Raw genomic sequence first — 72,089 nt, forward strand, 5'->3', positions numbered from 1 at the left:
ATACAGATGGAAATCAGGCCCCTTGGCCCACTGGTCCATGCCAGCCAAGATGCCCCTTCTAATTCAGTACTATTTGCCAACGTTTGGTTCATAACCTTTTAAACTTTTTTAATCCATGTACCTGTCCAGCTGACTTTTAAAAGTTGTTATTGTTCCTGCCTCATCCACTTTCTGTGGCAGTTGATTCTACATACACACCACCTTCTGTGTATATAAAAAAGTAGCCCATCAAGTTCCTATTACATCTACCCTATCTCACCTTAAACCTACGGCCTTTAGTTTCTGACTCCTTAACACTGAGGGGAAGAAACAGTGTATTCACCCTATCCATGCCCTTTATGATTTTCTACACCTCAATAGCATCAGCTCTCAGCTTCCTATGATCTAAGGAATTAAGTCCTGGTATGTCCAATGTCTCAGTCCTTCAAGTCCTAACAACATCCTTGCAAACAGGTTATACTACTAAAGATTTTAATATCAGCAGACTAAATGATGTTCAGCCTGAGGTGTTAACTTCTGGTTTTTCAAACTGCACCCAGTTTCAAAACAATAATACATTTAAAAAACAAAAGTACTAACATCTAATTAGTGACAATACCTACTTTGTCTTCATTACCGCACCCAATCTTTGCAGGCACAATATAGCATGAAAAAATAAAACATATGATGAGATGGTTTGAAATAGGATGCAACATTTGCACTCTATTGCTAACATAATTTTATAATCAGGAATTTTGTCTTTATCAATAACCACAACTCCATTCAGGAGATTTACTATCTAGACAGATAGTTTCCTAGCCAATGCAAAACCAGTTCTTTATAAAACTCAGTTTTCATTGTTTTGAGATTACCATACAGTAGTCAAGTTATTATTCATTCAACTTTTAACAAATGACAATATGTTTTGCACACCTTACTATTGGGAATAACCATTTTATTCCTAACAATGCTTTGTTTGTTATGAGATCATGGATTTGAGGGTGGAGGAGGAGGAAGAATAACCTGTTCTTTTGGACTTGCTGAGAAAAAAGGTGCATTATTTTGCCCTTTCTTTATTTTATTTTTCACTTTTGTCTATGTTGTGTAATAGATTTTCATGTACCATTTCCTTCAAATGCACTATCAGTTTATCCAGCTTTAGTGATTACTTTGATTTAGCATTAAAATCAATGTACGCACTCCATTTAAGGGAGATAACAGTGAGGAGTGTATTTCTCACGAAGGACATGAGCTAGCCAGTCAAGTTCTGGTATTCTGAACCGCACTGTTTACCACGAGTAGCAGCACCCAGTAGTACTGTAGTACTCCAAGTGATGTTTGACCAAAATTTGGTTCAAAGGATGTACCACTTCCTTCCCTTAGCATGTCAGCTTTTAGAGAAAAGGATCGTTTTATTAGTGTTTAGCTGTTGTGTGTACTCATCCTCCAGCCTCAGTGAACTCTGCATTTTCCAAAGTTTTCTCAGTCATAAAAAAACGATGTGATTTATCTCTTGTGGATCCAAAACAGATAATCTCAAAAGTTTCCCACATGGAACACTTACCAGAGTCAGGTTTTTTTATCTGATATCAGGTTTTTTTTTATCTGAATCAGGTTTTTACCGACATGTGTTGTGAAATTTGTCGACCTAGAGCAGCAATTATATTATGCAATACATAATATAGAAGGAAAAAAACCCAAAATAAAATAATAATAATAAATGAATCAATTGCAGCATATGTATATTGACTAGATTAAAATCATGCAAAAAACAGAAATAATATAATATTTAAAAAGTGAGGTAGTGTTCACAGGTTCAATTTCTGTTTAGGAACTGGATGAGAGGGGAAGAAGCTGTTCCTGAATCGCTGAGATTGTGCCTTCAGGCTTCTGTATCTCCTACCTGATGGTAACAGTGAGAAAAGGGCATGCTCTGGGTGCTGGGAGTCCTTAATAATGGACGCTGCCTTTCTGAGACACCACTCCATGAAGATGTCCTGGGTACTTTGTAGGCTAGTACCCAAGATGCAGCCGACTAAATTTATAACCCTCTGCAGCTTCTTTCAGTCCTGAGCAGTAGCTCCACCTCCCCCCCCCAACCCCATACCAGACAGTAATGCAGCCCGTCAGAATGCTCTCCACGGTACATCTATAGAAGTTTTTGAGTATTTTTGTTGACATACCAAATCTTTTTAAACTCCTAATAAAGTATAGCCACTGCCTTGCCTTTTTTATAACTACATCAATATGTTGGGACCAGGTTAGATCCTTAGAGATCCTGACACCCAGGAACTTGAAGCTTCGCACTCTCTCCACTTCTGATCCCCCTATGAGGATTGGTATGTGATCCTTCATCTTACCCTGAAGTCCACAATCAGCTCTTTCATCTCACTGATGTTGAGTGCCAGGATTTTGCTGTGACACCACTCCACTAGTAGCATATCTCACTCCTGTATGCCCTTTCATCACCACCTGAGATTCTACCACCTAGGAATCACCAGGGCATGTCTTCAGCTAGCAATGGGCTAGACATTAAACAAACTACTTGTGGTGCACTGTCAAACAGGTGGACATACCAGAAATGATACGACCGGCACTCCAACACCACAAACTGTGACTGCTGCAAGTGTTTCTCAGGGGAGTAGTCCATCTCGAACTGAGAATACTCAAGCAATTAAGAAAAGAACGAGACGCATGAAAGGGTCATTAGAAGTAAATACATTTATAATGCATGTATACTACTGAGTGACGGAACTTGAGACTTATATGACAGGATGCAGAGACAAACTTCATCAACAGTTCATAGCAGAATTTCGGTCAGTGCCAGTAAATGCACAATGAAAAGCGGATCAAGGTAGAGTGATAGTAAAAATATCTTAATCCCTATGACATGTTAAACCAAATAAAACATGAATTTGCACAAGAGCTGGAAAGAAACCAACCTAAAGATCACGACAACACCAGGCATGTAAATAATGAAGCTGCAACCCACCAAAGCACTGTAGCAATTTTTCAGCTGCTTCACAATTGAACGTTAACAACAACAACACTGATCCAGAGCCTCCACAGATGATGAAGCCAAACTTACAGGCAAAGTTATCCTAATATTTAACACCGCACCAGCAGAATATATGGGCATTGATCCAACAAAAGGACTCTACATACCAAAACAAAATACATCATCAAATTTTGCAAAAGTTGTTAATTCTTTCATCAATATTTTATTACCACAACATTTCAGAAAACTTTAAACATTTAAAGAACTACAAACAATAACATACTGTGCGGAATTAATGGCTGTGCAGAGCTATGGCTCCAAACGAGAGGCACTCATTAATAGAAACTCAGAACTAAGTAATGAAATGAGAACACAGAAATTGCAGAAGAGATTGAAACCTTAGGAGCAGAAATAGCCTACATAATGGAGTATGAAAAGCATAATCTGAGCACCAAAGTCAAGGCTAAAGCTAAGGAAATATTAAGGAGATATAGGTCTATACAGAATACGATCAACCTAACAAAAGCACGGTAGAGTTTATAGATACACTAAAACAAAATGTTTGCTGCATACAAAGCCAGACTAAATAGATCCATGAAGTACACCAGACAAAGAAAACATTAATATCAGTTCAGAAATAATGAAAAAGGTTTATACAGGACAATGAAACTCAATTCAATGCACCAAAATGTCACCACCCAGAGCACAGGTTTACACGGAGATAGTGAAGTTTTGGTCTAATATCTAGTCAAACAGAGTGACACACAATCAAGAAGCAAGTTGGATTAGGGAGGAAAAAGATCATGCACACATGATTGAAGAAGTGCAAATACCTGAAGTTTCAATGGATATGCTGAAGGAGGTTATAAAATTAACCACAACAGGAAAAGTACTGGAAGTGATAATATTCATAATTACTAGTATTAAAAGTTAATTTGCCTTCACCTGGACCTATTATTGCATATCAACAACTTTCTTTAAAATCCTGAAAGAGTGTCTGAATTTTTGACAGAAAGTAAACCAGCTCTTTTACCTCAAGGGGAAATCACAAAAACTCCATCAAAATATTGTCCTATTACTTGTTCACAAACTATATATAAAATTGTAACATCATGCATCTCATAATTAATCACCACTCATTAGATTACCAGAAAGGATGCTGTAAGGGAATGAAAGGATGTAAAGAACAACTGATAATAGATTCCGTAATTCTAAATCAACCCCAGCAGGAAAGCAGAAATTTTACAAGTTGTTATATTGACTACCAAAAGGCATTTGACTCTATCCCACACTACTGGTTAGTTGATGTTCTTAATGTACATAAACTACACCTAATATTTGCAGAATTCCTGCAACATCTGATGAAGCATTGGCTTACTGTAATCACCCTATCTATTAAGAACCAAAAATAAACAACCACCATTATCAAGGCATTTTCCAAGGCATTCCAAGGTATAGCTCTAACCTTTTCAATCTTACATTATAACTCAGGCATTTCAGACCCAGCAACATCCTTGTAAATTTTCTCTGTACTCTTCCAACCTTCTTTACATCTTTCCTGCTGGTAGGTGACCAATATTAAACCCAATACTCCAAATTAGGCCTCACCAATGTCTTATACAACTTCAACATAACATCCCATCTCCTCAACTCAATACATTGATTTCTGAAGGCCAATGTGCAAAAGCAAAATGAGTCCATTGGTTGTGGCAACTTTTCAATGATGAGGCAAGTGAAGTGGTGTGAAGTTATCCCCTCTGGTTCAAGTGCCTCATGGTTGAGGGGTAATAACTGTTCCAAAATCTGGTGGTGAGTCCTGAAGCTCCTGTACTTTCTTCCTAATGGCAGCAGTGAGAAGAGATCATGACCCTGGTACGTGGGGTTCCTGATGATGGATGCTGCTTTCCTGTGACACCATTTCTTCATACTTTCTTCATAATTTCACTTTCCTGCTGGGCCCAGGACAGGTCCTCCAAAATAATAACACAAAGGAATTTAAAGTTGCTGACGGTCTGCACCTCTGATCCTCTGATGAGGACTGACCTCGGGTTTCCTTCTCCTAAAATCAATAATCATCTCCTTGGTCTTGCTGACATTGAGTAAGAGGTTGTTGTTGTGGCACCCCTCAGCCAGATTTTCAATCTCTGTCCTGTGTTCTGATTTGTCACTAACTCTGATTCAGCATACGTCAATGGTGTCGTCAGCACACCTGAATATGGCATTGGAGCTGTGCTTAGCCACACAGTCATAAGGGTAAAGCAAGCAGAGCATGGGGCTGAGCACACAGCCTTGTGGTGCACCTGTGCTGATGATGATCATGGAGAATAAGCTGTTGCCAATCTGAACTGGCTGGGGTCTGCAAGTGAGGAAACTGAGGATCCAATTACACAAGGAGGTATTGAGGCCAAGGTCTTGGAGCTTATTGATTAGTTTTGAGGGGATGATAGAATTGAATGTTGAGCTGTAGTCAATAAGGCACACCTTTGTTGTCCAGATGTTCCAGGGTTGAGTGAAGAGCCAATGAGATGCCATCATCTGTGAACCTGTTGCTCCAGAAGGGAAACTAGAGTGAATCTAAGTTGCTCTTCATGCAGGAGCTGATATGTTTAATCATTTCTGTGGTACAGAAGAACATTACTTAGCAAATGTTACTATGTAGGCTCCTTCAAATAGCTGTCTAATTATTCCCAACCCAAGTAGTTCTTTAACAAAAGAAAAATTAGAATGGTGGGAAATCTCAGCAGGCCAATCGGTGTCTGTGGTTTAGGTTGAAGTTTTTGGTTAAGAAATCAGGGTCTTGATCTAAAATATATATATATATATATATCCTGCCTCCACAGGTACTGCTTGACCTGCTGAGTTCTTCCAGCATTCTGTTTTTTTTTGTTCCAGACTCTAACATCTGGAGTCTCTGTTGTCTACAATTATTTCCTTCCACATCAAGACTTACAAAATTTCCTTCTGTAAGTGCAGACTTTAGCTAATTCCCTATTCCTTAATTTTGATCGTTCAATACATTAGAAAGCCAAAGTTCTGGTACAGGCCTTCAGCACAAAAAAAGAATTTTACTAACAGAATTTGTCATGTATTTGCATAAGTTCTAGCCTTCCTTTCCTGTCCCAATGATAGCACAACATTAAAGTCAAAGTCAAAGTCAAAGTTTTGTAAAAAAAAGCTTTTGCACATTGGCCTTCAGAAATCAATGTATTGAGTTGAGGAGATGGGATGTTATGTTGAAGTTGTATAAGACATTGGTGAGGCCTAATTTGGAGTATTGTGTGTAGTGTTGGTCATCTACCTGAAGGAAAGATGTAAAGAAGGTTGAAAGAGTACAGAGAAAATTTACAAGGATGTTGCCGGTTCTGGAAGACCTGAGTTATAATGTAAGATTGAATAGGTTAGAACTATACCTTGGAATGCAGAAGACTGAGGGGAGATTTTATAGAGATATAAAAATTATGAGTGGTATAGATAGGGTAAATGTAAGCAGCCTTTTGCCACTGAGGAGGGTGAACTACAACTAGAGGTCATGGGTTAAGGGTGAAAGGTGAAAGGTTTAAGGGGAACATGATGGGAAATTTCTTCTCTCAGAGGGTCATGAGAGTATGGAATGAGCTGCCAGTGCAAAGGGTACATGCGCTCAATTTCAACACTAAGAGAAGTTTGGATAAGTACATGGAATTTAGGGTTTGGAGGGCTATGGTTTGGCATGCGAAAATTCATTATCAAAATACATATATGTTACCATACTGTATACTACTTTGAGATTGTGCACATCTTCTTCACCCATGACTTTTCTAACTTTTCCAAATGGCTTCTAGAAAAATCCCTGTGTTCATAGTTCCTAGATACTTTTTCATCATGAAAGTGACCTCAGCTAGATTAGTCAGATGGCTCCACCCCACACCTTTCACCACCCTATGTTGTTTAAGAGTTTAGTTACTCGGCCACAGATTAAAGGTCATGGAAAGCTCTCCATGAGTGATATTAAAGGATAAGAGAAAGAAAATACTGAGGCAGAAATATTAGAAAATGAGAAACTCTAACATTTATTTAGAAGTATTCAGAAGAAAATACATTATGATTAGAGCAATTCTGAATCAACATATCATTCTGAATATGTCAGTCTCTATCAATGTAGATTCCATTGTTTGGCCACAAATGATCAAAACCATTCAGAACTGACATGATAGATTTGACCTCCTATTGTGACCATGTTCACATACAATGCTTTAACTGACAGCATGTATTACAAATGAATTTGCAAACTTGCAACTTTGCACGATACTTTCAACAAAGAATTTTTCTCATTTACAAATGTAGCATTGAGGAAATAATCGTAATTTGTGTACCAGCTCTGTGCAAAGATTTGGAGAATGAGATAGATAAAGTTGAAGGGAGACTTCAAAAAGTTTGCCTCCTCAAATTCGCACAGCTCTTTTGATATAATCCTTTACACATTGAAAGATCCATTGTGCCAAAATAGCCTTTATAGCGAATTGTTCCCTTTAGGAATTTTACCCAGCAACTCGGGCCCTTCCTTTCAAAGGGAACAAAAGTTCACTTACAAAATTAGCCACTTGTAAATTTCAAATACTCACATCATTTAGATGGTATGTTTTTTAACTCCAAAACATAAGAACTAATTGAAAGGAAAACAAGGGAGCCAGGAGATAACTCATATACTTTCATTTTTACTTTAAGCAAGACATGCACATCACATGGTGGCATGATGACATATGCCATTTATGTACTTTTACAGATAACCCACAATGCAACATGTAGCAAAGAATGCACCTCAACTATATACAGTTGAGATGCATATTATACAATACAACTGCTATATAGATATCCACAGCATAATAAAATATTTAAATTCTCCCATTCAGGCCTAAAGATTTAATCGCTGTGGTGGCTTCCTTACTCTTGGTGGGATAACGTATTTCCTGACAAGGGGGAGATCACTGCTTGGCAGGTGAGACTTGAGGCTGTGAAACAATCCCAGGTTCTGGGGCCTCCTCTGTGGTGGTTGTAGGAGTTGACTCTGGGACTGAGATTATCCATACATATATGATTTACGTCACACAGCCTACCTCCACAGCTGCATTTTCCTGAAGAAATAATCCCGCTACAGCCGGATGAATATGCTGCAGTTTTAGTCGTAAGTTTTGTTTGCAGTCATAATGTAACTGGACCTCTACTGTGAAAATAGACTGGTTAATGCAAGTCCTCTTTTAATTCCTGTCTGTTTACTGGTTGAAACTTTACACTTTGAATTCATTCACAGAATATAGACTTTGTTTACCCATTCCATGTTTATTGCTCATGACTTGCTGCCCTTGAATTGGTATTAGTCTACCTTTCCCTTGAGAGAAGTGGCAATTCACCTAATATATTGTATCTCCTTCTTGAAAGATGGGATTGAGGATATGATAATGTAAAGTGGAGATTTCCAGGAATTTCATTAATTGATAATGAAAGGAAACCTATATGCTTAAGGCAAAATGGTGTGCAACCTGGAGAGGAAGCTATAGGTGATGGTTTTGCATCACCATCTGGTATGGAGGAACGATTTCAAAGTGTTGCAAATTCAGCCCCCTCGAACATGACCCCTAGCTTCCCCTGCATCGAGGACAGCTGATACCTCAAAAATGCAACATCTGTCATTAAGTACCCCCACTGCCCGGGACATGAACTGTCTTATTACTACCATCAGAAGGAGGTACAGGAGCCTGAAGACACACACACAACATTTTAGGAACAGCTTCTTCCCCTCTGCTATCAGATGTCTGAATGGACAATGGACCCATATATGAACACTATCACACTATTCTTGCTCCCTTTTTGAACTACTTAGTTAATTAAAATTTTCATACATACAGTATTTCCTATTGTAGTTTATACTATTGTTATGCTGTATTCAAAACACATGTCAATGGTATTATACTTGATTCTGATTCTGTTCCCAGGCCTTTGTATTTCTAGTTGGTGGAGGTTGTGAGATTCTAAGGAATTATCTGAGAATCAGAACTTCCACATGATTTAGCCCAATAAAGCTAAGAGAAAGGGAAAATGTTATTATCCTCCAAATATTATGTGCAGCTGAAGGCAAATTCATTTCAATAAGTAAAAACAATCAATTGCTTATCAGTCTGCAAAACCAGTCCTGATCCAGTGCAAGTAAATGTGTTGAGTGTGTAGAAGTACTATGGAAAGAGACCTTGCTCAGCACAGTCTACTAAGGCAGGTGACTGAGTCTGAAGGTGAAGTGGGAAGTCATACGTGCATGATCTGTGGATTTGCCGGTCAGCCAGAGTGTACTTCTATCCAGTATAGGAGGAACCGCAATGTCATCATTCTGTTACAGTGGATCATTTAGCTAGTAGATACTTGCTGCAAGGAAATTTTCACTTTGGCCTTCTTTTTACTCTGTATGCCTTGAAATGATCTTGTATGCTGTGAGATTACTCCATCCCTGGTACTCTACCCTCAAAGTCTAGTGAACTGACATTTCTTTGATGAATGCTGCCAAACTCCAGTCAGTACTAACTATAAACAGCAGCTTGCATTCTGATATTTGAACAGCCAATCAGTTTCTGTCCAACCAAGTTTTTCCAGAGAATTAAGAATAAATATAATTAATTAGATCATACTTCATCACAAGTCATCACTTAAGATAGTAAAAGCAATGATTTGAGATGAACTATTAATAGCTGATATTTTCCAGTGCATTCTGAGAGTAAAGCAATTTCTTATTTGGAAAATAAGTTATTAAAAACTGAGTTCTTGCTTAACGTGATGTTAGATTGTTGCCAATGAGCTCTCTTTTCATGTATAAAGTTATGTTCCTGCTTCACTGTCTCCTTTCCTCAGTTTTTGTAATTCCCTCATCCTTCATTCTCACAACAGATTAGACCCATGTACCTTCTCTGTAGCTCTGCTATTTATATAATCTCTATGTGCCATAATTGCACATTGTGTCAATGCGTACATATATAAATAGACTTTATTATCTGTTAATATTATTTTATGTGCTGTATGTGATATATGTACCTCAATCTCTGAGGAATGTTGTTTTGTTTAGATGGGAGTATGTGTTAAATGACAGTAAACTTGAACTTAAACTTGAACTTCTCCCTCTTACACAACTAACATTCTCCCTTATGTTCTTCCTACCTTGCCGATTCACAATTTCTTTGCTCATTGAACAGAGCAAAAGTGGGTGTGAGTAAAAGAGAGGGACAGGATTGCAGCTGAGGGTCTGATAGTTGTTGGAGGCAAAAGAGATCTGAAGCATAGCACAGACATAGTAGAAGGCTGAAGTTGGCTTAAAAACAACAAGAAAGACCTGAGCAAGTTCGGGTTAAATGACAAAAACTGAAAGGTGAAGAATTGTAAGCAAGTGTTATTGAATATATGCAAAAAAGGAGTAAAGTGTATACATTTAAACATATGAATAAAGACGTTCAACTTATTAATTGGCAGCATACACAGAATACTGGGGAACTCAGCAGGCCAGGCAGCATCTATGGAAAAGAGTAAACAGTCGACATTTTGGGCCGAGACCCTTCATCAGCACCTGAAGGGTCTCAGCCTGGAATGTCGACTGTACTCTTTTCCACAGATGCTGCCTGGCCTGCTGAGTTCCTCCAGTATTCTGTGCGTGTTGCTTGAATTTCCTGTATCTGCATACTTTCTCTTGTTTGTAATTAATTGGCAGCATGGTCAACGGAGTGGAAGTGGACAGAGTTAAAAATGAACTGCTCATGACTGGTAGCTAGTACCCAGGGCTTATAAATAGAGAAATAGTCAAAAATACCTTTATTACACATTTTACTACAGAACATCATTAAAAAGATACAGGAGCTTCAGGTTAAGGTTCAGATACAAAGTTCGCTGGTATGTATGGGTAATTGAAAATTAACCATGGCATGGGTTTTAATTATCTTTTGTGGCTTCACAATCTGTGCAGCTGTTCCCCCAGGTTTTATTTCTTCTGTTATCCCAAATCACATGGCACCAGACTTACTTCACTTCTGCCTGAGAAGTTAAAGACTTAAATTATATTCCCCGTCAGGTGAAAATTTATTCAGAGCTAAACTATTGGTGTGATTGAGTTGTGGCAGAATGCAGATTTAAGATGAATACCCACAAGTTATTAATGTATGAGAATTAACTAGTATGTATAAAGAGCAAGAGGTGTGGGTGTGTGTTAATAATAGAGCTGAGGTAATACAAACACAGTATTTAGATTAGATATTTTGACATACAAATACATAAATTGAGTCACAAAGACAGATATATCAAACAAATGACTTCAAACAAAATGGTCAAGAGAGAGCTGTTGCAATTGGCTGTGTAAAATCCTTGACCAGAGCTTTCTTAACACAGTAAGTATGATGAAATCCAGTATAGAAGGATTTAAATAGAGATGTGTGTGACAGGAATGATGGTGGTAGAGGAAGTAGAGAGCTGAGATGATGAGAAATTTTAATGAAGCTCCATGAATGGGAGTCAGCAATGAGGATGGAAGGTTTGAACGTTAGACAATTTGCATTGGAAAAAGGGTAATTTATGAGCCCGATCATATTTCTAGCAGGTTTCAGATGCAGAGAAGTGTGGTGAACTACATATACCTGTCTGGACACGCCCTCTGATGACTGCTCCTGTGGCTCCTCCCAATGACCCCTGTATAAAGGTGATGGAGGTCTGAGCCCGGCCTCTCAGTCTCCAGGATGTAGTATGGTGGTCACTCACTGCTCGTTCCTTCTTCCAGTCAATAAAAGCCGATACCTCGCTTTTACGTCTCAGAGTGAGTTATTGATGGTGCATCAAGAAGAAGATAATTGTGAAGTATTGGTGGTAGGAAAATTTCAGTGGTGAGCTAATGAGCAGTGCAGCAGTGACAAAGGTTATTATCCATGCGTACTGCTTTGTTTAAACAACCTAGATGTGTGACAGATAAAGGGGATATTTCTCTACAGGAAACAAATTACAATAATGCACACAACCTCTTCTAATTCAATGACACTGATAAAGTCTGGCCTTCCACTAATGAAATGATGGCTCCTTTGGTCTACCAGACAAATATAGTTTAAAAAAACACTGAACTAAATAAAATTAAAAAACGAATGTAAGTTAGAAGTTAATGTTTAAACCTGTTTAGTCAAGAAACGATTGTCTAATATAACAATGGTCATAACCTGGCTTCCTTAATGAGTGCACGAGATTTAAACATAAAAGCCATGTTGCATTAAATTTAAGAGTCTCGGATCCTTCAAGGTGAGGAATGAAACAAGATTTCCATTCCTATAAATAATATCAATTGTGTAATAAAAGTAGGGATGAAGGGAGGGGTCTACTGAATGATTTACAATGTGTAATATACAGTATATTGAGGAAATCTGTTTAGTACCTGCTCTGCTTTGATGTCTTGGAATTACATTTTCACTTCAGAGTGTAAGCAATTGACTGTATAAAATGAGCATATTTAAATACTTTTCTGTATAATATACTCCTACTGAGTGTGCTCTGTCCTTCTGAAAAACACAAGCTGCATTTACTTGATATTTACTGTCAATGGCAAAGCAACAGGAGATATGATGGAAACATCAGTGGAGTAGTTGCAATAGAGTTGTGCAAAGAGAAAGAATCATTGTGGTTTGAATTTCTCCTTTTCCAAGCGGCTATTATCCAGCAGGCGTCAATGAATAGCTTAATTCTGCTATGTATTATGGTTCTTATGATCCTATTGGTCTGCCAGCTGTGATGTCATTGCACTGGCTGAAAGGCCAATCACATTGAAGAATTCTTATAGCACCAGAAGAAGGAAAAAGGAAAGGAGATTTTTAGCGAGTATTTTGAACACCTTATACAGCGTGAGAAAAAGACTGGAACATTGGGAAAACAAAAAATAAATAATTTCCTAAATATTTTAAACTAATTATTAAATTTATCTAAGAGAATGTCTTTTTGTGCTCGCTGAGCAATTGTAATGGTCTAATCCTCTCTCCGCCATCCATGGCAATGAATTCCCCAGAGTCATTACTCTCTGGCTAAAGAAATTCCTCCTCATCACCATTGTCAATGGATGTCCCTCTAGTCTGAGGCTGTGCCCTCTGGTTCTTGACTCACCCCCTATAGGAAACATCCTCTCTGCATCCACACTATCCAGATCTCTCAGTGTTCGATAGGTTTCAATGAGATTACCACTTGATTTTCTAAACTCCAGTAAATCCAGGCCCAGAGTCATCAAATGGTCCTCATAAATCATTCTTGTGACCATGCTCTGGACTCTCTCCAATAGATAAGGAGACCAAATTGCTCACAATACTCCAAGTGCGATCTGACCAATGCCTTATGAACCCTCAGCATTACATTCCTGCTCTCATATTATAGTTCTCTTGAAATGAATGCTAACATTTCATTTGCCTTCCTCACCATCGATTAAACTTACTAGTTAACCTTTAAGGAATCCTGCACAAAGACTCTCAAGTCCCTCTGTACCTCTGATTTTTTTAAATTTTCTCTCTGTTTAGAAAATAGTCTATGCCTTTATTCCTCCTGCCAAAGTGCATGATTATACATTTCCCTACACTATATTCCATCTGCCATTTCTTTGCCTGTTCTCCCAATGTCTAAGTCCTCCTATAAACTCCCTGCTCCCTCAACACTACCAGCCCCTTGACCTACCCTTGTATCATCTGCAAACTTGTCCACAAAGCCAACAATTCCATCACCCAGATCATTGACATTGATGCACCATCAATAACTCACTCTGAGACATAAGAAACGAGGTATCGGCTTTTATTGACTGGAAGAATGAACAACACTACATCCTGGAGAATGAGGCCGGGCATCAGGCCTCAATCGCCTTTATACAGGGGTCTGTGGGAGGAGCCACAGAAGCAGTCAGCAGGGGTCTGTGGGAGGAGCCACAGGAGCAGTCCAGACAGGTATATGTAGTTTACCACAGACATATAACATGAAGTCAACCAGTCCCAACACCGACCCCTGCAGCACACCACTAGTCATTGGCAGCCAACTGGAAAAGGCCCCTTTATTCCCATTCTTTCCCTTCTGCCAGTCAACCAATCTACAGTCCATGCTAGTATCTTTCCTGTAATACCATGGGCTCTTGTCTCGTTAATTGGTTTCATGTGTGGTACCTTGTCAGAGGCATCCTGAAAATCCAAGTAAACAACATCCACTGACACTCATTTGTCTATCCTGCCTGTTATTTCCTCAAAGTATTTAAACAGATTTGTCAGGCAACATTTCCCCTTAAGGAAACCAAACCATTGAAACCAAAATTTTACAACCTGTCTGATTGCAATTAGAATTGAGCTTTAAGTTGTAGTAAATAAATCAACAACAATAAAAGTTAAAGGCTTTCTCCAATCATTCACAATATTTGCAGAATAGTTCTTTCTCTCCCATAATCTGAGGTGAAACAACGAACAGTAACAAGGTTACATGGTTTAAGCAGAAGGTCTGCTTTTCATAAATCAGCCATTTTTTGTTATCCTTTCATTTATTTTGGAGTATTTGTTATAATCGCACCACCATTCCCGTCCATTGCGGTAATGATGAACCATATTTTTTTTCCTTCACACTGCAATTATGTTTTGACCTGCACCGTAACCAATATCATAACTCAAGTTACAAACACTAACAGCTGGCATTATCCTCATTGGATACCTGTGCAACATAGAAGCTAAAGCTTTTCTGTCTCATCTGGTGCCTGTTATTTTCTCTTTTGTAATATCTATGACCTATAATCAGTTAATATTCCAGTTTTATAAATGATCACTTGAAAAAGCACTATGATTTAACAAAAGAGTATTCAGTGTGGTGAAGGAATGTCAATGCTTAAGCAGGTTAAACAAAGTTCACATAGTTAAGCTCAACCCAGCATCCACAAAGGAGAGCGTCTAAATCTGCTACCTTTTGTCATGGCAACACACACAAAATGCTGGCGGAACTCAGCAGGCCAGGCAGCATCTATGGAAAAGAGTAAACAGTCAATGTTTCAGGACTGGAGAAAAAAGATGAGAAGTCCGAGTAAGAAGATGGAGGCGAGGAGGAAGTACAAGGTAGTTGATGATAGGTGAATCCAGGAGAATGGGAGGGGTGAAGTAAAGAGTTGGGAAGTTGATTGGTGAAAAAGGTACAGGGCTGGAGAAGGGGGAATCCAATCACAGATGGAAGAAAGGGAAGAGGGAGGTGATGGGCAGCTAGGAGATAGAGTGAGAGAGGGAAATAGGAATGGGGAATGGTGAAGGGGGGGGCATTATCGGAAGTTTGAGAAATCGATGTTCATGGCATCTGTTTGGAGAATACCCAGGCGAAATACAAGGTGTTGCTCCACCAACCTGAGTGTGGCTTCATCGCGGCAGTAGAGGAGTATGGACTAACACGCTGGAATGGGAATGGGAAGTAGAATTAAAGTGGATGGCTGCTGGGAGATTCCACTTTTTCTGGCGGACAGAGTGGTCTCCGAATCTATGTCAGGTCTCACCGATATACAGGAGGCCACACTGGGAGCACTGGATACAGTATATGACCCCAACAGACTTACAGGTGATGCGTTACCTCAGCTGGAAAGACAGTTTGGGGCCCTGAATCGTAGTGAGGGAGGAGGTGTAGGGGCAGGTGTACCACTTGTTCTGCTTGCAAGGATAAGTCCCAGGAAGGAGATCAGTGGGGAGGTACGAATGGACAAGGGAGTCATATAGGGAACGATTCCTGTGGAAAGCAGAAAATGGAGGAGGGAAAGGTGTGCTTGGTGTTGGGATTCTGTTGAAGATGGCAGAAGTTACAGAGAATTATGTGTTGGATGCGGCAGCTGGTGGGGTGGTAGGTGAGGACAAGAGGAACCCTATCCGTGGTGGGGTGGTAGGTGAGGACAAGAAGAACCCTATCCGTGGTGGAGTGGTAGGTGAGGACAAGAGGAACCCTATCCGTGGTGGGGTGGTAGGTGAGGACAAGAGGAACCCTATCCGTGGTGGGGTGGCAGGTGAATGGGGTGAGAACAGCCTCTTTCTTTGAAGAAAGAGAACATCTCCTTAGTTCTGGAATAAAAAGCCTCATCCTGAGAGCAGATGCCGTGGAGACAGAGGAATTGACAGAAGAGGATAGCATTTTATGACCTTTTGTCAAAAATGGAAATCTAGGGATTTCCATTTTAGGATCAGAAAAATTTATGCTATCATGGGATTCCTTCTGGACACCATCCTGGAGAAAAGTTCAATTCCAATTTCCAATTGTTGGCCCACAGACTTGTAGGTTAAAATATGTGAGTTTGACACAGAATGAACCAATATTCAAATAGCCAAGGAAATGATAAATAGTAATTAATGTAAAAAATGTAAGTAAAATATCCGATTTTTATTTGCAAGTCTATGTTAATTTTGAAGATGTCAGTCATGATTCTCTTCACAAATTATATAAAAAAAGTGCTCTGCAATTGACAAAAATCTTATCCTAAAGTTGAGTAATACACTGGATTCAGGTTAATTGGGACACTATCTAATTAAGGCAACTGCTTATTGGGGCAACTCAAAGATCAAAAGCTAATTGAGAAAATTGTCAGGATTCCCTTCATTTATTTGGGACACTATGCCAATTTGGGACATGAGACTCTTGCCAAAAAGTTTTTAACTAGTGTCGGTTGCGCAGTTTCATTTGGCCAGCAGATACTACACCATGCTTAATGCAAAAGTTTTTAAATAGCGTCAGTTGTGTGTGTTTGTATGCAAAAAAAAAGCAGTGATTTGTGTCACTGATAGTTTCCGAGAAATATGAAGCAAAAGAACTTGGAACTGTTTTGCTCACCACGGTTAAAGCATTCAGGCTTGGAGACACCAGCAGCGGCTAGAAGTGAAAATGAAACAATTTCACTACTTCAGCAAATTGAGTACTATGAAGAATTTGAAAGCATTGACAATCATCTTGAATATTACAATGAAAATGAAGATTTGGAAGATGCAATCATCAACAGCACGGTAAGAAGGCAGTCCATTATCTACACTATGTGTCTGCACTGTTTTTGTTCATTTACAGTCAATCAAAAGAATGCACCAGTGTACACTGATGAATAACTCCATTGATAAGTATTAGAGACTGTTTTATTATACTGTACTAGTACTAGTTGTGTTCTAATTTGTTCTGTATTTCATATAAATACATTTTTTACTCAATATATATATTTCTTATCTTTTTAACTATTTCCATGAAACTTTGGCTAATTGGGGCAGTTGCCTAATTGGGCCAAAATGTACTGGTCATGATGTGTCCCAATTAACCAGAATCCGCTGTTTTGCATTCTTTGCTAGATCTTATTGAATCCAGAGGAAAATTTTCCATCAGGAGTTTTTTTTTGCATTTGTTTTGCATATTTTCATCATTAAACTCTCCCAACACTGATGCAAATCTCTAAATTTATCATCAGTACAATTTTAAACTCTCTGATCTGAAACATGATGGTTATTTTTAAAATTCAGAACAACCAGGTTTTTCTAAACCCATTTCCCCTATTTAAAAGACAGCACTCAAACTACATTCATTATCCCCAATGAGTTATGTAATATCTTGCCTCCTCACATATTGGCCCACATAGGTGAATGCTCTAGGAGTGGCAGATAAACCTCACCAAGATGTTACTCTTTGCTGAAGCAGAGTGGCAAGGAGGTACTTCCCAGGTCAGGAAAAAATAATGGGATTGAGTTTTCTTAACCATAGTTGCTATTTGACCAGCTCAAAGAGGACAAGGAGAGGTAATTGCCTGTTAATTTTATGCTCCATCAAATCCTATTGCACTTCATTCTGAACATACACTAAGTGGCCACTATTAGGTACCTAATAATGTGGCTACTGAGTGTTTCTCTGTATGTTTGTTGTCTTCTACTGCTGCACCCCATCCACTTCAAGGTTCAACTTGTTGCACTTTCAGAAATGCTCCTGCACACACCACTGTTATTTGAGTTCCTGTCACCTTCCTGTCAGCTTGAACCAGTCTGGCCATTCTCCTCTGACCTCTCTCATTAACAATGTGTTTTTGCCCACAGAACTGCCACTCACTGGATGCCTTTTTCGTTTTTCACACCATTCGCTGTAAACCCAGAGACTGTTGTGCATGAAAATCTCAGGAGATCAGCAGTTTCTGAGATACTCAAACCACCCTGCCAGACACCAACAATCATTCCACGGTCAAAGTCGCTTAAATCCCATTTCTTCTCTATTCTGATGTTTGGTCTGAACACAACTGAACCTCTTGACCATGTCTGCATGGCCTTATGCATTGGTTTGCTGCCACATGATCGACTGATTAGATATTTGCATTAATGAGTATGTGTACAGGTATACCTAATAAAGTGCCACCCAGTGTATGTTCAAACAACATCTTCTCTAAGGAAGAAATAATACTTGAAATGAAAATGACCAGTAAGCCAGTCATTCAGGTGCACCAGGTCACAGCATGTTTTAGTAAATGAATCACCTGAAAGGCAGGGTTTGTTTCATTGTTTAGCTGCAGCTGTCTCTATGTTGACTTCCAGTCTGCCTATCCCAAAGGGAATGACTCATAGTAATGAGCAACAGAATTAATCCGAGCCAAGTGGGCATTCTTTAGGCAAGAGCCAAAACATCGTGTATAAAGAGACGATAAAAAGAGTGCATAAAAACTGAATTCAACCCTCTTTCCGCTCAACATCCACTCATCTGCGTTCAGCCAGATTATGCCAAAGTTGCTGGTAATGAAGATTGAGAACTCTGACTATCTTTATCCCGACCTTGGAGACACTCTCCCTGTCAGCCTGGTTCAGATGGGCCAATTCCACAAAGATTGATGAGTGAAGTTAGGATCTTATTGGTATTTTTGGTCACTGAGACAGCAGGATATTGGTCTATTCGTATCATGGATCAGTAGAGATATATTGCACAGGAAATGGCCGTTCAGTATACCTATGTTTATGAAAACAGCTTCTGTGTAAGTTAAGGAGGATATCCTTAACTCAGTACTAGGAAACTGGCCCAGGTTGGTGCTATTTCAGGTACTCTCTGCTCTCTTCAGCCTTGCACACCTCAGTCCAGACTCTTACCTTGCCCCCCCCCCACCCACCACCATGCTCAACTATGGACCACCTTCCCTCATCTTCCTTTCATCCCACTACAAAATACTGTCAGCCAACTACACCCTCTTCTATCACCTTGATGTTACAACCTCACAATCCTTAGGTGCATTTACAACTCACAGCCCCTGACGACACTGTGATATCAGTCTCTCAGGCCAATCAATGTGAGAGCATTCTTTAGGAGGGTGAATCCAGAGAAAGCATTTGGCCCAGATGGTGTACCTGGCCAAGTACTGATGACCTGTGCTAATCAACAGGCTAGGATGTTTACTGACATCTTCAATCTCACGTTTCGTCAATCTACTTCAATCATACCAGTGCCCAAGAAGAATGTGATAACCTGCTTCAAAGACTATTGTCCTGTAGCACTTATATTCACTATGATGAAGTGCTTTGAGAGATTTGTCGTGAAACATATCAACTCCTACTTGAGGAGTGATTTGGATCCACTCCATGTTAACTATCTTCACAAGAGATGCCATTTCTTTGGCTCTTCACTCTGCTCCAGAACACATGGGCAATGAAAATGCGTACATCAGGATACTCTTCATTGACAATAGCTCAGCATTCAACATGAGTTCCCCTCGAAATTCATTACTCATTTTCAAGATCTCATCTTTGGCTCCTCCCTGTGCCACTGGATCCTGGATTTCCTTCTTTGCAAACCCCTGTCAGTATGAATTTGCAACAGCATTTCCTCCACAATCATCATCAGCTCAGGTCACCTCAAGGTTATATGCTTAGCTCCCTTCTTTACTCACTTTATATCTACGGTTGTGTGACTAAGTCTAGACTGGTGGTGATAAATCAACATATTGGAGAGAGATTGAAAATCTGGTTGAATGGTGCCACAACAGCAACCTCTCCTCTCATCAAAACCAAAGAGCTGATTATCAACTGGAAGGGGAAGAAGCCAGAGGTCCATAAGCCAGTCTTCATCAGGGGAATTGGAGGTGGAGAGGGTCAGCAGCTTCAAATTCCTTGGCATTATCATATCAAAGGATCTGATGTGAGACCAGCACATGGCTGTCATTACATAGGAAGTACAACAGCACCTCTACTTTCTTAGAAGTTTACATAGATCTGGCGTGTCACCCAAAACTTTGACAAACCTCTATAGATACACAATTAACTGGTTGCATTATAACCTGGTATGGAAACACCAAAGCCCAGGAATGAGAAAACAAACTACAGAAAATGGTAGATGCAGCCCAGTCCATCACAGGCAAAGCTCTCCCCACCACTGACCACACTTGCATAGATTACTATTTCAAGAAAACTGCGTCCATCATCAAGGACCCCATTATCCAGGCCATACTCTCTTCTCACTACTACAGTCAAAAATAGGTACAGAAGCCTTAGATCCCACAACAAGTTCAGAAACAATTATTACCCTACATCCATGACACTCCTAACCAGAGTGGATAACTTCACTCACCACAATACTGACCTAGACTCCCTTTCAAAAACTCTTTACAACTCATGATCTTAGTTTTATTTTTCATGTGCGAAATTTGACTTCTTTTGCACATTCGTGTTAGTTTTCGTTTATGTATAGCTTTTCATAAATTCTGTTGTACTTATTTATATTTCTGCAAGCAAATGAATCTCAACGTAGTATATAGTACCATATACATATTTTGACTTTAAGTTTTCCTTTGAACGTTGAACCCTGGACAACTGATTTCCTTTACATCCTCTGTGCTGGCGGAGAATCTGATGCAAAGTCTGTAAGTCAAATAGAGCAGTTCCGTGGTAGGTGCCAACAGCCAGCAGCCAACAACCAAAGTAGTGGATGGCCCTTTGCATAGCAAGTGTTTTTGCATGTCTCTGCAAAACAAAGAACAGAGAATTCTCAAAATGCTTAAAGGAGAAACCACTATTGAATCATTTTACTTCACTTGCAGTCTTTCTTCAGGTGCTATACCAGTGCAGACCAGGCAAAGAAAATTATTAAGGTTTGCAGTAACGCATTAAAATGCTGGAAGAACTGAGTAGGTCAGGCAGCATTTGTGGAGAGGAATAAAGAACTGAGGTTTCAGGCCAAGACCATTCATTAGGACTTATTTAAGTCTGTGATAGAAACTGGGTCTTTGTATCCTTTTGGATAAAAGAGATTCTTCCTACCTCCTCGTTGAGCCTTTTAGATTAGATTAGATTTAACTTTATTGGCATTGTGCCGAGTACAGATACAAGGCCAATGAAATGCAATTAGCATCTAACCAGAAATGCAAAGAATAGTGTTATTTACAAAATAACTGTGAATAAAAAGTAAGTGCTACAGCACACAAATATAAAAGTACTGAGACAGTACAATATGGGTGCAATACTGCTTAGCGCTGTGATGTGAGGTTCAGCAGGCTCACAGCCTCAGGGAAGAAGCTCTTCCTGTGCCTGCTGGTGTGGGAGCAGAGGCTCCTGTAGCACCTACCAGATGGGGGGAGAGTAAGAAGTCCATGGTTAGGGTGAGATGCATCCTTGATAATGCTTTTCGCCCTGCCCAGGCAGCATTTGTGGTAGATGTTCTCAATGGTGGGCAATTGGGTGCTGATAATCCACTGGCCAGTTTTCACCACCCATTGGAGTGCTTTGCGGTCTGATACGGGGCAATCGCCATACCGCACTGAGATGCAGTTGGGTGAGTATACTCTCAATGGTACTGCGGTAAAGGTCCGTCAGTATCTTGGGACAGAGGTGAGCTTTCTTGATGCTCCTCAGGAAATAAAGGTGCTGATTCAGTCTAATTGGGCCATTGGTTAAATGGGGCAGCTGCTTATTGGGACAACTCTTAAAGAACAAAAGATAATCAAAGGATTCCCTTTGTTTGTTTGAGATCCTATGCCACTTAATTGGAAGAGGAGACTGCTCCTGCAGTTTCCGGCATGTGCACTTTGTTAGACACTACACCGTGCTTAGAGTGAATGGTTTTAAATAGCATCAGTTGCATGTGCTTGTGTTATGTTATCCATCTGGCCCGACGGACACTGGTTTCAAAAGCACTGAAAATGAAACAATTTTACTATTTCAACCAATTAGTAAACATGAAAAATTTGAAAATATCAGAATCAGAATCAGGTTTATTAGCACCAGCATGTGACATGAAATTTGTTAACTTAGCAGCAGCAGTTCAATGCAATACATAATCTAGCAGAGAGAGAAAAAAATAATAATAATAAATAAAATATAATAATAAATAAACAAGTAAATCAATTACGTATATCAGAATCAGGTTTATTAGCACCAGCATATGACATGAAATTTTTTAAACTTAGCAGCAGCAGTTCAATGCAATACTCAATCTAGCAGACAGAGAGAGAAAAAATTATAAATAAAATAAAACATAATAAATAAACAAGTAAATCAATTATGTTTATTGAATAGATTATTAAAAAATGTGTAAAAGCAGAAATACTGTATATTAAAAAAGTGAGGTAGTGTCCAAAGCTTCAAAGCCCATTTAGGGATCGGATGACAGGGGGAAGAAGCTGTTCCTGAATCGCTGAGTGTGTGCCTTCAGGCTTCTGTATCTCCTACCTGATGGTAACAGTAAGAAAAGGGCATGCCCTGGGTGCTGGAGGTCCTTAATAATGGACACTACTCCCTAAGGATGTCCTGGGTACTTTGTAGGTTAGTGCCCAAGATGGAGCTGACTAGATTTACAACATTCTGCAGCTTCTTTCGGTCCTGTGCAGTAGCCCCTCCATACCAGACAGTGATGCAGCCTGTCAGAATGCTCTCCACGGTACAACTAGAGAAGTTTTTGAGTGGATTTGTTGACATGCCAAATATTGACACTCTTCTTGAAAGTTACAATGAAATAAAGATTTGGAGAATGCAATTTTTGAAAGCATTGTATCAAAATACCAAGACAGGAAATATGGAAATAAGGAAAGTGATGAAGATGACACATCTGAACTTGAGCTAGTGACTGTACAGGATACAAGGAAATATATTGTTGGATCGTGACATGTTCATGTCGGAAAGCAATGAAGGCAGTCCATTATCTACACTAGATGAACATACACCGATTTACATTCAATCAAAAGAATGCAGCAGCATACACTGGATGAATTCCTCTGTTGACAATTATTAGGAACAAACATACAGTGTTAAAATACTGTAGTAGTATTAGTAGTGTTCTGATTTGTTCTGTATTTCATTTACTGTAAATGCATAATTTATTACTCAAATGGTAGTTTGTCCTTTTTTATAACTTTTTAACTATTTCCATAAAACTTCGACTAATTGGTACATCTGCTTAATTTGGTCCAAGTGTACTGCTCCCAATATGTCCAATTAACCAGAATCCACTCTATATGCTTTTGAAGTATTTATTTTCACTTGTATTACATTATCTGTCTCCTTTCCTGAAAAGACACATGCTTTTATTTGCTTTGTTGAATCTTGCCAGCATCTTTCCATGGAAGTCCTGGAGTATAGTACTAGTGAGATCCTTAAACTGGTGTCAACGTCATCCGTCTGACACTCTGCCAGTTGGACTCCATTCACTGGCAGCCCAGTAGAAACTCTATTTCAAAACTCTCATCCATGTTTCCATGTTCCTTAACTCTTTATATTCCACTTGGCCTTTTGAGTCTGAGACTTCTGCATTGCTCTAATTCTGACCTCAATCCCCAAAGTATCTGTAATCAAAGCTCTGTGATGCTTCTGCAAATCTCTACTTCTTTTAAATTAAAGCTTACCTCTCTGTCCATGTTTTGACTTAATCATCTTAATATCTTCAATTTTATTTGCAGTATGACATGTCTTGAGACATTTTGTTACATTGGACTATTTTTAGATAAATACAAATTGATGCTGCTTTTAACTTACGGTAATCATTCTGCCTGAACAAGTTTAAGAATAAATGATTCTATTAAAAAAACACTGAAATACAGAGAGAACTTCCAGAAGTGTTTCAAGAAACTGTCTTACTTTCCATGGATAAAATAAAGCTTTCATTTCCTGCATTCAACTGCATAGTATCTTTGACTTTACCATGTTTGTTAATTATTATAAACATGCCGAAGTCCATTCTTCGGTCAATGTTTCAAGCTCAGCCAAAGGTTTCTGAGAAATGACTAACTGACATACATCAGATTAACTATTAACAGTTATCCAATAATTTTCTTTCCTATTGCTCTAAAGCATCTCCAATGCAGACATAAAAAGTTATTGGTGAGTAATCTTGGGAACTTTTGTGTTTGATAGAATAAAAGTGCTCTGAACAAAGAATTATTTGATTTGGCTTCATTGAAGGTTTAGTTGAGGCAAGTGGTTTTGACTTCAATTCCTGAAGGACTCTAACTTGCCCAGATAAACTTGTGTGGGTAGGATAATCAAACATTGAGATAATTAAAAATAAAGATAAAAAGATTCTGTGGATCAAGTGATTACAGCAGGCGGTTTATGGATCCTGCATTTGATAATATGCTCAATCTGCCATCTTAGACAAATTCACTCCAGCATGGTTAAAGAAACTATTATCCAAAATACACCTTGGTGAGGGGAACGTTTTAGAAATTATAATTTGAGTTAGAATTATCTATCAGTTGGACAAATAAAAATTCATAAGTGAAATGCAGCATGGATTTATTCAAGGTAAATTTTGTTGAAGTAATTTGATAGAGTGTTTTCTCTCTGACTCTCTCTCCACTGTGCTTTCTTACTTACTGAGTCCACCCAGCATTCTCCCTTTTTGTTTTTGGACTTCTAGCATCCATTACAATAAAAGCATTGTAGATCCAATCGTATTGGAAGCAAAAACTGTATAAATTAAACATTAGATTATGCAGACCCGTAGGAGCAAATCAATTGAACACATAATCAAAATGTAGTCACACTAATTCCTTGGTTTAAATGTAAACATAAGCACAATGAAAACATAGCTATACATCTAGGAACATCGCCAGAGGAACTGTGAGAAAGAACAGATGTGGCAAACTAGTTTCTAGATCAGAGACTGATGCTAAGGTCTATAACACTTGAGTTTCCCATGTCAGGAATAAAGTACTCCTGGAAGCTTTATGATGCAACATTGCCCCACTGACAGACCTGCCCCGTTCTCCTATATTGATTTCCCAGCCAGTTCATCTCATGGCACCATGCCTTCTCTTGCTGTTGGAAAATTAAGTGAATCTTCATTACCCAATTTTGATTCTTTCACATACTTATTAACAAGCAAACAGGTGACCAAGGAACATATATTTGCAAATGAAACAAATATTTGGCCAAAGAAAATGAAAAGTAAGTACCTTTTTGAAATGGCACTATAAATTATTCCAGAATTAAATATTCTGTTCCAATAGGCAATAGACCAATCCTGAAATGTTAGCAACTGTGACGGCATCAGAAGCATAAGACCATAAGATATAGGAGTAGAATTAGGCCATTTGGTCCATCAAGTCCTCCCTGCCTTCAATCATGGCTGATCCTTTTCTTCTCTCCCTAGACTCACTCCCCAGCCTTCTCCCTGTAACCTTTGATGCCCTGTCTAATCAAGAACCTATCAAACTCTGCCTTAAATACACCCAATGACCTGGCCTCCACAGCTGATTGTGACAATAAATTCCACAAATTCACCCACCTCTGGCTAAAGAAATTTCCCCACATCTCTGTTTTAAATGGAAACTTCTCTATCCTGAGGCCGTGCCTTCTTGTCCTAGACTCCTCCATCAGGGGAAATAACCTTTCCACATCTACTCTGTCTAGGCATTTCAACATTTGAAATGTTTCAATGAGATCCCCATCTTTCTAAATTCCAGCGGGTACAGACCCAGAGCATCAAACATTCCTTGTATGATAACCCTTTCACTCTCGGAATCATCCTTGTGAACCTCCTCTGAACCCTCTCCAATGCCAGCACATCTTTTCTCAGATGAGAAGCCCAAAACTGTTCATGATACTCAAGGTGAGGCATCACCAGTACCTTATAAAGCCTCAGCATCGCATCCCTGCTCTTGTATTCTGGACTTTTTGAAATGAATGCTCACATTGCATTTGCCTTCCTCACCTCTGACTCTACCTACAAATTAACCTTCAGGGTGTTTGGCACAAGGACTACCAAGTCCATTTGCATCTCAAATTTTTGGATTTTCTTCCCATTTAGAAAATAGTCTGAACATTTATTTCTACCAAAGTGCATGACTGTGCATTTTCTAACATTATAATTTATTTGCCACTTTCTTGCCCATTCTCCTAATCTGTCTAAATCCTTCTGCATTCTACCTGTTCCCTCAACACTACCTGCCCCTCCACCAATCTTCATATCATCTGTCAACTTGGCAACAATACCCTCTATTCCATCATCTAAATCATTGATATACAGCATAAAAAGAAGTGGTCCTAACATCCACCCCTGTAGAACACCACTAGTCACCGGTTGCTAACCAGAAAAGGATTCTTTTATTCCCATTTGCTACCTTCTGCCAATCAGCCAACACTCTAACCATGTTAGTAACTTTCCTGTAATAACATGAATTCTTAACTAGGTAAGCAGCCTCTTGTGTGGCACCTTGTCAAAGGCCTTCTGAAAGTCCAAATATACAACATCACTGCATCCTCTTTATCTATCCTACATGTAATCTCCTCAAAGACTTCCAATAGGTTTATCAGGCAAAATTTTCCCTGACGGAAACCATGCTGACTTTGTCCCATTTTGTCTTGTGTCACCAAGTACCCCATAACCTCATCCTTAACAATTAACTCCAACATCTTCCCAACCACCAAGGTCAGGGTAACTGGTCTATAATTTCCTTTTTGCTGCCTTCCTCCTTTCTTAAAGAGTGGAGTGACATTTGCAATTTTCCAGTCCTCTGCCACCATGCCAGAGTCCAATGATTTTTGGAAGATCATTACCAATGCCTCCACAACCTCTACTGCTACCTCTTTCACAACTTTGGAGTGCAGTTCATCTGGCCTGGGTGACTTATGTTCCCTTCAGTCTTTCAGCTTTTTGAGCACCTTCTCCCCTGTAATAGAAACTGCCCTCCCTTCCCTTCCCCTGAACCCTTCAATATCTGGCACTACTGTTACGCTACTGCTATGAATGACTGGAGAAGCATGAGGCCTACACAACACTTAAAATAACATAGGAGTGTAGGGTAATGAAATCGATGGCAACCCTCACCTGGCTCATGTATAAACTTGGCTCATTAGCTAACTCTGCTAACAACCACGTGACTCAGAGATGAGAAGGACATCTTTCATACACAATATATATCTAGGGTCGGGTATGATTTGGATTCAACCAAACAAGAAAGTTGGGATGTTCTGGGGAGGAACATAGATTGTAGCAAATGCTGTGTGAATACTGCTCCATGCAAAGTATTGTTTGCCAGATAATTAACAGATCGTACATCAGTTTAAAACTACAAAAGAAATATATTTATCAAATTTTCATCTTTAGTAAAGAGGTACAGAAAAATAAATGAAAATTAGAAGGGCCCACTACAGTTCAGCCAGTCTAAATTTGCACATAAACTTTGTTGTTCATTTCTGGAATAGTGGGGTGTATCACTGATGCACCATCAATAACTCTCTCTGAGACGTAGAAGCAAGATATTGGCTTTTATTAACTGGAAGAAGGAACAAGCAGTGGTTGACCACCATACTACATCCTGGAGACAGAGAGGCCGGGCTCAGACCTCAATCACCTTTATACAGGGGTCTGTGGGAGGAGCCACAGGAGCAGTCAGCAGGGGTCTGTGGGAGGAGCCACAGGAGCAGTCAGCAGGGGTCTGTGGGAGGAGCCACAGGAGCAGTCAGCAGGGGGCATGTCCAGACAGGTATATGTAGTTCACCACAATCACTTTAGTCATGCATTGGACCCACAGTCTGTGAGAAGGCACCCGCCACAGTCCAAATTTCCCTCAAAGACCATCTTGAACGAAACTGGATCTTTCGGGAGTATTGGCCCTTCCTCTTTGGAGCCATTCATCTGCACAAAGCATTTCTTACAACGTTGACTCTTCTTTGAACTCAAAAAGGCATCATCCCTTGCGCCTGTTCCAGAACTCCTGGCCAAAACATAGACCCCAAACCTGACCGCGGTCCTTTAGAAATCTGCTCCCACACAGCACTCTCAGAGAGATATGACACGCAGCAAGACAACCCACGATTGGCTGACACTACATTCCCAAGTTGGACGACATGGCTCCTTATCTTGAGCCGAAGCCAAAACATTCTTACGAACAGGGCACTTTGCTTTTACAAAAAAAACTGTTAAAATAAAAATACATCAAAGCGTAGTAGTAGAAATCTTACCCAGGGCATTACATGTAGATAATTCACAAGCACCAACATTGAGTTGGGATTTTACTTTAAGTGGCTGGTCTGATGTGATGAAGGGTTTTAGTGCACTTTTGAGTTCAGCTTTTTGGTGTTCAATAAATGAGTTGCACTGGCTTTTTTGAAACATAAAATGCCATTTTATTTATGAAAAGAAAACTACATTGGTGACCCTGAAGCTCTAGGACAATTCCAGAGTTATTCAACGTGTCGGTCAACGCAATCACTTTGAAATTACCGGAGTTTTGGGAGCAAAACGTTGTTGCTTGGTTCATGCAAGCAGAGGCTCAATTCACGTTTTGAGAAATCTCGGCCAACAACACCAAACATTTCTATGTGGTAGTGTTGCTTAGCAACTCCCTGGCTGCGGGAGTGGTGAGTCTACTAGAACACCCGCCTGAACATGATAAATACCAACTGCTGAAAACTCATCTTCTACAGACTTTTGGACTATCGGAGTCTCAACGCGCCAAACAGTTGCCCTCCTTGCCTGACCTCGTTGATAGTAAGCCTTCGGAGCTAACGGACCACATGATGTCACTCCTGGGAAATCTCCATCCTTGTTTTACTTTAAGGAACACTTCATGCAGCAAATGCCTGATCCAGTTCATATAGCACTTGCTAATGTACCCATGATGGACCATAGGGAGCTTGCTAAAATGGTTGATGTCTACAGTCAGCTGGGCTGACTGTACATCATTCCTCCTCCTTTCTCTATCTCAATAAGCCCAGTCAGCAAGGCCCCCAACATAAGGACACCTGCAGCTGCAAAACAGATGACTGTGGACCTGTGCTTTTACCTGCTTGTTCTGGTAGGAATGCCAGGAAGTGCCAACCATCTTGCAGCTTCAAGTGAGCCAGTGCATCAGGCCATCAGAGGTCTGTGAACATCGTGGGCTCCAGCTACCGGGGTTGTCTACTGTACATTACCGACACCCTCCCATGGTGACACTTCTTGTGTGACCTTGGTGCTCAAGTGAGTGTGCTGCAGGCATTGTCTATTGATCTGAGACAAAGAGTAATGGATCCTTGCTGGAGGCCACCAATGGCAGCAAGACAGATGACACTCTGCTTCAGTGGGTGACGTTACAGATAGGACTTCGTCCTGGCTAAAGTGGCTAGACCTCTGCGTGGTGCAGATTTCCGGTGTGTCCAAGGACTGCTGGTCGATCCAAAGAACTGTTGGCTTGTGGATGTCAAGGACTTTGGGTCATAACCCTCCTCCCCATGCAAGTTCCCCACAACAACTCTGTCAAAACTCACATGTGAGTTTATTCAACTGCTGGGCAAATTTCAAACCTCACCAAGCCCACATTCTCCACTACAGTCACAAAGCATGGGGTCAAGCACCACATTGCCACAACTGGCCGACCAGTCCATGCCTGCATGCGTATATTGGACCACGAAAAGCTGGCAACTGCGAAGGCTGAGTTTACCAACATGGAAAGATGTTGTATGCTGATCAAATAGCCTCTGGGGTTCACCCTTCCATATGGTCCCTAACTCCAGCGGTGATTGCCCCCCATGTGGCGATTACTGATGTCTTAGTACCCCCGATTGCTACCCAGTTCAACACATCCAACTCGTTCAGCTGGAAAGTCAGTTTTTTTCCAAAGTCAATTTAGTTAGGGCTACATCAGGTGCCTGTGTGCTCAGAGGACATTCCCAAAACATCTCTAATAACCTCATTTGGCCTTTTTGAGTTTCTGTGCGTGCCATTTAGGCTGAAAAATGCTGCACAGACTTTCCAAAGGCTGATGGACTCCGTATTAAAAGACTTAGATTTTCTTTGTGTTTACCTGGATGACATACTTGTCACCAATGCATCTAAATCCGAACACGTATCTCATCTCTGCACACATCTCCAGTGCTAAAGCCAACATGGTTTGATCATTAACCATGCTAAATGCCAGTCTGGGTTGTCAACCATTGACTATCTCGGTCATCGCATCTCCACATAAGGTGTGAAGCTGCTCCCATCAAAGTAGACACTGCTCCCATTACTAAAAACAACTGCAGGAGTTTTTAAGCATGATGAATTTATATCTCTGCTTCATTCTGTGAGCTGCAGAACTTACAGTGCTGTACAGTGCGCTTAAAGGCAATACCCATAATCACATGCTTGACTGGTCAGCAGACATGACCAGGGCATTCGATGATACCAAACGATCTCTTTCTTACATGACCCTTGCTCTTACGCACCCACAGCCATTACTACTTGATGCTTCAGACTACACTGCAGGTGCTGTGCACGAACAATTGGTCAAAAGCATGTGACAGCTGCTCGCCTTTTTCAGCCGCCAGCTTCATCCCCCCTGAAAGGAAGTACGTCACGTCTGACCGTGAGCTTCTTGGTCTCTGTGTGACTGTCCACTATTGTCCTTTTCTTTTAGAGGGTCACCATTTCACAGTGTTTGTTGATCACAAACCCCTTGTGCACATGATGGTCAAAATATCAGACCCTTGGCCTGCACAGCAGCAATGCCTCCTGGCCTACAGATCCGAGTTTACGACTGATATACAACATATCAAGGGGAAAAATGATGTCGTGGCTGATTGCCTCTCACAACCAGCCATTGAGGCCATACACATAGGGGTTGACTATGCTGGCATGGGAGCTGACCAAGCTGACGATCCAGAGTTTCAGGCTTACAGAGCAGCTGCGGGCCTGTGGTCGGCCGACATTAAGTTCAGGGAAGCTGAGGTTTCTCCCCTGTGCGACATCTCAACCTGCCACCCTCGCCCCATCATGCCTGCAAACTGGAGGCATGGTGCTTTTGACTCCATACATGGCCTCTCAAGTCTGGGCCAGAAAGCCTCACAAAATCTGGTTGCACGAAAGATTGTGTCGTGTAGCCTTCGAAAGGATGTGTGTAATTGGACTGCGGTCTGTGTGGAGTGCCAGTAGGCATAAATTAACCATCATGTTCAGGCGCCATTGGCACCTTTCGAGATCCCTGAGTGACGGTTTGACTATGTCAGTCTGGACCTTGTTAGTCTTCGTTCCCCCTTCACGCACCTCCTCACCATGGCGGACTGTACCACCAGGTGGCAAGAGGTCATCCCACTAGTATCAGTGATGGCTGCAGACTCAAGTGCTCAACAGCACCTGGGTTGCTCAGTTTGGCACCCTATCTGATATTTCCTCTGACCTATCAAATCCTCTGGACTACGATGGCCCAGAACCTCAGCATTAGGCTATTGCAGATACAATAGGGTCCTTTAAGAGGCTCCTGGATAGGTACATGGAGCTTAGAAAAATAGAGGGTTAAGGGTAACCCTAGGTAATTTCTAAAGTAAGTACATGTTTGGTACAGCATTGTGGGCCAAAGAGCCTGTATTGTGCTGTAGGTTTTCTATGTTTCTCTGTTTCTATCACACCCTAGCATATCACCTGCAGTCCAATGGCCTACGTGAGCGGTTTCACCGCTCCTTAAAGGCTGCTCCGAGAGCCCCACTGACTGATAAGAGTTGGCATCATCATCTCCCATGGGTCCTGCTGGGGTTCAGAATAAACTCCAAAAGAGGACATGCAGATGCCTGCAGCTGAGTTGGTATACGGGCAGCCATTTCGAGTGCCAGGTGACTTCATTCCTGACTCCACATCTGGCTGGTTGGCCTCTCAACAGAGTTCCATCCTCCTCAGTAAATTCAATTCCTTTTCCCCTATTCCTACTTCCCATCATGGCGTACAGCTCTCTTGGGTTCCTGTTGCCCTACATTCTGCCTCGTTTATTTTAGTTCACCATGATGCACAGCAACATCCCTTTAGGCCCCCTTACAATGTCCTGTTCCGTGATTAGGAATGGGGAGGAAAGAATCTTGTCATAGATAAGGGGGATAAACCTGAACATATTTTGGTAGATCGCCTTAAACCGGCCCACCAAGATTTGGGGTGTTCTGTTACCATTTCTGTGGTCATGACATGACATGAGTGTGTCAATGCACCTCTGGATGAGCCAGAGGCATCTGCTGTTCCCCCACTCTTGGATCGTAGGACCTGAGCCGGGCTCCGGACAGACTCACAACACCAGTTTTAGTGAATTCCGGGGGTGGGGGCTGTAGGGTAACATAATTAGTGGAAATGTACATAATTCACAACCACCGACATTGAGTTACAGTTTCACTCTAAGAAGCTGGTCTGATATGGTGAAGTCATTACGTAAAGGTTTTTAAGCGCACTTTTGAGCTTGTGTTTTTGGTGTTCAATAAGTGAGTTGCTACGGCTTTCCTGAAACGTAAAACTCCTCTGCCATTTTATTTGTGAAAACCTACAAGAGCACTTGGGTCTTGGTTCTCTGTAAGACATAGTACTCATTAAGACCATGATATTTATTTAAATTAGGCCGAAGCTCCATTACACAATTCAGACATCCGAAAGTGTCCATTTGCCTGTAAGTTGGTAAATTGGTAAAGTGAATTCCTTGATTATTGTTACATAGATTCATAACACAGTAACAAGCCCTTCAAAAGTTCGGGGACTGCTCAATACTCTTACAACAGTTGGATAGAAGCTGCCCTTGAGCCTGGTGGTACTTGTTTACGGGTGTTTTATCTTCTGCCTGATGGGAGGAGATTAAAGAGAGAATCCCAAGGATGGTTGGTGCATTTGATTACACTGGCAGCATTACTGAGGCACTGAGAAGTGTAGACAGAGTCTACAAAGGAAAGGTTTGTTTCTGTAATGAATTGAGCTGTGTCCACAACTCTCTGTGGTGTATTATGGTCCCGGTCAGACTAGTTGCCACACTGAGCTATGGTACTTCCAGATAAGATGCTTTTCAAGATAAAAAATGGTGAGGGTCAAAGAGGATATCTACATTCATTTAGCCTCCTGAGGAAGTACAGGCGTGGTAAGCTCTCTTGGCTGTGGCACCAATGTGGTTGGACCTGTACAGGTTTTGTGTGATGCATACAAAGCTGAAGCTTTCTGCCTTCTTAGCCCCAGCACGACTGATGTGAACAGAAACATGTGCACTCCCCTCCATTCCTGAAGTCAATGGCTCGCTCTACTGTTTTGCTGACATTGAGGGAAAACCTGTTGTCATGACAACATGTCACTCAGCTTTCTATCCATTTTCTGCACTCCAACACATCGTTATTTGAGTTACAGCTCACTACAATGGTATTTCTTCAAACTTGTAGATGATGTTAGAGCACAAACTGACCAACCAATCTTGAGTGTATTGCAGAGATTCCCAACCTGGGGTGGAAGGACGCCTTGCATAATGGTATTGGTCCATGGCATGAAAACGTTTGGGAACATCCGATGTATAGGAAAAAGAGTAAAGGGCTGAGGATGTAGCCTTGTGGATCACAGCCCAGATCTTCATGACTATTTTCTCTTGCTTATACCATAGTTTCCAGTTTGGGAAGTCCTGGATTGACCTCTGAGGTATACAGCCCACTGCACACTTGCTGATGAAGTCCATGACAGTGGTGACATACTCATCTCAGGTGAGTGGCCTGCCTTTGAAATGAACCAGTCTACTGACTCAAAGCAGTAGTGTAGACTCATCGATTTCCTCTGAGCAAATGAAAGTTACATGTAAGGCCCAACTGCAAATGATACTGATACTGCAATGAACTGCTCTTCCTCTTTAAAAACGGTGTTAGGCTGCCACACACCTACATGGTGGACTTGTCCATCTGCTGCTTACAATAAAGTACTGCAATCTGTTTAATTAGCTGTGAAAACCATCTGTCCCTGCAATGTGTTAAATTTTATTTGAACTTCACCATATCCAGTAGTCTTTTACATGAAACTGGCTTATGCAAACAAGTGTTGTCCTTTATTTGGGTTCAAGCACATCACACCACAGTGAGTTATATTGGTAAATGTTGAATTAATTCATATGTCTGATTATTGAAGTGACAATCTGGTATGTACAGTTACCTTCAGTTGTCATAGTGATGGCGGTGGGGTGACTTCAATGATTATATGAAATTAACATTAAGGTAACCTATTTTGAAAGATGACAATAAAAGCTAAAATAAAATAAATTTATTCACAACACATTAGCCATGCCTGTGCAAACACCAGTTCCTAGATAGCCTTAGCTCCTTCAAAGGAATGTCATCAGGTACTGCAGAAGGAGAACAAGTGAGCTTTCCTTCATAGTATGTGGGAATCACAGGATCATTGAATAAAAACTTTCTCTTTTGCATTTTATCGATATTTCATTATGGAGAGCAGCCTGCACTTATCAGCAATGGTTGATAAGAAAACATGGATGGCATCCAATGTAATCTTCAATTAATAATTCAATGCAGTTCGAAGTGCATTATTAGGATTAGCTGAGACAGTCTGTAAGAATGGGAAGTGTATGAGAGGAGGCTTCATGTTCCAAGAGGGTTCGATGTTTAAGCCCCAAGGCTTCTTGGACTATAATTGTATATGGACCAGCACAGGTAGATTCCCAAAAGTAAGATGAAAAGACTGTGAATGGGGAATCATTCTGGCTATTCTGAATATAAAACAATAACTATGCCAGGCCAGAAATTTGGAACAGATATTCAATTTGCAATAAATACAAAAATAATCTCAGACTTCAATCTGAATTGTGGAGAAGTAAGTAAGTTAACACAGTGGCCAAACAAAGGAAAATTAATTATGTCAAAATAATATATCATTCTTAATTTTCTATGTTAGTTTCAGAATATATTTATTTTTTACGCAGTATATGGGAAGTCAAAGAGTGATGGTTCTCTTTATTATTATTTGTTTGTTGCCTACAGTGAACTGGAAGCCAAAAGTGGTCTGATTTACCCTTAGATTAAATCATATAGTAATGAGACAATTTTATCATATTATAAAATCTATCATCAGTTTGTCAAAATGCTATCCTTTTATATTAAGGAGTTTTTGAATTAAATTAAATCATTACCTTTTGATCCCTTTTATAGTTCTTATAAGTGAAGGCTGAATTATAAATGAAAGCAAGAGAAATTCAGCAGAACAGCAATTTATAATGATTGCTGAATTTTACCAGCTTCCAACACTAACCATTTCATTTTCATATATCCAGAAACATTACAACATCTGATAACCTAGATCCACTGTGAATACACTGACACGTTTTGTTATTTTTACAGACAGATGCACATCTCTTGACAATTAAACCAAAATGAAATGTCTTTACACAGAGTACATGGAAAACAAAATCTAAGGCTTTATATAGTGCTTCAAAGAAAAGTGAAGTATTTTCACCTACTTGCATGAGAGTGGGGTGATCGTAGCAATTTTCAGTACTTTCCGATGTTCAGTCATTGTTATTGTGTAGGAAATAGGGGAACAATTAATTTGCACTCTAATCTACTTGGTTAATTTGTTTAAGTGATTCTGACCGAGAGGTAAATACTAGTTATAGCACTTTTGTTAACTCACCTACACTTTTTTGAGAGAATGTCACAAGATATTTTACATGCACCTGACAGATAGAGACCTCAGTTTAATTTATCTTCAAAAGATCATTGTCCCTTGGTAACTTGCTAATGTACTGGGAGTTCAGCCTGCATTTTCCTGAGAAGATTATTAAACACAATATATTCTGATTCAGAGGGGAGATTTCTATTAAATGAGTTATATCTATCATGAGAGTTACTGGATGATAATAGAGATGTTAATGGAACTTTCCACTTTCAGTAACAATATTAATATCATTGGAGTAATTCAAGTCTGGGATCTTACTGGCAAGATAAACTTTATGTCTATAGAATGTCAATGAGCTACATTATTGAAGTCCTGTAGCTCTTCTAGTGAATGTATCCCCTAGAGCACTGTTATAGTAGGGAGTTCTAGGAATTATGTTCTCCAATGGTGAAGGAAAGACTTTATACTACCAAATCAGAATAGTGAGAGGAATATGCAAGTGGTGGTGTTCCCATGAGCCTGTTGTCCGCTTTGAAAGGGAGAATATAACTACAGCTGTAAAAAAAATCTCTGCTGCACCCAGTGACTCTGTGATCTCTGTCTCAGAGGCCAAGGTTAGACTGTCTTTCAGGAGGATGAACCCTCGCAAGGTGACAAGCCCCAATGGAGTACCGGTTAAGGCTCTGAAAACTTGTGCCAAACAACTGGTTTGAGTATTCAAGGACATTTTCCACCTCTCAGGTTACAGTCAGAAGATCCCAGCTGGTTCAGAAAGGCAACACTAATACCAGTGCCTAAGAAAAGTAGTGTGAGCTGCCTCAATGTCTATCATCCAGTAGCACGCACATCTACAGTGATGAAATGCTTTGACAGATTGATCATGGCTAGACTAAACTCCTGCCTCAGCAAGGACCTGGACCCATTGCAATTTGCCTATCGCCATAATAGGTCTATGGCAGATGCAATCTCAATGGCTCTTCACACAGTTTTAGACCACCTGGACAATACAAACACCTATGTCATGACGCTGTTCATTGACTATATCTCAGCATTAAATACCATCATTCCCACAATCCTGATCGATAAGCTACAGAACCTGAGTCTCTATACCTCCCTCTGCAATTGGATCCTTGACTTCCTAACAGGAAGACTACAATCTGTATGGATTGGTAATGATATCTTCTCCTGAATGATGATCAACACTGGCGCACCTCAGGAGTGTGTGCTTAGCCCACTGCTCTACTCTCTCTATACCTATGGCTGTGTGACTAGGCATAGCTCAAACACCATCTATAAATTTGCTGATGATACAACCATTGTTGGTAGAATCTCAGACGGAGATGAGAGGGCATATAGGAGCACAATATACAAACTAGTTGAGTGATGTCACTGCAACAATCCTGCACTCAACATCAGTGAGACAAAAGAGCTAATCGTGGACTTCAGGAAGGGTAAGACGAGGGAACACATACCAATCCTCATAGAAGGATCAGAAGTGGAGAGAGTGAGCAGTTTCAAGTTCCTGGGGGTCAGGATCTCTGAGGATCTAACCTGGTCCCAACATGGTAATGCAGTTATAAAGAAGGCAAGGCAGCGGCTATACTTCATTAGGAATTTGAGGAGATTTGGTTTGTCTCTTAAAATATTCAAAAACTTCTATAGATGTACCGTGCAGAACATGCTGGCAGGCTGCATCACTGCCTGGCATGGGGCACTACTGCACAGGACCAAAGGAAGTTACAGAAAGTTGTAAAATTAGTCAGTTCCTTCTTAGGTACTGGCTTCCGTTGTATCCAAGACATCTTCAAGAAGCGATGCCTCAGAAAGGCAGCGTCCATCATTAAGGACCCCCATCACTCAGGACATGCCCTCTTATATATACTTACTGAAGTTCATTTCCTTATTTAATCTTTTTCTTTCTATATTATCATGCATAACAATGAACTGCTGCTGCTAAGTTAACAAATTTCGGCAGTGACAGTAAACCTGATTCTGATTCTGAATTATCCTCCTTGTTATACACCACAGAAACAGTAAGCAGTATGATTATAACAGAAATAGAAATTAGAGTCATGGAAAGAGTAACAATTGAGGAAAGGGTACCAATTGTGTATACTACTCTGTCCTGTTTGAGCTGCTCTCTTGAATTTTGTTTGTCTTCAATCATCCAGGTGGATATAGGAATATGCTGTTTTCCTTATACCCTTGTAACTGATGGAAAGTCTTTGGGATGGCAGAAATATCCATATTCTCAAAAGTTCAGCTGTTTGTTATGTGCCATGTCATATGATGTGGGCACTCATGGTCTTTACATGACCATGATTGTTCTTTGCAAATTTTTCTACAGAAGTCGTTTGCCATTGCCTTCTTCTGGACAGTGTCTTTACAAGACGGGTGACCTTAGCCATTATCAGCGCTCTTCAGAGATTGTCTGCCTGGCAACAGTAGTCGCATAACCAGGACTTGTGATATGCACCAGCTGCACATACCACCGCCCTCCACCTGATCCTATGGCTTCACAAGAAACTGAATGGGGGTAAGCTTCTTGCCCAAGGGAGACCTGCAGGCTGGCAGAGGGACAGAGTACCATAGACTTCCTTTGGTAGAAACGTATCACATACCTTCACCCCACCACCCAAAAGAACTAAAAGGGAGTAAAATCATCATAAGTAAAAAGGAGCTATTTATCTTCCTGTAATTCCAGCAATATGTCCAAAATTAGAATTGGTTTATTATTGCCACATATACCAAGGTCCAGAGAATTTGTGCGCCATTCATACAGATCACTTCAAAGCATAAAGTACATTGAGGTAGTACAAGGGAAATGCAGAATATAGTGTTACAGTTGCATAGAAAGTGCAGCACAGTTAGATGATAAAGTGTAAAGGTGGTGATGAGTTTATCTTTAATGTACAAGACATGTTCATTAGTCTTATAACAGAGAGATAGAAGTTGTCTCTCAGCCTGGTAGTGTGTGCTCTCATGCTTTTGTATCTTTTGCTTAGTGGAAAGTAGGGGAAGAGACAAAGACTAGATGAGAAAGTTCTTTTATTATGCTGGCTGCTTTTCTGATCCAGCAAAAAGTGATGACACAGTCCATGATCGGAGGCTTTGCTAAAATGGTGAGGGACCATGGAACTATAACACTTCAGTTGAGGAATTTAAGAAAAGAAGGAGGTATTATTGTCTGTAGAATTTATATATAATCAGCAACTCATCTGTATTAAGCCCAATCAATCATTCTTCCTAATCTGATCTCCCAAAATCTTCCAATAGCCAAGCCATTGTTCAGTCACATTTTGTATGCAACTAAGTTTGATAGTTACCTCTAAAGTTTAATAGTGCTGACGTTTCTTTAAAAGCTACACATCAAGCATTTCAGCACTAAACAATTAACAGAGAGGAAGGCAAATAAACTACTGATCTTCTGCAGGCTAATTTTAAGAGATTTTATGTAATGCTGAAGTCGTCTGCATCATTTCCTCATGGACATTGCCTTAGAAGTATAAAAAAATTGAATACTGAATAAGAATTCAAATTCCTACATTTTCTCCAGTCATATCAGATATATTAAGCTAATTTTTGATTCCAGATATTTTTATTTTACAGGCATTGGGACTAGCTGGCAACAATGGGAAAATAATACCCTGGATTTTAATGGAAATGAAGCTAATTCTTGCATATTCATATTTACTGGGCAAGTGTCTCGAGCCAAAATGGGGTCACACAGATGGGGAGAAATTAAGGGGGAGAAGTTACAGAAATTGAGTTCATGCCATCAGGCTGGAAGCTACGCAGATGGAATATGAGGTGTTGCTCGTACAACCTGAATGTGGCCTCTTTCTGGTCCTCCTCACCTGCCTGTTGTCTCCCTTTGGTGCCTTTCCTCTGTCTCTTTGTTCCATGATTTACTCTCCCTCTCCTATCAGATTCCTTCTGCTTCCGCCCTTCCACCTTTGATGCCATATCCCCAGATCCCTCTGTTCTACCGCATTCCTTAGTGCCTGTACCACTCACTGTGTAAGATTTGTCCTCCAGAAATGAAACACCTCACACTGGCCTGCATTAAATTCCATATGCCATTTTCAGCCCATGTTTTTCCAGCTGGTTCAGATTCCACTGCAAGCTTTGCTAGTCTTCGTCGCTGTGCTCTACTCCTCCAGTCTTGGCATCATCTTCAAATTTGGTGATCCAGTTTACTACATTCTTATCCAGATCATTGATACAGGTGACAAACTGATCCAGCGCCAATCCCTGCAGCACACCACTGGTCACAGACTTCCAGTCAGGGAGGCAATCATCTACTACCATTCTCTGGCGTCTCCCGCAAAGCCAAAGTCTAGTCCAATTTACTACCTCATTGTGAATGCCAAAGGACATTGTTAAAGGCCTTGCTAAATTCCATTTAGACACCATCTGCTGCCTTGCCTTCATCAACTTTTCTGGTAACTTCCTTGAAAACTCTAGAAGATCTTCTGTCAGGTTAGAATCATTTGGTACAGAATATGCAATCCCATTGAGTTAATTACTGCTAAGTAACTTTATGTCAAATATGAGTAACTTTGAATGAGTTCATTCTTGCCATTGGTAACCTTAAACTTTGCATTTTTCCACTTTCGACCTTCTTTTTAAAATTTCTTTTTCCCTTCTAATCAAGTTATTCTCCAGATTGCTTTGCTTTGCTTTACTTACCTTCATAATACCATACAGAATGATGTTGGTCCATAATGGCTTCCAACAGAGCAATCACAGCAGCCCCCTCTTCCTATTTTCCTGTACCTCTGCAACTTATTTTTTCTGAAATATCTGTCAATTAATTTGCTACTTAGATGGACTAAGAGACAATTTTTAGGAGGCAAATAAACCCCTAACAGCACAGATTTTGGGAGGTAATTTTCCTTTCAGGTTCTCCAGAGATATCAGGAGACCGAGGGGTTTAGAGTGGAGAGGAGTGTATGAGGAAGTGGAGCTGAAAGTTGATACAGACATGAGAGAAGAAATTGGTTTGATTCAAATGAATTCATGAAACACAGGGTCTGACAAGTCTGTTTCCCTGCTGTATGACTGTATGGTGCACGTAAGACAAACAGACAGACATACTTTATTGATCCCGAGGGAAATTGGGTTTCGTTACAGCCGCATCAACCAAGAATAGTGAAGAAATATAGTAATATAAAACCATAAATAATTAAATAATAATAAGTTAATTATGCCAAGTGGAAATAAGTCCAGGACCAGCCTATTGGCTCAGGGTGTCTGACACTCCGAGGGAGGAGTTGTAAAGTTTGATGGCCACAGGCAGGAATGACTTCCTATGATGCTCTGTGTTACATCTCGGTGGAATGAGTCTCTGGCTGAATGTACTCCTGTGCCTAACCAGTACATTATGGAGGGGATGGAAGTCATTGTCCAAGATGGCATGCAACTTGGACAGCATCCTCTTTTCAGACACCACCGTCAGAGAGTCCAGTTCCACCCCCACAACATCACTGGCCTTACGAATGAGTTTGTTGATTCTGTTGGTGTCCGCTACCCTCAGCCTGCTGCCCCAGCACACAACAGCAAACATGATAGCACTGGCCACCACAGACTCGTAGAACATCCTCAGCATTGTCTGGCAGATGTTAAAGGACCTCAGTCTCCTCAGGAAATAGAGACAGCTCTGACCCTTCTTGTAGACAGCCTCAGTGTTCTTTGACCAGTCCTGTTTATTGTCCATTCGTATCCCCAGGTATTTGTAATTTTCCACTATGTCCACACCGACCCCTTAGATGGAAACAGGGGTCACCGGTGTCTTAGCCCTCCTCAGGTCCACCACCTGCTCCTTAGTCTTTTTCACATTAAGCTGCAGATGATTCTGCTTGCACCATGTGACAAAGTTTCCCACCGTAGCCCTGTACTCAGCCTCATCTCCCTTGCTGATGCATCCAACTATGGCAGAGTCATCAGAAAACTTTTGAAGATGGCAAGACTCTGTGTTGTAGTTGAAGTCCGAGGTGTAGATGGTGAAGAGAAAGGGAGACAGGACAGTCCCCTGTGGAGCCCCAGTGCTGCTGACCTCTCTGTCTGACACACAGTGTTGCAAGCGCACGTACTGTGGTCTGCCAGTCAGATAATCAATAATCCATGACACCAGGGACACCAAGCATCCACCTACATCACTGTCAGCTTCTCACCCAGCAGAGCAGGGCGGATGGTGTTGAATGCACTGGAGAAGTCAAAAAACATGATGCTCACAGTGCTCGCCGGCTTGTCCAGGTGGGCGTAGACATGGTTCAGCAGGTAGATGATGGCATCCTCAACTCCTAGTTGGGGCTGATAGGCGAACTGAAGGGGGTCTAAGTGTGGCCTAACCATAGGCCGGAGTTGCTCTAGAACAAGTCTCTCCAGGGTCTTCATGATGTGGGACAAAGGGACAAACGTGGCAGAAATCTTTTTATTTGTACCTCCCTCTCCATATCTCTCCTTTCCTCTTTCATTTTTGCCTCTTTTACTTTCTTTCATCAGTTACGAAGTCAATCAGGACTTAAAAACCAGCAGATAACCAGCAGGGAAAGGCAGATAACTAACAAATTAGGAGGATATGCTGATAGGTTTGGAGGAAGTTGAGTGGAAGGAGGTTTGTTTAACACCTGATCAATGAGAGAGTCTAGTTGGGCTAATTTGCAGGTTGCTATTTTATAATTTCTATGTTAATAAATAATAGATCATGAGAAAAATGGCAATAAGAGCTGATTAAAGGAAGTGAATGAATAGATTGTAATGGAAGTCTAATCTCTAATGCTATTGAATAAGTCCTGGTATCCCTCTGAACTGGACACAATCAAGAAGCAAATTCAATTCGCTGGCAGTAGTTCTCCCTCATAAAAATATATTTTAACTCCACAGCAGGTAATGATTACCAGCTGCTATGTAATTGCACCATAGAATGAAACAAGATTTGCCAGCCTCCTGCTTTGTGTCAACACTGGATTGATTGAGTGCTTTATCAAAGTCCAACTTTGCATTATTTAGGAACTGCAAGGTAATATAACTTACGGGCTTATCTGACTTCTGACAATGTGGCTTTTTAAGTCCTGATTGACTTTGTAGCTGATGAAAGAAAGTAAAAGAGGCAAAAATAAAAGAGGAAAGGAGAGATATGCAGAGGGAGGTACAAATAAAAAGATTTCCGCCATGTTTGTTTTTGTTCCAGATTGCAGTCCCTTTTGATTTCCACTTACACAACCTCAAGGTATAGAAATGTGCAACCAATGAAGTAGTTCTAAAGTGCATCTTTTGTTGTAATTTACCACACGCAGCAGCCAATTTGATAAAGAGCTACAAACAGCATCAGGAAAATGGCCAGGTAATCAGTTTCAATTGAGGAGTAAGTATTGGACAAGGTATCACAAGTAATGGAACCTGCTCAACTCCCGAGAGATCTTTTAGCTGAGTTAACAGGGCCTCAGTTTACCTTATCATCTGAAGGATAACAGCTCAGTAACACAGCTCTCCAATGATATTACACTGGAGTGTCAGCTCTGATTTTGCTGAGTATATGACACAGAGCCTGTATTGAGATGAATAATAAGTTGTACCTGGATATACAGGGGAAAAGGTAGTCATAAAAGAATGTGATGACTCATGGGTTATTGCTAATGTCAGGCAAGTGCAAGCAAATCCGTTAAATGTTATCGCATATTGCCAATCTTTTGAAGAGATTGACAAAGTGTAGTTTGAAACTTCCGTTCAAACGAAGCCCATTAGTTCCCATCTCCCATCGACACCATTGTCCAATTAATCTTCTGTTCAGCCACCCAAAATTCAGGATCTTTTGCAATAATTTTCCCTAATGAGACTACCTTGCAGCGTCTCACTGAGACACGCAAACTGCTGTTTTAATGCATTCTTCGGAACTAACATGATCACTTCAGATTAAAACAAAATACTGTTTAATAACTGGGTGTTGTAGCAGGGTTTGACAGCTGTCCTTTTACCTCCACGCCCAAATTCACTGGGCTGTAAGTTTGTTTCTGGCTGTTTATGTGCATAATTAATAAGTTGGGAGAGTCGTAAATCAGGTCTTAATCTGCCACTGAATTGTCAACCACATTTAGGCAAGGCAAAAGCCACATGGTGCCTAAATTCTGAAACATTATGCTGACTTATTAATGTTTGTTGAAAAACTGGAATAAGTACATTGTTGGATAAAATTAGATTAGACTAGACTCAACTTTATTGTCATTGTGCCAAGTACAGATACAAGGCCAATGAAATGCAATTAGCATCTAACCAGAAGTGCAAAGAATAGTGTTATTTACAAAATAACTGTGAATAAAAAGTAAGTGCTACAGCACACAAATATAAAAGTACTGAGACAGTACAATATGGGTGCAATACTGCTTAGTGCCGTAGTGTGAGGTTCAGCAGGGTCACAGCCTCAGGGAAGAAGCTCTTCCTGTGCCTGCTGGTGCGGGAACGGAGGCTCCTGAAGCGCCTACCAGATGGGAGGAGAGTAAAAAGTCCATGGTTAGGGTGAGATGCATCCTTGATAATGCTCTTCGCCCTGCCCAGGCAGCGTTTGTGGTAGATGTTCTCAATGGTGGGCAATTGGGTGCTGATAATCTGCTGGGCAGTTTTCACCACACGCTGGAGAGCTTTGCGGTCCGATACGGGACAATTGCCATACCACACTGAGATGCAGTTGGTGAGTATGCTCTCAATGGTACTGTGGTAAAAGTCCGTCAGTATCCTGGGACAGAGGTGAGCTTTCTTGATGCTCCGCAAGAAATAAAGGCACTGTTGCACCTTTTTGATCAGGATGTATGAGTTCAGGGACCAGGAGAGATCATCAGAAATATGGACACCAAGGAATTTGAAGTTTGATACATGCTCCACTACAGCTCCATTAATGTAGATGGGGACATGAGTGTGGCTCCTAGCATGCCTGAAGTCCACAATGATCTCTTTGGTCTTCTGGCTGTTAAGGGCCAGGTTGTTGTCGGCACACCACGTGGCCAGGTGCTGGACTTCATCCCTGCAGGCCGTCTTGTCATCCCCTCTGAACAACCACCATGGCGTTGTCTGCAAACTTGATTATGGAGTTAGAACCATGTACAGGAACACAGTCATAGGTGAAAAGGGAGTACAGAAGAGGGCTCAGCTTTGAGGCACGTTGGTATTCAGGGTGAGAATAGAGGAGGAGAGGTTGTCTAATTTAACAGATTGGGCACTTAATGAGCACTTCATTGGGCTTCTAGCTAAGGTACATTTAGCTTGATTTTGATATTCTTTGTCCAGCATAACCATAACCAATTATCATCTTCTAATCAATAGCAACTAACTACTTTAATAAATGATCCATAAATCTGAACGTAAAGTTGAAAAAAAAAGTCTTTTGCAAAAATGTTGAAATTTTAGTTTTACACATGGACGTGTTGAGGAAGAAGATTTTAATTGATTGTTTTTGGTTTTTGCTGAAAAAAAGGATAAAACAAATGCGACTTCATTCACCAATAAAAGAAAATCGCTCACGTGAGAAGTTCAGTACTGATGAGATGAGGAATTTGCAGAATATAAATAGGTGTAATTGTCTTATTGTTTATCAAAAAAAATCTAAGTTTAGGATTTTACTGGAGTCATTGTAATTTATACTATTGAAGTAGTAAGCTAATATCAGCTCAGACAAGCCATGCAAATTTTTAAAGTTTGGATACTTTGCTGGAATCACAAATGTCATTTTATTAAGCAAACTGAGACAGATGTGCACAATTCTGTTAATTCCATTGCAGAAAGTTTGATGGATATTAATTGAAGGAATAATTAACCTTCTGCTCTGTCAAAGAATATCTATTATCCATCTGTTTTATATAAGGAAATGCATTGCATTGTACCTTATGCTCCTGACATTCTCAGGCTGCCCAGTGCATGAGGGAGTAAGATTAATTCAGCTGATTATTTGAGTCAGCTCTTCAATGGTAGCTCTGTAACTTCCTGTAATGTGTTAGGCAATTTGGTTGTTGCCTCCTTATGAATCAATGATTCCTAAGGCTAAGAGCTCCAGATATTCATTCAACTGAATAAAAACATACAAGAGTCAATATTATATAATAATCTAGTATCAAAACTTCAGATAGTGCATTTGCAGTGGGATTTCAGGTGAGAAAGGACAGCCAAACAAATGTCTAATTCTCCCAGCAGAAACTCCTAGACAAAGGACAACCAACTTGAAAATGGACTGAAAGTTACTAACATTTATTGCTCATCCCTATTTTCACTTAAATGGTGCAGTTTACCAAACTATAAGCACTCCTTACAATTTATGTAAGAATATAAAAGGTAGGAGCAGGTGTAGTTCATCTGCTCTTTGAGCCTGCTCTGCCATTCTTTGAGATCATGGCTGATTTTCCACCTCAACTTAATTCCTACTGAACATGAACAATCATCTTCCTCTGAGACAATCCTTCAGAAATATGGATGATTTGTTTCCATTCCAATGTTGTGAGTTCTGAAGTTCAATTGAGGTCATTATTGGAACCACACCCTTTAAACAATAATAATTGCCAAAGTATTGGGGGTGGGGGAGTAATGGCTGATGTGGTGAGTAGTTGGGTGGTTTGTAAATTGTCATGCTTTTTCTGCCATTTATTCAGGACCATCATGTGCACCCGGTGCACTGACCCAAGTTCTCAATTCTGAACAGTCATGGGCTGGAATTTCCCAAGGGTTAGTGGCAATGTGACAGTTTTCTTCATTGTGTCTTTTCCCCTGTCTCCCAGGAATCCCATACCGGAGGTTGAAAACCCCTGTCCATTTGGGACATCTAGCATTGGGCCTGTGAGTGGCACAGCCTGCTGAAATAGATAATTAAGTCTACCCGAGGCCTCAATGCTGAGAATGGTGGCTTAGACACTGGCATTAATTCACTTGCCCTTCCAGTGAACTTGGAGCATTTTACAAGGACGGTAGTGGTGGTCTCTTTCCAGTGCCTGAAAGTAGTTCAGGTCCCAGAAGCACTCATTAAACAGAGATCACTGCTGCATAGAAGATCACAGATTTGGTACCAAATTACAAGATAACCACACTGACCAATCTATCACATTTTAAAAACTCTTCAAGTTCAAGGTCAAGTTTGATTCTCATTCAACCATACATGAATACCCATGAATACAGCCAAATGAAACAGTGTTACTCCAGGGCCACGATGCAAAATACAGTAACAACAGTCACACACAGCACAGAGCAGATATAGCACATGTAAGATAGCAAGCACATACAAGATATCAGTAAAGTACAGTCACACAAAAAAATATAGTCCAAGACCCTGAGTCCATGAATATTACAGCAGTCTGCCATAGAACAAGGGTAGTCATAGGGGAAGGGTGGTAGTGGGGACGAGCTCCCGCTGCTAAACAAATGCTCTTCATGTCGTGCGTCTCAAACAGCCTCTAACAACCAAATCCAACTCCTGACCTTCACGTGTGGCATAGTTCTTATGCCGGGCGGAGCTGTTCTCACTGACAGGAGAAGGGGCAAAGGCAGACCACTGGCGCCTTAAAACCAGCTGCTCCGGGCAGATGGGCTTGTTAACCATAGATGGTAGCTCATCTAGGAGAAGGAAACTCCGATTTCAAACCTCTGCTGCCTTGCGGCTATACCCGCTCACAGGAAAGGTTTGGGAGTAAACCCCGGGGAAAAATCCGGAGTCGGAGTCCCGAAGGCGGCTGACTGCTGTACCCAGCACTGGCACAGCAACTCCTGCGATGCTGCTGGCACCGAACTGTATCGCCTTTCATCGTTCCTTTGGACCTGTCATCAGCATGGGGGGGGGGGGGGGGGTCCCACTGCATGGGCAACAGACGAATCTCCATATCAACTCTGCCCTGGCTTGCACCCTGGAGAAGCCACTTCCGGTGACTACCAGGGGCGCAGTACCCATGGTCGACCACGACCGACGGAGGCCAAGGAAGGCAGTAGAACACAATACAGCTCGTCTTCTGCTGAGTAAGAACTGGCAGATAACACCGGCTCCAGCTTGGACTTCACACCGTGCCACTCTGGTGCAACGCACTGACTCCAGCACCTCCCTCCTGGGTAGCTGTAAACAGGCAACACTGCGGCTTGAGGCCTAGTTCCCACTACGACTGAGGCCACGCAGTTTCCCTGCAGTCCACCCTTTCATCCACCAATATATCAGTGAATCAGACTTGCAGCATTTCACATTAACACTGTCCAACAGGGTATTTTGATCACAAGAAAAAATGACTAAGATGACCACTTGCTGTTAGACTGCATGGCGTCTTCCTGCAGCGACTCCTCCAAGGCCTCCCTGAGACAAGCAGAGCACAGTCCACACCGTGTCCAGCTCCTGCAGTTGCTCTGCCAATAAACAACTCATTGATGGGGCAGACCTGCAGTACTTATGTTCTAAATGTCCAGCAGGGTCTTACGATCATAAAAAAATGTTCAAAAAAGACAATAACACCTTTGGTTGACCCCATAGAATCCACTGCGATGAAATGAGCCTCTATCTTAGCGGAAATTCTCTTTATTCTTTTGTCAGCGTGCTATAGTGGGAAGTTTCACACTTTTGCACACCATATTGCTGCCAAGCTCTTGCCTACATCCCCTTAAGCCTTTTTGAATTCTGTCCCTTTAAAGCTTAAATTTTAAAATCTTTCTCCATTTCACTTCAGAAACAGCTAACCTGCAACCAGAGTAACAAGAGAGAGGAGACACTTCTGTCAAAGTCAGCTCATTACTCCCTCTTTCAACTTTAACTTGCTTATCGATACGCACCTGTTTCATCTGTGAGAGACACTAATTAGAACTCTGTTTCTTTATAGACAAGAATCTGCTCAGCAATTGTACACAAGTGGACAATTGTGCCATTTGGCATATGGACATGCTTAGACCTGCCACATAATTATGCAGACTCACATACATATTAAAAAGAGTCATCAAACTGACTTAGCAACAATTTCAGAACTCCGTTGATGGTACATGACCTCATACTTCAGCCTCATCTAGAAGAAATCCAGGCCACACCTGGAGTACTGTGCGCAGTTCTGGTCTCCATACTTGAGGAAAGATATACTGGTTTTGGAGGCAGTGCAGGTTGATGCCAGAGATGAAGGGGTTAACCTATGAGGAGAGATTGAGTCGCCTGGAACTATACTCTCTGGAGCTCAGAAGAATGAGAGGGGATCTTATAGAAACATACAACATTTTGAAAGGGATAGATAAGATAGAAGTAGGAAAGTTGTTTCCATTGGTAGGTGAGACTAGAACTAGGGGACATTGCCTCAAGATTCAGGGGAGAAGATTTAGGATGGAGATGAGGAGAAACTGTTTTTCCCAGAGAGTGGAGAATCTGTGGAATTCTCTGCCCTGGGAAGCAGTTGAGGCTTCCTCACTAAATATATTTAAGAAACAATTAGATAGGTTTTTACATAGTAAGGGAATTAAGGGTTATGGGGAAAATGCAGGAGCTGAGTTTACGGACAGATCAGCCATGATCTTATTGAATGGTGGGGCAGGCTCAATGGGCCGGATGGCCAACTCCTGATCCTGTTTCTTATGTTCTTATGTATTAGAAATCTTCATGTGCAGCACTGAAAAGTTCTGTGAAAGTTTACTATTTCGGAAATCAGTGTGGTTGTTAAGTGAATATCTGGTTGTTTGTGTGACAGTAGCACTGCACCTGTATTTCCAGTGTTTTACTCTTTCAATTCTAAGTTACTGTTGATGAGGATATGACACTGGCTCCTGTCTTGTGAATGCAGGAACTAGAGCAGCTACGCATTTATCAAAGAGCCCGGAACTGCTGCAAAAGGATTATACTCAGAGGCCGCTTTATTAGTTACGCCTCCACACCTGCTCACTAACGTAAATATCTAATCAGTCAATCATACTGCAGCAAACCTGCAGACTGGTCACGAGGTTCATTTGTTGCTCAGACCAAACATCAGAATGGGAAAGAAATGTGATCTAAGTGATTTTGACTGTGGAATGATTGTTGGTGCCAGATGGGGTGATTTGAGTAATTTAGGATCTAAGATTTTCAAGCACACACTCTAGAGTTTGCAGGGAATGGTGCAAAAACAAAAAATAATCTGGTGAGCAACAGTTCAGAGGGAAAAAGCACCTTGTTAGTGAGAGAGGGCAGCAGAGAATTGCCAGACTGGTTCAACCTGAGACAAAGGCAACAGTAGCTCAAAGATGCTGTATTCAATTGCAAGTAGCATTCGGAATAAAGCGGACAATCTTGTGGCGCAATTAGAGATTGGTCGGTATGACATTGTGGGCATCACTGAGTCATGGCTGAAAGAAGGCCATCTTTGGGAGCTTAACCTCAAAGGATATAGTTTATGTCGAAAGGGCAGGCAGGAAGGCATAGGTGGTGGTGTGGCTCTGTTGGTAAGAGATGGAACTATATCTATAGAAAGTGGTAACGCAGGGTCAGAGAATGTTGAATCTTTGTGGGTGGAGTTAAGAAACAGCAAGGGTAAAAACAAACTATTATGGGAATCGTATATAGGCCTCCAAATAGTAGCCAAAATGTGGGGTTGAGATTGCAAAGGGAGCTAAAAAAGGCATGTAACAAGGGTAATAACACAGTTGTAATGGGGGACTTCAATATTCAAGGAGATTGGGAAAATCAATTTGGGTGTCAGATCGCAAGAGAGGGAATTTGTTGAATGCCTACGAGATGGTTTTTTAGACCACCTTGTGCTTGAGCCTGCTTGGGGAAAGGCTATCTTAGATTGGGTGTTGTGTAATAACCTCATCAGCTTAATGTAAAGGAACCCTTAGGAGTCAGTGATCATAATATGATTGAAATCATACTGCAATTGGAGAGGGAGAAGCATAAGTCAAATGCATCAGTATCGAATGGAATAAAGGGTATTACAGAGGCATGAGAGAGGAGCTTGCTCAAGGGTATTGGACGGTATTGGTGGGGATGACAGCAGAGCAGTCAGATGATTGGGAAGCTTTTAAATCCAACAAAAGGCAACTAAAAAGTGATAAGAAGAGAAAAGATGAAATATGAGGGCAAGCTAGCCAATAATATAAAGCAAGATACTAAAAGCTTCCTCAGATGTAAAATTAATAAAAGGGAGATGAGAGTTGATATTAGACCACTGGAAAATGATGCTGGTGAGGTAGTAATGGAAGATGAACTTAATAAGTACTTTGCTTCAGTCCTTACTTTGAAAGACACTAGCTGTATGCCAGAGGTCTGTGAGTGTCAGGACACAGGAGTTAATGCCGTTGCTATTACAAAGGAAAAAAGTGCTAGGCAAGCTCATAGGTTTTAAGGTGGATAAGTCACCTGGACCAGATGGACTACTACTACTACTAAGGATGAGGTTTCAGGGTACTTGGAGACTAATGATAAAATAAATCAAAGTCAGCATGGTTTCTGTCAAGAAAAATCTTGCCTGACAATTCTGTTAGAATTCTTCAAGGAATTTACAAGCAGGGTGGACAAAGGAGAGGCGGTGGATGTCATTTATTTGGATTTTCAGAAGGCATTTGATAAAGTATCTCATATGACACTGCTTAACAAGATAAAATCCCATGGCATTACAGGAAAGATACAGGGAAGCATGGGTAGAGGAATGGCTGACAGGCAGGAGGTAGTGGGTGGGAATAAAAGGTGCCTTTTCTGGTTGGCTGCCAGTGACTAGTGGTGTTCTTCAGGGGTCAGTATTGGAACTGCTACTTTTCACATTGTTTGCCAGTGGTTTAGAGAGTGGAATTGATGGCTTTGTGGTAACATTTGCGGATGATACAAAGATAGGTGGAGGGGTAGGTAGTGCTGAGAAATTAATGCAATTTCAGCAGGACTTAGGCTACATCCACACTATGCCGGATAAATCCGTAACCAAAGCTTTTTCTCTTCGTTTTTACGCTCCAACCACACTAAAACGGCATTTTTGTCCCCCGAAACTGGAGCTTTTCAGAAACGCTTTCCAGGCCAGATATTTTTGAAAAAGCTGTTCCGGCAGATCAGTGTGGACAGAGTAACCGGAGACTTTTGAAAATGCTACCAGACGGCCACACGCTATTTCATTGTTTTCTTTAACGCAACCTAACAATTTCAGAACAGACGGCAACAAGACTGAAGCCTGAAGAGTTAGAAATGTACTCACCAAATACTTTGACCCATAACTTAATGAATAAATAAGTATACTCACTTTGCCCTGTTTTCTGTCCTTGCTCATATGAAGGTGGTTTACCTATTTATGCAAGTACTTCTCTGACGATAGATGTGTAACAGCCTAATGTAACATTGTATGGAAATACAAGATAATACTGACGCAGACATGTTTTACACATTTAACAAGGTGCTTTATTAATGCAACAGAGTTAGTCAGTTTTTCAATGCTCGTCGTCAGCTGGGTCATACTGTCTGTGAACTCCCTGTCAGTTGCTGCTGTATGCTCCAGTATTAGTTTTTTTTTAGTTTTAGGTTCTGCTGCATGAGAGCCAACAGCTGTCCATTGTTTTAAGTTTTTCTAGTCTGTAACTACACAAACGCGCACTTTCACGGTGAGATTCAACACCAAACATGTCGCTTGTTTTCGGTAGATGTGTCCTGCGCATGCCCAGTAGGAGGAGATTCGCCGAAATCTCCGTTTCAGTGTGAATAGAGATATTTTCAAAAATGTATAGTGTGGACACCTATTGTTTTTACGCGAAACCAGCGTTTTCAAAATTATCCGGTCTAGTGTGGATGTAGACAATTGGAAGAATGGGCAAAAAAGTGGCATTTTGGTAAAAGGAACAATAGTGCAGACTAATATCTAAATGGGGAGAAAATTAAAACACTAAAGTTGCAAAGGGACTTCAGAGTCCTGGTGCAAGACTCACAGAAGGTTATTTCACAGTTTGAGTCTGTGGTAAAGAAGGTAAATGCAATGTTGGGATTTATTTCCAGGGGAATAGAATGTAAAAATAAGGAAATAATGCTGCAGCTTTATAAGACACTAGTCAGGCTGCACTTGGAGTATTGTCAACAGTTCTGGGCCCCATATCTCAGAGAGGATGCATTGTCATTGGAGAGAGTCCAGACAAGGTTCACAAGGATCATTCCCGGAATGAAGGTGTGAGGAGTATTTAGCAGCTTTGGGCCTGTACAACGAGTGGAAGGTCGCAAGGCTGTGGAATCAGACAGCATCCCAGGGCGGTACTCAGAATGTGCATAGCACAACTGACGTGTGTTTTTACAGACATTTTTAATCTCTCCCTCTCCCGGTGTAGAGAGCACTCCCACTTCAAAACATCGACCATTGTCCCTGTACCTAAAAAGACCAAGGTGACATGTCTGAATGACTGGCATCCTGTCGCATTCACCTCAATAATAAGCAAAGACTTTGAGAGGCTGATCAAGGACTCCATCTGCAGCATGCTGCCACCCACACTGGGCCGCCTACAATTCGCAAACTAACACAACCGATTGACAGATAACGCAACAGCCACAGCTCTACACACCTGGAGAAAGAGGATGCTTCTGTGAGAATGCTGTTGTTGGACTACAGTTCAGCACTCAACACCATAATTCCCTCCAGACTCAACAAGAAGCTCAGAGACCTCAGCCTTCACCCTGCCTTGTGTAGCTGGATCCTGCACTTCCTGTCGGATCGCCGGCAGGTGGTAAGAGTGGGCTCCCTCACCTCTGCCTTTCTGACTCTCAACACAGGAGCCACCTTGGGCTCTGTACTAAGCCCCCTCTTTTACTCTCTGTACACCCATGACTATGTCGCCACCCACAGCTCCAATCTGCTAATTAAATTTGCTGATGACACTACACTGATTGGCCTAATCTGAAATAATAACGAGGCAGTCATCACCCTGACACAATGGTGTCAAGAAAACAACCTCTCCCTCAATGTTTCAAAAAAAAAAGAGCTGGTTGTGGACTACAGGAGGAATGGAAACAGGCTAACCCCTATTGACATCGATGGATCTGGGGTTGAGAGGGTGAACAGCTGTAAATTCCTCGGCATAAAGATCACCGAGGATCTCACGTGGTCTGTACATACTGGCTGCGTGGTGAAAAAGGCACAGAAGTGCCTCTTTCATCTCAGACGGTTGAAGAAGTTTGGTATGGCCCCCCCAAATCCTAAGAACTTTCTACAGGGGCACAATTGAGAGCATCCTGACTGGCTGCATCACTGCCTGGTATGGGAACTGTACCTCCATTAATCGCAGGACTCTGCAAAGAGTGGTGTGGACAGCCCATCGCAGATGTAGATGTGAACTTCCCACTATTCAGGACATTAACAAAGGCAGGTATGTAAAAGGGGCCCAAAGGATCATTGGAGACCCAAGTCACTCCAAACACAAACTGTCCCAACTGCTACCATTTGGGAAACGGTACCGCAGCATAAAAACCAGGACCAACAGGCTCCTGGACAGCTTCTTCCACCAGGCCATTAGACTGATTAATTCATCCTGACACAACTCTATTTCTATGTTAAATTGACAGTCCTGTTGTACATACTATTTATTATAAATTACCATAAATTGCACATTGCATATTTAGACAGAGACGCAACATAAAGATTTTTACTCCTCATGTATATGATGTAAGTAATAAAGTCAATTCAATTCAATACTCATTGGAAGTTAGAAGAATGCATAGAGATCTCATTGAAACTTACCAAATGTTGAAAGGACTAGATAAGGTAGATGTGGAGAGGATGTTTCCTCTGGTGGATTTATCCAGAACTAGAGGGCACAGCCTCAAAATTGAGGGGCAACCTTTTAGAACAGAAGTAAGGAGGAATGTTTTTTAGCCAAAGAGTGGTGAACCTGTGGAATGCTCTGCCACAGGTTGCAATGGAGGTCAAGTCCATGGATATTTTCAAAGCATACGTGATAGATTCCTGATTGGTTGTGTCATCAAAGGATATGGTGAGAGGGCAAGTGTGTGGGGTCGAAGAGGATCTGGGATCAGCCATGATGAAATGGCAGAATGGATTCGATGGGGTGAATAGCTTAATTCTGCTCCTACGTCTTACGGTCTTATGGTCTAAGTAAACACATGTTGCAACAGTGGTGTGCAGCAGAGCATCTCAAAATGTATAGCTCATTGAATGTTGACGTGGTTGGATTACAGCAGCAGAAAACCAGAAACATACACTCACTGGCCATTTTATTAGGGACCTTTTGTAGGTTCTACTGCAAACTGGGACTATAGGAATCAAATTATACCACCCCAATCCCAACTCCATGCATTGCTAAAAGCCAGAGAAACAGTCTTGGTTACTGCAAAGACAAACGCTGGAATCCTTGAGCAACAAACAGTCTGCTGGAGGAACTCACCGGAACCTGGCGTAGTCTTTCAAATCAAATCACTGACAAATCCTTTCCTCCAGCAGACAGTTTGTTAGTCTGTTACTGAGAAGTTCAAACATCAAACAAGGAACCAAGCACACCAAAGAACGTGATAACTATCCACTGGATTTGCGCCATGGGTCTATACGAGTGCTAAGCAGCTGAGGCACCATGTTGTGGACGGAGCAATCCCACAACCAAAACAAAACTAAGCTCTGTGGTATTCCTACATCCAGCTGAGGTAGGCACCGGTAAGTGGCCTATCTCCTGATGCCCTGAAGTCTTTCAACCTATGCCCCAGATCAGGAGTATGATGAAGTACATTCTATTTGCTTGGGTAAATGGAGTCCAGCACTAGGAAAGACAATGTGGTGCAAAGCTGATTGGCACCCCACCCTACCCCACTAATGTACATACCCACTCCCTCTGCAACTGCCACACCGTTGCTGAGTTCATCTCCTGCTCGATGCTTTCTGGAAACTCACGCTTGTTTCACAGAATTTTGCAAATGTACAATATCCAGGCTGTGAAATATTAAGGGCGGAAGCAACAGTGACCTTTATGTTGTGCACCCTCCAAGTTATGCACACTGTTCTGGTTTGCAGATACATGACACAACAATGACAAAAGAATGGTAAAGGAAACCTCAGAGTGCTCAAATCATAATGTTGTGGGAGTGCCTGAACCACATAAGAAGCTTGGTTACAGAGATTTTACATGTTTATCCTACTGACTGTACCCAATAATGTCAACAACTACATTTGACCAAATCATGCATTTTCTCCTTTAGAGAAAATGCGTTTAGATTGCAGGAATAGATTTGGAAATACAGAATGTTATCATCTGCAAAGAATTCTTCAGCTGAAGGAAAAACAAATCAGAATCAAAATAATGATATCTTATTTATCAGCAACAACTACTGAGTCATTGAGCTAGTCTGTCACCATCAGACTGGCCCGGAGCTGGTGGTGTGACTCAGGAACAAACCTCGCCAGGGAAGAAGAGTCTGGTCTCCCGAAGAATGTAAACCTGGCAGGCTGGTGTGAGGCAATGTGAGCAGGGATCAGCTTGACTGTGGTGTCCAAAGTGAAGTCTCAGTTCATAGCTGTAACAGGAAGCATTTTCTTAAATGCAGGTAATGCCTTTCCATGAGCTTAAAATGTTTGGGACAACAAATAGTAAATTTTGATTAACTTTTATCAGACTATATAATGGTCATATATGCCCAAAGGTAATGGCAGAACTTTAAAGGATAAATATATCACCATTCTAAGGTCAAGGCCTATGTCATTAGATGGTCGCATTGTCCTCTTGTATGCTGCTCCCATTAAGATAGGAAGAACAATAATTTCTCTGGGACCATTTTATATAGGAAGCTATACAAGACACTCTGTAGAGACTATACCAACTAAAAACTGATACCAAGCCACATAAGAAATATCTTAGAGCAGGAGATGATAAAGATCTGGAGAAATTTTGGCACATGGAGTTTGGGCAACAGAGGGAAAACTGTCATTGGTGGAGCCAGTGATGATCAAGAGACAGGAATTATAGATGTGTGGGGATTTTAAAGCTGGCAGAGTTTTCATAAATAGGGAGAAGAAACCCATAAATGAACTTGAAAATGAGCATGATACTTCAAAATAAAATGTCTTATCAGATCAAAAGCCAAACTATTCCTCTTCGTATTACTTTTAGTAACCAACTTTAACATGATTGTATTATATGAAATAAACCAATGAAAATAAATTCAACTGAAAGTTCCTTGACGAGAAATGTTAATTCTACCTTTCTATATTTATAGATGCTCCCTGATCTGCTGAGTACTTTCAAGCATTCTTGTTTCATGTTTCCATTCTCTAACCATTAACTATGGAATAAGCTGAAGTCAACTTTTCATGAGCTATGTTTCCTCAGTCATTCTCTTTCAGATAAAATTCACAATAAAACAGCATTGAAGTATCAAGATGTTAAAACATTATGGTGAAGATCAACTAAGTGGACAGCATCAGGAGTTACTAAAAGAAGCTTGGTTACAGAGATGAATTTACAGGAGGGTATTGAGGGAGGAGATGCAGGCAAAAGAGATGAAAGTGCTTCAGGCTGGAAAATCTGATCCCAATATTAAATCTGAGGACACTGAACCTCACCTTAATCTGAATATTAGGCTGGTTGTCTTCTCAACATCCAACCCAAACTCTTCCCACCAACAACCAGTACCCTAACATTTGCACTCCTCACCCTTACAATCATGCTCTGAAATCTTTAATGTACTTAATGCCAACTAAGCACCCACAATTCCCCAGGTGCTTGCTTCTACACCTGGCCAGGCTAACTTTGCACAAGTTATCCAAATATGTAAACCTTTAACAGCATAATTAGCACATTCAGGTGTAGTTCTCTTCAACCTGTTCCACAGCTTTATTGGATCATTGGGAAACTGATGCATCAAGTCCACATTCCCACCTGAACCCCACTTCTCTGATTTCCTTAATGCATTGCAATTATGATTAATCGAACCTCTATATCTCCAGACAAGCTGGGTTTTTGCATACCATCCTGCTAATCTTCTGGTTAATATCAGGCCTTGTGCATCTGTAGAGGTGTTATAGCTAAAAGGGGCCATGTATATTTTGCTGGAGAGAATTCCAGAAATGGCTTTATTGGAATACTGATGTAAGTAACATAGGTCTCATGTTTGATGTCTTTTTTTCTAATTTAGGGAAAGGATCATGCAGAACTGTAGTGCACTGAGGTCTGTGGCAGAACAAAGGGTTCTGGGAATACAGGTCTATAATTCATTCAAAGTGGCATCACAGTTTGATAGGCTTATAAAGAAAGATTTTGGCACATTGCCCTTCATACATCAAAATATTGAGTACAGCAGATGGGATGTAATGTTGAAGTTGTATGAGATGTTCATGAGGCCTAATTTGGAGTATTGTGTGCAGTTTTGGTCACCAACCTACAAGAAAGATGTAAACAAGGTTGAACGAATACAGAGAAAATTTATAAGGATGTTACTGGGTCCAGAGGGCCTGAGTTATAAGGAAATTTTGAGTAGGTTAGGACTTTATTCCTTGGAATATAGAAGAGTGAGAGGAGATTTGAAGGGGTATACAGTTTTATGAGGGGTATAGATAGGGCAAATGCAAATTGGCTTTTTCCACTGAGGTCAGGTGGGACTACAACTAGAGGGTGTGGGTTTAGGGTGAAAGATGAAAAGTTTAAGGGGAATGTGAGGGGAAACTTCTTCACTCAGAGGGTTGTGAGAGTGTGGAATGAGCTGCCAGCACAATGGTGCATGCAAGTTTGTTTTCAAGGTTTAAGAGAAGTTTGGATAGGTACATGGATGGTAGGGGTATGGAGGGCTCTGGTCCCCATGTAGGTTGATTGGAGTAGGCAGTTTAAATGTTGGTACAGACTACATGGGACGTAGGGCCTGTTTCTGTACTGTACTTTTTAATGACTCTATGACTCTATAATTTTGTAAATGTGCAAGAACGATGCATAAGTACATACTAGTCCATCTGCAAAATCTTCATCTTTACAAGCAATTCTTAGCATTTCCTTGATGCAAGTTTGAACCACTGTATCTGTTGCCATTAGTTTATCAGGTCAGCTGACAGTGTCTTTCAATAACCTGAAGATAGTTCATCTCTTTCACAGGAGTGTTTGCGTTGCTTTCAATGCTGTGCATGACTTTACACGGGTTTTCTGAAAATGGGTCTTGTAAATAAGTTGCTGAATGTGTATTGCTGTCCTCACATTTTAGTAAGAAAATTGTATCTATCTGCTACATGATTGCATGATATATAAAGGGTGACACATTTACAGAAGTAAGGAAGAGCACATATAGTAAGACAGATGGTTTTAAAAGTCAAAGGTATAAATGCCAACATTAGCTGCAAACAACATATTTACAAGTAAGTTACAGAAATCTATAGAAATTGCATTATAGAACTATATAGTACGTATAGACAAAGGTTCCAGTTTTTCTGGGGGGATAAATCCTGCTGGGGCAGGTTCAATGTTCTCTATGGACACAGTTTCACTTACAGCCTTTTTGTGGTATCTAAACTCTCTTGGCAGGTTCTTTTGCATCGAGGAAACCAGTTTTGCCAAGCCTGTTTAATCTCCCAATTCCTTCGCTCCGCAGCGGCACTGGATTGCAGCTGGAATGAGGAGCTGCGCTCCACTTGTATTCCCATTTGTTCACACGTGGCTTGAAAGCATGTATGCAGGCAGGAGTGCCAGCATATGGGAATACGGAGCTTTGGTGTACTGTTGTGGTTGCGGTCTCACTACAAGAAATCATGGAGACTAGCCATGTATATGCTGTGCAAAAATCAGTTATCACAAGTTTATACTGTTGTGACTATGAACAAAGTCACTGGAGAGACATTGAAGCTGGTGGATGTAGACGTCTTTATTCAGCCAAACATGCAAGTATCATACATGAGACACTCGTGGTAGAAAAGGCTCCCTAATGCAATAACCCATGATATTTTTATATGCTACAGATCGAAAGTAATGGCAGGACAATTCTATAGTTACTATATATCCACGATGCTTCCTCTGAATTGCATATGATTTTCAAACACCTGAACCTTCACACCAACAGTCCAGGTACCCAAAATGAATGCTAATCACCTTTGTCTCTGAACTGCATCCATGCATATGCAGACATCGCAGGTCAATGAGTGTTTCATGGTTTGCAATCAACCCCATTCTGCGGCTCCAAGAAAACCATTGTTCTGAGTTGTATTGTAAACTCAATCTGCTGACTTCATTCATGTCTGAAGATTGATCGCAGTTGAAATTAATATTTGCTAAATACCATAACCCCAGAATGTGCTCTCATATATTCAGTTTCTGACAAGGTGTGTTGCCTTGGTATGCCAGAAATAGGCCTACATAACCAATTTCCACACCTGCATTGGTGCAATTGGTTTTGTTTGTCTTGTAGGAATTGGTTTTGTGACTGTCTCTTCATTATAGGCCATATATTCTTTACAATTTGCATCTACTTGCTTACAACCCCTCAGCATACAAGGCCACCAATATTTTATTTTTTTTTAATTAAGCCCATCACCCTTACTGGGGCATTGGCCACCAATAACCAGCCTCCAGAATCCTGTCCTGAATCCGTCTTTCATATTGTCCCCAGGTGTAGCCCATCTTCTTGATGTCAGCTTCAAATTTAAGTGTTCCTTGGATGGCCTCTCTTCCACTTTCCCTGGGGATTCCACATCAGCACTTGCCTAGTGATGTTGGTACTTGGCTTATGCAGCATGTGTCCTATCCATCCCCACCTTCTTTCGCTCTTAGCTGATGAGTTCTTTGCCATAGATTGACATTGCTGATAACTCCTGGCCAGTGGATTCAGAGGATGTTTCTCAGACACCTATAGTCTTTGTTGGCCTCCAAGTCTCTGCCCTGTACAGAAGAAACGAGATCATGTTGGAGTTGAACAGCCTGATCTTAGTGCGCTGTGACATCTCCTTGGAGCACCAAATGTTTTCGAGCTGGATGAAGGCTAATCCTTGCCTTGCAATGTGCATCAATGCATCCTTGTCTGTCAAAGACACCACCCGGGCTTCTACCTCCTCAAGTGGACTTCTCTTGAGAGTGACTGGGTCGGTGCTGGTTGAATTGATCTTGAGGACTTCCGTTTTCCCTTTGTGGATGTTAAGGCACACTTGCACTAACGTGGTTGGCAGGTCTGTTTTTTTTTCTTGCATCTGTCTGGGTATGGGGCAGGAGAGTTACGTCATTAGCAAAGTCAGATCACCCAGTTGTTTTCATAGGGCCCACTGGCTTCTCAGGCTTACTGTACTTGGAGGACAATTTCTTGATAATGTTGTACAGCTTCTTTGTGTCGCCACACCCCACTGCTTGTTCTACTTCTGCCAGGCTGTCTATCTACAGAGCCTATAAAAAGTATTCACCTCCCCCACCCCCTTGGAACTTTTCATGTTTTACAACATTGAATCTCAATTGATTTAATTTGGCTTTTTGTGATACAATCAATAGAAAAAGACTCTTTTGTGTCAGTGAAAACCAAGCTATACAAAGCGATCTAAATGAATTACAAATATAAAACACAAAATAATTGATTGCACAAGTATTCACCCCCTTCTAGTCAGTTTTTAGTAGATGTACCTTTGGCAGCAATTACAGCCTGAATCAGTGTGGATAGGCCTCTATCAGCTTTGCACATCTGGATGCTGCAATTTTCCCCCCATTATTCTTTACAAAACTGCTTAAGCTCTGTCAGATTGCATGGGGATTGTGAGCGAACAGCCCTTTTCAAGCCCAGCCACAAATTCTCAATTGGATTGAGGTCTGGACTCTGACTTGGTCACTCCAGAACATTAACTTTGTTGTTTTTAAGCCATTCCTGTGTAGCTTTGGCTTTATGCTTGGGGTCATTGTCTTGCTGGAAAACAAGTCTTCTCCCAAGTCACAGTTCTCGTACAGACTGCATCAGGTTTTCCTCCAGGATTTCCCTGTATTTTGCTGCATTCATTTCACCCTCTACCTTCACAAGCTTTCCAAGGCCTTCTGCAGTGAAATATCCCCACAGCACGATGCAGCCACCACCATGCTTTACGATAGGGATGGTGTGTTTTTTGATGATGTGTGGTGTTAGGCTTACATCAAACAGTGTTTAATCTGATGGCCAAAAAGCCCAATTTTGGTTTCATCAGACCATAGAACCTTCTTCCAGCTGAGTGCAGAATTTCCCACATGCCTTCTGGCAAGTTCTAGCCAAGATTTCATGTGAGATTTTTTCAACAGTGACTTTCTCTTTGCCATTCTCCCATAAAGCTGCGACAGGTGAAGCACTCAGGAAACAGTTGTTGTATGCCCAGTCTCTCCCATCTCGGCCACTGAAGCTTGTAACTCCTCCAGAGTTGTCACAGATCTCCCTCACTAGTCCCCTTCTTGCATGGTTTTCCGGTTTTTGAGAACGGCCTCAAAAACTGAGAAACTGTGCAAGAAGAGGACAAGTGATTTGCAGCTTTCCATATTTTTTTGATTTTCTGATGACTGACTTAACTGTACTTCAAGGGATATTGACTGATTTGGAAATTTTCTTGAATCCATTTCTTGACCTGTGCTTTTTAATAACCTTTTCGCAGAGTTATTTGGAGTGTTCTTTTGTCTTCATATTGTAGTTTTTGCCAGGATACTGACTCACCAGCAGCTGGACCTTCCAGATACAGGTTTATTTTTTAACTACAATCAATTGAAACACCTTGACTACACACAGGTCTGCAAAAACAGATCTCCATTTAACTAATTACGTGACTTCTAAAACCAATTGGCTGCACCAGTGGTGTGTCATCTTAAAGGGGGGGGGGGGTGATACTTATGCAATTGATTATTTTGTGTTTTATATTTGCAATTAAGTGAGTGAACTTGGCCTTTTCTCCTTGGAGTGACAAAGAGGATGAGAGGTGACCTGATGGAGGTGTTTAAGATGATGAGATTGGCATTGATTGTGTGGATAGTCAGAGGCTTTTTCCCAGGGCTGAAATGGCTAACGCTAGAGGGTACAATATTAAGGTGCTTGGAATAGGTACAGAGGAGATATCAGGGGTAAGTCTTTTTTAACACAGAGTGGTGATCGCGTGGAATGGGGTGACGGTGATGGGGGCAGATACGACAGGGTCTTTTAAGAGACTCCTGGATAGGTACATGGAGCTTAGAAAAATAAAGGGCTATGGATAACTCTAGGTAATTTCTAAAGTAAGTACATGTTCGGCACAGCATTGTGGGCTGAAGGGCCTGTATTGTGCTGTAGCTTTTCAGTTTCTATGTTAATTTAGATCACTTTGTAGAGATCTGCTTTCACTTTGACACAAGAGTCTTTTTCTGTAATAGAGTGTCAAGGAGGGTGATTACTTTTTATAGGCACTACACCTACGTTTATCTGCTTCACTGTCCTGTGAGCCTCTGCATGCTCTTCCTGTGCTTTTGTCTTTCCCACCCTAGTCCCACTTTTATTCATGACTGCTTTCTCCTGCCTCCACACCTCATTCTTGCGTAATGTTTTAGCTGTGATCTATTCTTCCGTCTGGTTCCTTTTGGCACCTGGTACCTCCTGACATGTTGAGTCTTGCATCTTAACTTTCTGCCATTTGTTGTATAAATCCTCTTCCTTATGCTGTTGCTGAGGACCAAATTAAATGTATCTTGGGTCTGTGTGTCATGAGCCCTGCAGGCCTTTGTGGCATGCTGCACAACGTTGGGCTTCTAGGTTCTTCAAACACCTGTATTTACTAATTATTGTCTTAACTAGAGACGTTAAGTCCTGTTGCCTTCTGTTTCAACTTGTCAAGTTATTTGTGACTGGCACGAGTTTTCCACATTTTAAGTATTTAGAGCGGACTCTCTTTTAGCACAGTTAGCAGAGTCCTTGTGTTCAGAATGATATGTTTCACAATGCCGCTCAGTGGTGCCACCGAAGCTCTGTTTAACTACTTGTTTCTGTCTCTCCAGTGGAGTTGGCCGTCTTTCCACACCTGGGTGGAGTCATTGCCAGAGCTCACCGTGGCAGAACCTGCCGTTCTTCCTCACCTAGGTTGAGTCGTTGCCAATGCACACCATGGCACTGTGTCCCTCTCGAAAGGTTGGCCTTGAATTTCGGCCTTGTGATGCTGATTCCAGACAGTTCTTCTTCAGTTTGAGCTTTAGCTTTGCAGCTAAGAGGTGATGGTCAGATGTGACATCTGCTCCTCTCTCCATTCTGACATCTTGAAGTGATCTCTTGAATTTCTTCGATATAAAGATGTGGTCTGTTTTGCTATGTGGTCAGCTAGCACCTAGGTGTTCTTGTGAATTCTGGAGAGAGATGCCTCCTCTGATGACCGTGTTTCTCAATGCACATGTGTCGGTAAAACACTCTCCATTCACACATCATACCCAGTCCATGTGTTCCCATCACATCTTCATACCCTAGTTTTGCTTTGAAGTCTCCCATGAGAATGTTAATATCTCTCTCTGGATGTGCTTTTAGGATTTTCTGGAGTCTGTTGTAGAAAGTGTCCATGGTTACTTCATCACTGTCATTAGTTGGCATATAATACTGTGTGACATTCATCTTGATCCTTTTCTTTGTTCTAAAGGATACCGAGATAATACCGGGACCATGGGCTCCCCATCCTATCAACGTCTTCTGTGCTACTTTTGATAGCATGGGTGCCACTCCTTGTGTGTGCAAGCTGGCATCTCCCTCATGCCCTGAATAAAGAAGTAGTTCCCCTGTCATCAGCCTCCTCTGCCCAGACTGTGTCCATCTTGTCTCACTGATGCTGAGACGGTTCAGATTGTTGTCTTTCATTTTGGCCGCCATTTGCGCTATCTTTCCTCTTTTATACTTGGTCTTTACATTCCTCCTTCCAACGGTGGTGGTCCCAGATTATAGAAGGATGACCAGCCCTGTGGCTACCATGAACTTGTGGCTTTCACCACGCAAGAGGTATTTGCCTCTTATCTTTTTGAGGCTAGCATACCCAAACCAGATATTCACCATCAGCTTCATACATGTACTGTGTTGGCAATCCTCTGGAACTGAGCTTAGTAATATCTAGGAAAATCCTTAAAACATTGTCCTGGTTATTTTTGTTTGTTACTCAGTTACTACCAAAACACTGGCCTCCCTTACCATAGTAAGGTCCATCTTGACAGCTTGTTTTACTTGTTCATTGGCTACTTTATTACCATAGCTGTTTAAGAGGCCTACAATATGTCCCAGAATGTGTAAGACCTGTACTAATGGCCTAGTTAATAATAATTCATAAATATTCTTCCACATGGACAAATGCGGAAGCAGTTTACCTCTGTTGGTTCACCCTATGGTAGTTAACCAGATAGGACTGTAGTAGAAAGAGATCTTCCTAACATAATTAGAGTCGGTACAAGCCAAGACTGGTTCTGTTGTATTTATTTGTTTTAGACATAATTCTAGGGCCCTAGCCTCTGCAAATTGAGCTGTCTGATTCCCTAAAGGGTGCACTTGTAACTCATGTGGTTCAAATTCAGTTTCCGATAATAGTTTTCCTTTTATAATGAGGAACAAGGATTATAATTGAGTGGATTCATCTTCCTGGATTTTCATTGCGATTCCATCACAGTACCATTTTTGATAATAGTGCTACACTGGGTCATGGAGGAGGTGGTTGTGCATCCTCCCTCACAGATAAGGCTTATAAGTAATAGCTCTCCAGAACGTATCCCCACTTTAAGAAGTTGTCTTGTAAAAGAGTTTGCCATTTTCCATCAATACACACAAAATGCTGGTGGAACACAGCAGGCCAGGCAGCATCTATAGGGAGAAGCACTGTCGACGTTTTGGGCCGAGACCCTTCGTCAGGACTAACTGAAAGGAAAGATAGTAAGAGATTTGAAAGTAGGATGGGGAGGGGAAAATGCGAAATGATAGGAGAAGACTAGAGGGGGTGGGGTGAAGCTGAGAGCCGGAAAGGTGATTGGCAAAAGGGATACAGAGCTGGAGAAGGGAAAGGATCATGGGACGGGAGGCCTAGGGAGAAAGAAAGGGGGAGGGGAGCACCAGAGGGAGATGGAGAACAGGCAGAGTGATGGGCAGAGAGAGAGAGGGGAAAAAAAGAGGGGGGGGGAACAAAACTAAATATATCAGGGATGGGGTAAGAAGGGGAGGAGGGACATTAATGGAAGTTAGAGAAGTCAATGTTCATGCCATCAGGTTGGAGGCTACACAAATGGTATATAAGGTGTTGTTCCTCCAACCTGAGTGTGGCTTCATCTTGACAGTAGAGGAGGCCATGGGCAGACATATCAGAATGGGAATGCGGAATTAAAATGTGTGGCCACTGGGAGATCCTGCTTTCTCTGGCAGACAGGGTGTAGGTGTTCAGCGAAATGGTCTCCCAGTCTACGTCAGGTCTCACCAATATATAAAAGGCCACACCGGGAGCACCGGATGCAGTATACCACACCAGCCGACTCACAAGTGAAGTGTCGCCTCACCTGGAAGGACTGTCTGGGGCCCTGAATGGTGGTGAGGGAGGAAGTGTAAGGGCAGGTGTAGCACTTGTTCCGCTTACAAGGATCAGTGCCAGGAGGGAGATCGGTGGGAAGGGATGGGCGGAAACGAATGGACAAGGGAGTCGCGTAGGGAGCAATTCCCTGCGGAAAGATGTGCTTGGTAGTGGGATCCCGTTGGAGGTAGCGGAAGTTAGAGAATTGGACCCGGAGGACAAGGGGAAACCTATCCCGAGTGGGGTGGCGGGCAGATGGAGTGAGGGCAGATGTGCGGGAAATGGGAGAAATGCGTTTGAGAGCATGAAAATAATGCTATTTTCCATATCTAGTTATGGTAGCTCTCCGTTCATTTTTTGGGAATTTGATATCATTTTTCAAAGCTGTAAACTGAGTTGGTTTGTCACCTTCCAGTCGCCTTACTGCAAGAAGTGTATGGGATACCACAGAAAGACTTCATTCTCAGGCAGTAGCTTTCTGTTCTATTGATGTGAAGTAATATGAGGCATAGTGTCTGGGGGGTTGTGTCTCTTCTCCCTCATTATAGCAGATAGCTACAGTGGTTTTTGGAGAAACATGTATTTGCAGAAAAGGAGATTTGAAGTCTCTTGTCCAGAGGTCTATTGATTGGTGAACTGCATTCATCAATTTCTCTCATGCCTCATAATCTTCTGGGGTGAAAACAAAAGCCCTTTTATTTTTGTGGTTACTTCTATTGTGTATTCAATCTTGCACATCTGTACAGGAATTTTATAAATTGGGCACTGTACCTATAGGCAAACGTGCAAATAGTTTTAATGTTTCCTATTGGCTCCCTTCACCAGAGTGAATAATACCTGAGTTCGGCACTAAAATGTCTGCACCTGTGTCAAAATGTCAGGGCCAACTTTTGCCAAAAGTAAGAGCTTTAGCCTGTGGCAGGGTGAGACTAGGAATGCTTGTATCCTATTCACCAGATGGAGCATGTTGAGTAGAGCTGCTGCTGGAATTCTCCTGCGCAGTTTTTATTACATGTCTGTTGACATTTCCCCTCCTTTACAGTTTGTCATCTTTGTGCTACAGGGGAGGGAGTGAACGTTTGGGATGGGCCCTTTCCCTTTGTGCACTAAGTGGGTGAAGGATTAGGCAGGCCTCGTGGCATGTGCTTAGTTGCATATTCTCCTCAATAATGTCGATGGGCCCTCTTAATCTTCTCTCTGTCCTGGAAGAAATATCTTGGTCTAAAACTTCCTTCAACAGCCTGAAATCATTCATTTATTGGGTGGTGTTTAAAGGTTATTCTGCATGTGGTATGAAGGGGTGATATTATAGAATGAACTAGGTGCCAGTCTGCCCTTGCCAATTGTTCACAGGTCTTGTAAACTGGTATTAAGCCCTGGCTTTTGACTATTTTACTCGATACTGTATTAAGTCCTCTGTGTACATGTACGCCATTTCTTTGTTAATAAATCCACACACATCAGGTATGGTTTTCCACACTCTTGTGGAGGTGGTACCAATGTTATTAATAACATTAATAAAAAAATTGCTGAATATGTTGGGGAATATGCCTGGCCCACAAGACCTGTAACCTCCTGGCATTCTGAAGTAGTCACTTTGAAATTCCTTCAGCATCAGCTGGAACCATTTCACATACTGTACTGCCTGCAAACTCTAAATAGTCAAAGGTCCAAAACTTGATGGGACGTTTGTACTAGGGAAGCTGCAGTGGCTCCCTGTGCAGGAACAGGTCCTGGTATTCTTCTTTCACTGGCTATAGTGCATGTTCCCAAGCATCTGATCTCCAGGCTTCATTAGTACCTCTAGGATTTACTGGTGTGGGTGCTACCTCATCTGAGCCTGGAAGACGGAATACAGAATATCCCCTTGCATCAGGATTAAGATATGGGTCACCAGGTTCTATCACATAAGCATGTGGTGCCAACTGGGGTGCCTGGTTTCTATCAAAGGGCCACTTCGTTGTGTCGAGGCATGAAGTATTGCTACAATATTGAAATCTGGCACAAATTCATAGTATCAGCCAGCACTTGCCTGTGCAACTGCTGGAAACCAAGAGGTTGACCATTTTATAGTACAAGATGGAATGATGTAGCACTTATCGAACATGCTTTGAGTTGGACAGCCACTAAGTAATATTTTTTTTCTAAAATAATACTTTTGGTATAACCTGATCATGTTGGGCACTAACTGTGACAGTATTGGGTTTGCTGACCACAAAGTTCTAGACTGAAACGAAGACTTTAAACCCTAGTCAATATGAATAGCCACAAATACTCTCACTAAGGGAGATTAAACTGTAGTTCACTTCCCTATTTATCCTCCATAGTGAGTTTAGCTGCCAATAGCCACTATTCAAGTGGTGGGTCCTCCTCCCTTACAAAGAGAAGATACTTCCAGTGATGCTCCTCAGACAGGATGAAGAGGTCAATACTCCCCAATGCCATTAGGCTTTACAATTCAACCGCCAGGACTTAAGAACTTTTTAAAAGCTATTATTAATGCTTTTTGAGATAGTGATTTAGATGCATATCATATTTTTTTTACTGAGTTAAGTATTGTATGTAATTAGTTTTGCTACAACAAGTGTATGGGACATTGGAAAAAATTGAATTTCCCCATGGGGATAAATAAAGTATCTATCTATCTATCTAAATAGTTTCAACACAGTTCATTTATTCTCAGTGATACATGTTTAAATCCAAACAACATTCTTTAAGCACATTTAAATTCTCACAAAGGATTTCTATCTTAAATATTTCCAAATTAAGAACCATTTCCAATGCTCAAAGGATTTCCAAAATACAGGTACAATTCCTATAAACTAAAAAGACTTACAATTACAGGCAAACAAATTGTCCATTGTAGAAATTGAAGCCAGTGGAATGGATTCTAGTTCACCCCATGTTTCTTTCATGCTTCTTGATGTTCGTTACCACATTCCTAATGAGCCTGATCTGCTCCCTAAATTTATACAGTTTCTTTGCCTCGATATGTCAGTCCATGACCTCCTCTACTATCATGATGAGGCCACACACAGGTTGGAGGAGCAACACCTTATATTCCGTCTGGGTAACCTCCAACCTGATGCCATTAACATCGATTTCTCTAACTTCTGCTAATTGCCCCCCATCTCGCTCACCATTCCCCATTCCTGTTTTCCTCATCTTACCTCCTTACCTGTCCATCACCTCCCTCAAGTTTTCCTCCTCCTCCCCTTTCTTCCATGTTCTTCTATACATACATTCCTATCAAATTCCCCCTTCTCCACCCTTTATCTCTCTCACCAATCAATCTTTACTTCACCTATCACCTACCACCTTGTACTACTTCTTCCCCTCCCCCCGCTTTCTTACTCAGACTTCTCCCCTTTGTTTCTGGTCCTGATTAAGGGTCTCGGATTGAAATGTTGACTGTTTACTCTTTTCCACAGATGTTGTGTGCATTTTGTGTGTGTGGTGCTTTGAACTGAGCAACTCAGTCAGTGTTGTCTGTTTTGAAACACACCAAATTAAATAACCGATTATCTTAGATGCATCTCTTGAGCAGTAATAAACCAAGTACGGTGACCAACATCCTACATTCTGTAGATAATGTGACTGCTATATACAGAGTTTGTTGACTCCTGTTCAGGATCAGAGGCTAAACAAATATACTTGGAAATTTAACCGACAACTATTTGAACTTTACAAGTGGGAGCTGTTGCATTTTGAAAGTCAAGTCACTTTTTTAGCGGAGAAAGGATCTCATTTCTGTTTCTGAGATAGATTAGTTAAAGAATTAAATGGTTTTGTCAAATAAATGCTGGTCAAGTATATTCAAGTGACTGAGAAATGGAGGGAGATTGAAAATCTGTCTGAATGGCGCCATAACCACAACCTCTTACTCAATGTCAGCAAAACCAAGGAACTGATTATTGACTTCAGGCAGAGGAAACTGGAGATCCATGAGCCAGTCTTCATCAAAGGATCTGAGGTGGGGAGGGGCAGCAATTTTAAATTCTTCAGTGTTGTCATTTCAGAGGACTTGTCCTAGGCTCAGCACACAAGTGCAATTACAAAGAAAGCACGGCACTGCCACTACTTCCTTAGGAATTTACAAAGATTTGGCGTGACATCTAAAACTCTGACGAACTTCCATAGATGTGTGGTGGAGAGTATATTGACTGGTTGCATCACAGCCTGGTATGGAAACAGCAGTGACCTTGAAAGGAAATTCCTATAAAAGTAGTGGATACGGCTCAGTCTATCATGGGTGAGGCCCCTCCCACCATCGAGCACATCTACATGAAACATTGTCACAGGAAAGCAGCATCCAGCATCGTGCACCCCACCGCCCAGGACACACCCTCTTCTCACTGTTGCCATCAAGAATGTGGTACAGGAGCCTCAGGACGCAAAGCACAATGTTCAGGAATAATTATGACCACTCACGATCAAGCTCTTGATCCAAAGAGGAAACTACATTCAACTTCACTAGCCCCATCATTGAAATGTTCCCACAACCTTTTGAGTCACTTTCAAGGACTCTTCATATTATGTTCTCGATATTTATTGCTTATTTATATTATTATTTATTTCTCTCTCTTTGTATTTGCACAGTTTGTGTCTTTTGTACACCAGTTGAATGCCTAAATTGGTGCAGCCTTCCACAGATTTTATTATGGTTATTATTCTATCATGGATTTATTAGTTATGCCCACAAGAAAGTGAATCTCTGGGTTGTGTATGGTGATTTCTGTATATGTACCTTGATAATATTTTAACTTTGAATACTTCTCTCTGCTATTGAATGGGTCAGTGGGTTTTTTTGGTTATGCTTTAGATATTAATGCAAGAAATGTATATACAATTAAGTTTTATTTTTTAATAATACCTTTGAAAGGAATGCACCATTAATCACAAGTTCTATATATTAAAGTTCCCACTAATTCTGCAGTGCTGTTAAGAAGCAAAACACATACAAATTTTCCTCTATGTTCTCAATTTCTTTCTTGAATTCCTTCAAATTTTTAGCTTTACTAAAATTAGTTTAAATGGTAGCTACTTTGCTCAATTTCTCCCAACTCAATAAAACCCTCCAATTGCAATAATCTCCTAGTTCTTTGAACTCTGGAATGTACTCATGGTTATGTTTCAGTAAATCACTTGTGGCTCATTAACTTTCATTATGGGCACCCAGCCTCAAGGGAGCAGCTCAACTTGCTGAATGGTGCCTGCAATTACTTGTTCTGATTATTACCTTATGACAGTATTTTTGCAAACAGCTTTTTGAGAGCTAACTATTTGTTCATAGCTGTAGCTTGTTTCATCAATCATTGAATAGGTTTTTTTTAATGGGGAAAGCTTATTTACATATCTGTCATATAAGCCAAGATCAGCCATTTCCTCTCCAGCAGGGGTTCCCAACCTTTTATACGCCATGGACCCCTACCATTAACCAAGGGGACCATAGACCCCAGGTTTGGAACCCTTGCTCTAAGGAGTTATAATGATAATAGGTAAAGTGAAACTTACTTCACCTGCTTTTTTCTCTGTTTAAAGTTGTGAATACATTCTCCATCATTGGCTGCAATTGACAGATTAAGGCAGTGGACTGGTTATCCCACTGCATTCAACAAGCTAGAAACGTAGTAACTGGAAGGAATGATGTAAAGTGATAACTCTACTGTTCAATACATGCAAAGGGGCAACTAAACATGATCTAAAATATGGAGCCAAATGACATTAAATGTTAGAAAGGTTGGAAGGCAAAGACATGGTGGGCTGTTTTTGGAGAGCAAAGAAAGAGGTAATGAAGAAGAATGCTTAAATGAAAGAAATAACTAAATGGGAGCTGATCGTCTGACAGGGTGATCAGCTGTGCAAAATAAAGTGATTCAATGTAAAAAGAATAAGAGAATGTGGGCACTTTTAATGGCTCAAGGGGCAGTTAAGGTATTGCGTTGGGTTGGACTTAAAAC

General features: G+C 41.1%; 1 long non-coding RNA gene across 1 annotated transcript; it reads left to right on the forward strand.

The window, feature by feature from the left end:
* The first annotated feature begins 24,256 nt into the window (after positions 1-24,256).
* LOC140732822 (uncharacterized) lies at positions 24,257-38,231 on the forward strand. Its single transcript, XR_012100151.1, has 3 exons — positions 24,257-24,288; positions 33,759-33,855; positions 38,118-38,231. It is a non-coding gene; the product is annotated as an uncharacterized lncRNA (long non-coding RNA).
* Positions 38,232-72,089: the final 33,858 nt, after the last annotated feature.

The sequence above is a fragment of the Hemitrygon akajei genome, chromosome 9 (assembly GCF_048418815.1).
Source record: "Hemitrygon akajei chromosome 9, sHemAka1.3, whole genome shotgun sequence".
Taxonomy (NCBI): Eukaryota; Metazoa; Chordata; class Chondrichthyes; order Myliobatiformes; family Dasyatidae; genus Hemitrygon; species Hemitrygon akajei.